General features: G+C 37.2%; 7 protein-coding genes and 1 non-coding gene across 8 annotated transcripts; 6 read left to right on the top strand and 2 right to left on the bottom strand.

Annotated features, from left to right (window-relative positions):
* Window positions 1-18,867: 18,867 nt before the first annotated feature.
* LOC104214435 (uncharacterized) lies at window positions 18,868-19,357 on the bottom strand. Its single transcript, XM_009764095.1, has 2 exons — window positions 19,151-19,357; window positions 18,868-19,017 (listed from the first exon to the last, which is right to left on the bottom strand). The coding sequence occupies exons 1-2, from the start codon at window positions 19,355-19,357 to the stop codon at window positions 18,868-18,870; spliced, it is 357 nt and encodes a 118-aa protein (XP_009762397.1).
* A 2,960-nt stretch (window positions 19,358-22,317) lies between these two features.
* LOC104214328 (phospholipase A I) lies at window positions 22,318-33,382 on the top strand. The gene is made up of 18 exons (XM_009763983.2): window positions 22,318-23,298; window positions 23,791-23,938; window positions 24,107-24,185; window positions 24,298-24,451; window positions 24,556-24,765; window positions 24,844-25,089; window positions 25,195-25,357; window positions 25,435-25,695; window positions 25,834-25,955; window positions 28,929-29,090; window positions 29,232-29,424; window positions 29,528-29,664; window positions 30,318-30,456; window positions 30,710-30,913; window positions 31,003-31,477; window positions 31,556-31,772; window positions 31,875-31,964; window positions 32,501-33,382. Exons 1-18 carry the CDS (start codon window positions 22,678-22,680, stop codon window positions 32,945-32,947), a joined length of 4,068 nt encoding a protein of 1,355 aa, XP_009762285.1. The 5' UTR covers window positions 22,318-22,677; the 3' UTR covers window positions 32,948-33,382.
* A 1,582-nt stretch (window positions 33,383-34,964) lies between these two features.
* LOC104214341 (pentatricopeptide repeat-containing protein At1g77170, mitochondrial) lies at window positions 34,965-37,235 on the top strand. The gene has a single exon (XM_009763997.2). The coding sequence runs from the start codon at window positions 35,046-35,048 to the stop codon at window positions 36,411-36,413; it is 1,368 nt and encodes a 455-aa protein (XP_009762299.1). The 5' UTR covers window positions 34,965-35,045; the 3' UTR covers window positions 36,414-37,235.
* A 1,911-nt stretch (window positions 37,236-39,146) lies between these two features.
* LOC104214350 (uncharacterized) lies at window positions 39,147-39,551 on the top strand. The gene has a single exon (XM_009764007.2). It carries the CDS (start codon window positions 39,147-39,149, stop codon window positions 39,549-39,551), a length of 405 nt encoding a protein of 134 aa, XP_009762309.1.
* Window positions 39,552-46,543: 6,992 nt separating this feature from the next.
* Window positions 46,544-46,739, top strand: LOC138886653 (U2 spliceosomal RNA). The gene has a single exon (XR_011405702.1). It is a non-coding gene; the product is annotated as a U2 spliceosomal RNA (small nuclear RNA).
* A 2,287-nt stretch (window positions 46,740-49,026) lies between these two features.
* Window positions 49,027-57,665, top strand: LOC104214358 (tobamovirus multiplication protein 1). The gene is made up of 11 exons (XM_009764026.2): window positions 49,027-49,364; window positions 50,684-50,774; window positions 50,855-50,907; window positions 51,787-51,879; window positions 51,955-52,026; window positions 52,730-52,802; window positions 52,896-52,941; window positions 53,052-53,115; window positions 56,448-56,501; window positions 56,969-57,046; window positions 57,133-57,665. The coding sequence occupies exons 1-11, from the start codon at window positions 49,215-49,217 to the stop codon at window positions 57,223-57,225; spliced, it is 867 nt and encodes a 288-aa protein (XP_009762328.1). The 5' UTR covers window positions 49,027-49,214; the 3' UTR covers window positions 57,226-57,665.
* Window positions 57,666-58,256: 591 nt separating this feature from the next.
* LOC104214376 (derlin-2.2) lies at window positions 58,257-62,872 on the bottom strand. The gene is made up of 6 exons (XM_009764038.2): window positions 62,545-62,872; window positions 62,067-62,166; window positions 61,475-61,689; window positions 61,295-61,378; window positions 59,500-59,553; window positions 58,257-58,715 (listed from the first exon to the last, which is right to left on the bottom strand). The coding sequence occupies exons 1-6, from the start codon at window positions 62,641-62,643 to the stop codon at window positions 58,530-58,532; spliced, it is 738 nt and encodes a 245-aa protein (XP_009762340.1). The 5' UTR covers window positions 62,644-62,872; the 3' UTR covers window positions 58,257-58,529.
* A 4,754-nt stretch (window positions 62,873-67,626) lies between these two features.
* Window positions 67,627-68,085, top strand: LOC138883417 (uncharacterized mitochondrial protein AtMg00810-like). The gene has a single exon (XM_070164105.1). It carries the CDS (start codon window positions 67,627-67,629, stop codon window positions 68,083-68,085), a length of 459 nt encoding a protein of 152 aa, XP_070020206.1.
* Window positions 68,086-71,192: the final 3,107 nt, after the last annotated feature.

Below are 71,192 nucleotides of genomic sequence, written 5' to 3'. Positions count from 1 at the left end.
GCGCGCCTCATTTTATTTTAAAGGTCGTCCTATAATGACTATGTTTTCTATTTCGTTTGTCTCTAAAATAAATGAAGAAAAGGTCCTACTTTATTTACATACTTACGAGTTATTATAGTTAAGTTTCGAACATGATTCGTTAAATCTAAAATGAACGTAGTAAGAGCAGTCCGTTTGACAGTTATGGGCCCAGGCCCAATGTGCATGGCGTGAAACTGGGCCTGGGCCATCCTTATTCCAATTGTGCCTAGTTAACTTATTTTATATATGTTTGACATTTACAAGGGGCTGAAATGTGAACCCGTGCTATCTAATTAAACAATGTTCCTATAAGTTTCAAAACAAGCCTTTTGTTCCATGAGGTAACTATTAAGTATTTAGAAATAGTCTAAGAGGCCTAACAGGCTTTTGAGATATACTATTTAACAAATAATACTGAAATAACAGAACATGTTTTCTACAACATCAATCCATTTTAACTAAGCATACAAGGGAGGAAGTTTACAACTAAACTACTACAAAACATTGTTCAGTTATACATAGCCCACACCTACATGATTCTAGTAGAAGACATGAACTATTATATGTATACCACTTAATGTTCAATATACAACTAAAAGGCATTCAAAAATACTTCAACTCTTCATTTTTCATTCATGCTTCAAATTTCAGCTTACATTGAACCAGTGGATCAGTTGTGTACCTGATATTGGAAAGCAAAAGAAGAAGAGGAGTGATCAGTGCAGCAGTAGCATACACAGCAACAGCAACAATAACAACCAGCAATCAACAGCAACAAGGACCCAGTGACAGATTTTTAAAGCCACACAGAAACCCAGGACACTCAATGAAACAGTAACAGGTCACCAAGTAGCAGACCCAGCAAAACCAGTTTGAAAAAACCCAGCAATATCGAACAATCGACAGGCCAATGAAGCTATAACAATATTGTATTCAGCAGTAAAGAAAAGACTTCTCTTTTTCAGTTTCTATCTCTCAATATGCTGAAAATAACTGTAAGAAAGCAGCCTAGAACCACAGGTCTCTAACTCTGGACTTTTCGATTCAAATTCCAGCCTATCTCACACTCAATATCCTCTGACTTATGAAGATTCAAAACCAGCACGGTTTTTTTTGCTTTTTTAAATTCTGAAATCTTAGTATCCAGTCCCTCCTTACTTTCTTCTAAATAAGCCTATTTATAGGCAAAGTAGGCAAGCACAAGGCTTCCTTGATCCCTTCAGACCTTAACTCTGCCCATACCCCTTAACTTCCCATGCCTAAGTGTCTTTTCTTGATGCAAACTATTTGGTTCCCCACACTTGTTCCCTTTGTTTTAATCAATAGTTATGGGGCTTATAGTATTCATTTAATTCTCATGCCTGTTGTCTGGTTCCCCGCTGAGAATTATACTAATGTTATCTATTACCACTTGACATGTTCTTAAATTAATTCCAATTAAACTCTGTCAAATGCCAAAATTACCCTTAACCCCCTGAAGATTACTGTTATGCCCTAACTCTTATTAGTCAGTATATAAACCCCTCTAAATTCAACTAATCATTGATTACTAACTATCAGATTATACATCTGTGACCAATTCAATCCTATCCAAACATACAAACTGATTTCAGGCAGAAGGGATGAGGGAATGAGGTTCATGTGGCATTAAAATGAGCGAGCTAGTTTGGTTCAAAGAAGCAATTGGATATGTTCAACAACTTCAACTCAATCACATAAGAACAGAAAAAAGGCAGAAATGACAAACACTGGAATGAACAATTCGTGGTTCCCTAGTTTCTTTCAGTGAATTCAATTGACGACATTCATTTAGTTGACTATATGATCTACAACATATAGCTAACAATCAATAACCAAAATATCTCAAGCGGGTTACCAAATTAGCTTCAGTGATTTTACCAGGGAACCTTGATATGAACTAAACTATTCTATGACTCTAAACAGGATGGACACACAACTCACAATAACAATGAACAACAAACAAACAAAAGCTAATTTGAACCAAACAAAAGGTCTTATGAAGCCGGAGAAAATTGAAAGAAAAATAACAGAAAAATCAAACAAATCAACTGGACATGCAGACAAACACAAATAGAACTCAAACAAGGACAGAAGGGAAAGAAAAACTTATCTTGGAAGCTCAAAAACAAAACGACCCAGGCTCGAACCGGACTCGACCATTTGAGGTCGAACGGACTTTAATCGAAGTGTTCTAAACTGAGAACACCTCTATTAAGGTCTATTAGACCCCAACCCTTCGTTTAATTGGACAGACCCCAAGGTTCTGGATTTCTAGGGTTCATACAGTCGATTAGGGGCTTGAAGGTTTCTGGTTAGATTCGAACGGAACCAACGGTATTTATGGCATGAGGGATATCAGGGGGTTCCGTGGTATGAGTTTGGGGTAGGTTGGGGTAGGTTTAGGTTTTGGGTCGTTTCTTCGATTGAAGATTCGAAGAGCTCGGTTGAGATTCGAACTAAATGGATAAGGGATTTGGAAAGAGGAAGTCGTGGGGAAGCTATGGTGTAATTTTGGGGTCGTTTGGACCACCGGAACCGCCGTGAGGCGATTTCCGGTGGGCGGAGTACGGTGGTGAGGGGCGGAGGTAACATTTGGTCTCTGAAGCTCAGAGACGAAGAGGTGAGGGGGGGTCTGGCTTGGGGGGCTGGGTAGAGAGATGAGGAGTTATATACGGGGTGGGTGGTTTGATCCTGGCCGTTGGATCTAGTGAGATCAATGGCCAGGATCTTTTCGTCAATGGGAACGACGTCGTGTGGTTTAATTGTGAGACTGGGTCGGTCTCAAGCGGGAATGGGTCGGGCTATGAGGCGTGTTTGAGACCGTTGGATCAAGGGAGATGAACGGCTCAGATCAAAGCTCCTGAAATGACGTCGTTTCTTTCGTCTGAGAGGCTGGGTCATGGACTGGGTCAATGTATAGCTTTGGGCCTGATTTTCTTAGGTTTTACACGAGCCCAATCCAAATTTCCCTTAATTTTCAACCTTTTCTTTTCCTTCTTCTAATTTAACAATTAACAAAATTCCTAAAAATGTGAAACAAAAAATTAAACTATTAACTAACACATAACAACAATTAACACACAATTTAGAACATTAAAATAAAATCACACAATGACAACAAATAGCATAAAAATGCATATTTTTGTGATTTTCCTTTTAAAACCAAATTAAGGTTTAATTAATTCCTAAATGCACAATTAAATCGTAAATGCACATGCGACACATATTTTTGTATTTTTCTTAATTAAAGTAGAAATAAACATGCACAGACAAATATGAATAAATCACGGACAACACAAAACTATTTTATTTTGAATTTTTTTGGGAGTAGTCCTCGTAGGGCAAAAATCACGTGCTCACAAATAGCATCGGGTTTGCCTGGGAGTGCATAGAAACTGGCCTGACCGCCTCCTGATCGACCTCACCCCCTGGGGAGACCCCTGGCTGACTAACCTCTACCCCTAGCTGGTTGAGCGGGTGGTGGTGAAAAAACTGGTGCTGAAGCCGAAGACTGACTCCTCTGCTGGGACGAAATAGCAACACAACGAGGACACTGCCTCCGCATGTGGCCTATCTCGCCACACTCATAACAACTCCCAGGTGCTGGAGAAGGGGACTGAAGGGAACCCCTCGTACCGGAGTGACTAGTAGATGCGCTCAACATAGAAGAACCTTGAGCCAATGGGGCACGAGATGAACTCTGAGCTGGGAGGGCGCTGAGTGATGACTGGCCCTGCTGAGATCCATGATGACCATGACCTGAAGATGCCTCACGATAACCTGGGCGAGCTAACTGAGCAGACCTGAATGAACGGCCTCTGTTGTGCTGGAAATGGCCCCTCGAAGGAGCACCACTATAGCTGCCAGATCCTCGAGGCCTCTTGGCCTCCTTCTCCTCTCACTCCTGACGGCGAACAGTCTTAATCTCACGGGCGATATCAACAACCTCCTCGAAGGTAGCACTAGTCACCCTCTCTCTGGTCATAAGAATACGGAGGTGATAAGTAAGGCCATCAATAAATCTCCTGATCCTCTCTCGATCTGTCGGAACCATCCATATGGCATGATGAGCCAACTCAGAAAACCTCAACTCATACTGTGACACAGTCATATCCACCTATCGCAACCACTCAAACTGTCTATGCAGCTCCTCTCTGCGGGATTGCGGCACATACTTCTCCAGGAAGAGAACGAAGAACTGCTACCAAGTAAGGGGCGTTGCACCAACAAGCTTACGCCTCTCATACGTCTCCCACCAAGTGAAGGCAGCCCCCGAGAACTGAAAGATGGTAAATGCCACACCACTAGACTCAAGAATCCCTGTTGTACGAAGCATCCGCTGGCACTTATCCAAGAAACCCTGGGCATCCTCGCCCTCTGTTCTACTAAAAGTCGGAGGCTGGAGTCTTCCAAACCTCTCAAGTCGACGCTGCTCATCATCCGGCATAACTGGTACTACAAACTCATGAGCTGGTGCAACCGGCTGGGCTGGAGGTGCCCCCTGCATCTGAAGTCCCTACACTACCTGCTCAGGTGTACGAACAGCGGGGGTCTAATTGCCTCCTCCGGCCTGTGAAGTAGTTATTGCTGTAGTGGCTAAAACTTCCTGAGCCAGGACAGTGCAAACTGATAAGATCTGTGACAAGGCCTTCTGAAGACCCGAAATCACGATGGGCACAGCTGGTGCCTGAACTGGTGTTGTTGGAGCATCCATAGCTGGAGTTTGATCTTGAGCTAGGGCGGATGGTGGGTCTACAGGTGATGCCCTTGCTGCTCTGCCTCTGCCACGACCACGACCGCGTCTACGGCCTCTGGTAGTTGTCCACCCCGTTAGGTAGCTTGTGTCCTCACCATCTGTGAGAGAATAGAATAACGGAAGTTCAGTACTCGGATCAACAAGTTCGCACGATAGGAATTTCAAGAATATAAAATTTTCCTAAAGGTTCTGCAGCCTCTCGAGGATAAATATAGACGTCTCCGTACCGATCCGCGAGACTCTACTAAACCTGCTCATGACTCGTGAGACCTATGTAACCTAGGCTTTGATACCAACTTGTCACGACCCTAACCCCGAACCCGGTCGTGATGGCGCCTCTCGTAAAGACAAGGCCAGCCAATTCAACCCAACTCAACTTTTAAAGCAATTAATCAACATAAAATACTCTGAACATGATTTAAACAATACTAAATAGCGGAAATATCGATAACAATGTGGAAAGTCCAACTCGACACAGCCCTAACTGGGGTGTTACAAATCACGAACATCTCTAAACCATAATACTAGTCTGCTAAAGTCATAAATTACTATAAGTGTTTGAAAGGAAATAGAAATGATAGAGAAGTAGAGACACGGGGCTACGGACGTCAACAGCTACCTCGCAGTCTCCGAGAAACCGCTTGGAACTGGAGGAATCAGCACTCAAGAGCAGTACCAGCTACGCCTGAATCTGCACACAGGGTGCAGGGAGTATAGTGAGTACTCCAACTCAGTGAGTAACAATTGTAAATAACGACTGAAAGTAAGAAAACACGTAAAGCACAAGGCATTCTATACTGAAGCAGTAAAAATCACTTCAAAGCAGTAAAACAGTGAAGAGTCAAGTAAATCCTTTTTTAACAAGTAAAACAAGTAATTGACAGGTAAGTAAACAAATAGAAGTTCGCCCCTTAGGCACAGTATCAACAAATCTGCCCCTCGGCAACATCTTAGAATAGTACCAGCCCCTCGGGCTCAATCTCAGAACAATATCAGCCCCTCGGGCTCAATCTCACATCACAATAGGTACCCGCGCTCACTGGGAGTGTACAGACTCCGGGAGGGGCCCCTTACGGCCTAAGCGCAATATCAAGCCATCTCGTGGCATCAAATCTAGGCCCTCGACCTCATATCAGTCAAGCCACCTCGTGGAATATATATCTCAGGCCCTCGGCCTCATAAACAATATGAACAAGCCACTTCGTGATGTACATATCTCAAGCCCTCGGCTTCAAATCAGTATCAATGTTTCCTCACAACTAGGCCCTCGGCCTTAATCAGTCAAAAATACTCACAAGCCCCTCATGCATTATTAAAACAGTATTTCTCAGCCCAAAACATCATTTCAAATATTATTTAAGTCTCAAAACGGAGTAAAATGGCTGAGTAGTAAAACAGTGAAAAATAACATGACTAAGTTCAATTAGTAAGTCAGAACAATGAGGAAATAGTAATAAAAATCCCCGAAGGATTCAAATAGTTAGCACAAAGCTCAAATATGGCAATCAGCCCAAATCATGATGATAGGAAATAAGTTTCAGTCAAATACGCGGTAAAATCATCAATCGGGACGGACCAAGTCACGATCCCTAATAGTGCACGACCCCACGCTCGTCATCAAGCGTGTGTCTCACCTCAATATAGCACTATGATGTGCGATCCGGGGTTTCAAACCCTCAAAGCATCATTTACAATCATTACTTACCTCGAACCGGCTAAATCTCTAACTCGCGACGCCTTTGCCCCTCGAATCGGCCTTCACGCGCGTCAAATCTATCCAAAATCAGAATGAATACGTCACAATATGCTAAAGCCCACGCGAAAATAATCGAATTACCACAAAATTCCAGAAATACAAACCCGACCCCCGGTCCCACATCTCGGAATTTGACAAAATTCACGAAACTAGAATCCTTATACTCTTACGAGTCTAACCATACAAAAATTATCCAATTCCGATACCATTTGGTCCTTCAAATCATTATTTTACATTTTTGAAAGATTTAACAATTTTCTCCCCAAATTCCATCCCAAATAACGAATTAAATGATGAATTCAATGATAGATTCATGTACTCTAGCCAAATCTGAGTTAGAATCATTTACCCCGATGAATTTCTTGAAAAACCTTCGAAAAATCGCCAAATCCGAGCTCTCTAGGTCAAAATATCAAATAAAACCCAAAACCTCATACTTATAGAGTACCCCACAGATTTGCACCTCCGCGGACCGCACAAATCGACCGTGGTCCGCACAAAACCAGTGCGGTCTGCACAAAAACGACCGCGGTCGCGCAGGCTTCCCTCTACAGTGATAGGATTTAGTATTTTGGCCATACCTTTTGCTACGGATATCCAAATTGCGATATCTTTACCTTTCTGAAACTAGACACGAAGGGCTACAACTTTTATTTTTGAATCATCTCCAAATTCCTTGTAAATCAAAAGATATGAGCTTCCGAAGTAGGACCAGTGAAATGTTCCCCACCGCGGTCGCACAGCATCTACCGCGGCCGCACTTCATTTTGTACGGTCCGCACAGCACATACCGCGGCCGCACTTCTTTTTGTGCGGACAGCGCGGGTGGATTCCGAGGCCTGCAACCCTTCTGGACTTGCTACAGCTATGATTTTCGGCCTAAAACATTCCGGAACCTACCTGGAACTCCCGGAACTTCAAACCAATTATACCAACACATCCCATGACATCGTTCAAACTAGTTCAAAACTTCGGAACGCTCACAACAACATCAATCACCAATTTAACATAGGATTCAAGCCTAAGAACTCCAAGAACTCTTAAATTATGCTTTCGATCAAAAAGTCTATCAAATCTCGTCCGAATGACCTAAAATTTTGCACACACATCCCAAATAACACAACAAAGCTACTGTCACTTTCGGAATTCCATTCCAACCCCTATATCAAATTCTCGCCTATCAATCGGAACCGCCAAAATATCAACTTCACCAATTTAAGCCTAAATCTTCTCTACAACTCTAAAACTCATTCTGATCGCGCTCCTAAGTCACAAATCACCTTCCGAAGCTAACCGAACCATCGGAACTCACTTCCGAGCCTTCTAACACATAAGTCAATATCCGGTTGACTTTTCCAATTTAAGCCTTCTTAAAAGAGACTAAGTGTCTCAAACTTCACCAAACTCATTCTAGACTCGACCTGCCCAACCCGATACCACAAAAGCACGGATAACAAAGCATAAAGAAGCTGAAATGGGGGAAACGGAGCGGTAACTCATGAGACGACTGACCGGGTCGTCACAAATACCCATTTGAAGTTATCAATGATACTATATTAATTCTCCAACACTGCCAAATTACTATTAATCATTTTCCTTAACCGACATTTTCAAATCATTTAATTTGGTAATTACTTAGTTGAACACTTCCAATGAAGCTAGAAAATGATTTCATAGGTTCATTGCATCCTTTAATTTTATTTCTAAGAACACTATTTATCTTTCCCTCATTTTCTCAAGAACACTATTCATGCTATGAACTAGGGATTATGAAATCAATTATCCGACCATAACAACTTGAAACAAATATTAGAATTACTCTCACCGACTCATAAGAAATGAGCTTGAAGCATTAGAATTACCTTCTTGAAGATTTTCCTTAAAAATCTAATGTTTGAAAATTTTGGTATTCTTGAACAACTTGAAAGATTTCTAGGGATTTCAAAGATTGAATGATGTTAATACTAGTGTTAATAGGATGTTATTAACTTAAAATATCCACACAAAAAAACTCACCTTGTATTCTTAATTAGTCCCCAAAGTCGAATCCACCATGAAAGAACCAATCCCTAGCTCAAGAAAGCCCCCAAAAATGGCTGCCGCCCGACTGCCTTATATAGGCACAGGTGCTTCAGCGAGTTGTACCTTGCGTTGTGCAGGTTGTACCTCATATTACAAGTTTTTCCCTGCTGGACACCTTATACTAAAACGTCCATAACTCCTTGTAGAAATATAAAAATGATGTACGGTTTAAATAATTAGAAACTAGACTCGAAAATCTTTCATTTGATAGGTTGTATACTATATAACTCCTTATAGATTTTGAGATATAAGCTTCCAAAATTGGCTCCACGCATCAGAAATTTTTGGCGAAATTACTTTACCAGCCTTTATTCAATCAATCATAACTTTCTATAAAAATATCCAAATGATAAATGGTTTATCTTTCTGGAAACTACAATGCAAGTTCTACAACTTTCATGTTTTACAAATTTTTAGATTTTTTATAGATTGTAAGATATAAGCTCCCAAAATCAGCTCTGCGATTGCACCAATGCTGTCCAAAAACAGCATCTGCAGCAGCTCCTATTGTCCGAAATTCATTCCCTTAACCTTCCAAAATCTACCCGAGGCACTCGGGACCTTAACCAATTACACCAACATGTCCCAAAATATAATACGAACTTAATCGGGGCTTCAAACCACGTCAAACAATGTCAAAACTACGAATCGCGCATCGAATCGAATTATGAGTTTTCAAATCTTCCAACTTTTATATTTTGCGCCGAAGCATATCAAATCAATTCGGAATGACTTCAAATTTTGCACGCAAGTCACATTCGACATTACGGACCTACTCCAACTTTCGGAATCGAAATCCAACCCCGATATCAAAAAGTCCACTCTCGATCAAACTTTTCAAAAACCTTCAAATTTCTAACTTTCGCCAAATGACTCCAGAATGACCTACGTACCTCCAAATCCACTTCCGATAGCGCTCCCAAAACCAGAATCACCACACAGAACTATTCCCAGACTCGAAATCCCCAACGAACATCGATAGCATTGAAATGCACTTCGACCCAAATTTATGAAATTCTTCTAAAATGCTAACTTCCACAATAAGCGCTGAAACACTCTCAGTTCATCCAAAACCCAATCTGAACATACGCCCAAGTCCGAAATCATCATACGAACCTGCTGGAACCTTCAAATCCCGATTCCAAAGTCGTTTACTCACAAATCAATCTTAGTCAATTCATTCAACTTAAAGCTTCCGAAATATTTACTTTCCAAATCAACTCCGAACTTCCCAGAATTCGATTCCGACCATGTGTACAAGTCATAATACTTGAAGTAAAGCTGCTCATGGCCTCAAACTATCGAACGACACGCTAGAGCTCAAAACGACCGGTCGGGTCGTTACATGGTGAAAAAGAATGTAGAATTAGGACCAGCACAACGTCCAGAACTGATGATAGGCGGAGGCTATATTTGTTATCCAATCTGTATTGCTGTAAAACAATAAACTTTCTGAAAAACAGAAACAAAAAGTTAGTAGAACTAGAACGTCAAAATAAATTCTAAAAATAGTATACTTACTGGAAATACTATAGGAATAAATTGAGTCCACTGAATACACTATGTGTCCTTAAGGAAATTATTCCCCTCAAGTACCCGAGGTTCTGGAATATATCCTCCCAGAATAGAACGATTTAACTCACCGGAGTGTTGGTACCAAAAACGCCGATGAACAGCGAATCATTCGAAGGCTGTAAAACACACTGGAATTTTTATGTGCAGAAGAAGAAGAAGAAAGAGATCAGAAAATTTCGTAAGTAAATATTCTAGGATTTGAAGGAATATTTATAGCAAATTTGGCACTGTTTCTGAAAAGGTTTGCAACTTTTCAGAACAGTCATATCTGTTGGAACAAGTTTGATATTGTTTCTGAAAAGGTTTGCAACCTTTCAGAACAGCCACAGCTGTTGAAGCAGGTGGGGAAATATTGCGGGAAAAACAAAACCGATTTAAAATAATCCGGAAAAGAAAACGGACCGTACCGGATCGCGGGTCATGGGTTATTCCGAATTGAATTTTCGTTAATTAATTAATTAGTTAATTATTTGAAAAGAATTTTGTCCAAAAAGATTAAACAATCAATCTTTGACCAAATCCAAATCCAAATTCGAAGCCGAGTCGAGCGAGCAACGACGACGACGGTGCGAGGTTTGTCTTCTTCTTAACTCTTTAAGAGCTAAAAGATGAGCTTTTCTATATATACACAAAGTTTTTCTTTCCTTCTACCAATGAGGGACAAAGTGCATTAGTAAAGTGAACTAATTCAAAATTCACTTCCCACCATTTTCCATTCACACCTCTTTTGTTATTAATAACAAAATCCAACAATATTTGCATAAGTTACGCACTCCAGCACGAGAGAACTTTAAAAATAGCTAGATTTACAAGTAGTCATTCAAAAATAATCACAGTTTCAAAAGTAATCAAAATTTAGCCACTTTTCATATGAAGATAAATTTGAACGAAAACACTATTCAAAATCTAAAAAATACTCCAGTATAATATACTGGAATTCCAGTATAAGTATACTGGAAATGCAGTATATTATACTGGAGTTCCAGTATAATATATCGGTCTAGTATAATATACTGGAGATTGGCGGTGCTCCAATCTCCAGTATATTATACTGGAACTTTACGCGTGTTGGAGTTCCCACATAATATGCTGGAAATTTATACACAGGTGCACTGATCTCCAGTATATTATGCTAGAACTTTCTGTGTTGCAGCAAAATAGTGGCTATTTTTTAATGACTTTGCAAATATTGGTTATTTTTGAATGACCAGTCCGAAAACTGACTAGCTCGTGCTATTTTTACCTCCAACATTGAGATTGTATGAGCAATTTCTTTTAAAAAGAGACGAAATTTAAAGAGTGACAAAAAAAATCATAAGTGCAAATAAGCCATTCAACGCATATGCTACTCATGTGTAAGCCCAAAGTTTCCTATAATTATGGGCTAGAAAAAAAATGAAAAGATTGAGGCTCTCCAATTTATCAAATCAATGAAGAATTAATCTAAATAGCCACCCAAACATTTAAACTAAAAATAGTTGGTAGATGTATAATATATGTATGCTCCATGTATAATAAGTAAATAATTAATGTATAATCTATGAAAAGATCTATAAGGGAAAACGTTATACTACAAAGCACGCCCGTTAGTGGATTTATAACATGAAGCATTGCAAAAACAACTAGTAATAAGGAATAAAGTTCTCAAAGAACAACTCAATGGACAAGATATCACAAATTCACAATCAAAATCGTAACATCACGGGCTTAAATTTAATTTGACCTTTCATTTAGGTATTGCGTAAATAAAATAAAAACCGGGAAATAAAAGACTGGAATAATCACCATGTGTTTAAAGTAGATGGTGGTTAATGCTGCAAAGATCAAGCTTTTACTATAGTCTTACCTTGATATGGTATTTTCTTGATATTGTATCTGTTCTTAACAGTAGTACTATTTATGCAAACAGTTAGATTTTTTATCGTTTGATATTTTATTTGCTACTTACCACGATCTCGCCTTCATTTAGTGTTTGATTTTCTTGCCTGTATCTCGAAGACGAGTTTCAGACCTAATCCATTTCATCTTGCCTGTATCTTGAATTTTATGGTATTATTAGACCATAGTTTACCATGGCCCTAACTATCAATGATAGTTGTTGACCATATTTGATTATCAAACGTTTGACCAATTGGCAAAATATTAAATTCAGACATGTGCAAATAAGAGGTAGCTTGTTAGTAATCATGCCGAAATCTTGAAATTTATTTTTTTTTAAAATAAAATGCATGTCCAAACTATTTTTTAGTTGATTGGTTGATGAAATAAACGATCATAAAAAATGATTTGGTACTCATGTCACACCTGTTAAGAAATACATGTAGGACTATATGCATTTCTCTAATATTCCAATTAAATCAAAGAACGTGACCCAAAAAAAATGAAGGCATAACTCTTTGCTCGCTTACAGCGCCTCTTAGTCTTTTGTTTTAGCTTGCCAGCAGCCTGGTGAGGGCGGTTTCCCGATCGGAGATCCATGGATCACGAATACTTAGGCTTAGAGGGTGGTCCCCTTTCTCGCGTAAAAGTAATCAGAATTCTTTCTGGAGCGCACTAATGGAAAACCTGAGATAATTCTTAGCTGCTGTGGAAGTTAGCTTTTTAGGAGTATACCGGGGCCATTCTTCTAAGAAATAAGAAAAGTAGGGCAATAGTTGATACGCTCTAAAAAAGTAAAGGAGAAGCTTCCATTCTAGAAGCTACCGCTTCCCGCCTCCCTCGGGGTAAGAAGTTCCCTTCCCTTTTCTAAAATGCCTGAGTGTTCTGCTCATATTAAGTAAGGAACTACTAAAACCTCTATTCCCGTTTTTGGGCTATAAGACTATTACATCATATATTACTTGGGTCATACAGTCCATCCGAAAATAGCCCACATTTGAAACCCTAACCTGGTTTAGCCCAGGTTGTATATGTTTTGAAATTTTGTTTTCACCCGGTAGCCCACAAATATTATTAACGCTTTTCTCTTTTAAGTTTTTTTTCTCTCTCTCTTCTTCTCACGCTTTTTTCAGAGAAGTACGAAGGCAACTGTCCTCCATTATTGGGCCTCAAGTAATTTTTCGAGTTTTTACTCTTATTTTCAGGTAATTTTCGTTTCATTTTATGCTTTTACCACAATTTTGGTTTTAAATTTTGTTTTATTTTAATTTTTTTTGCTTTTCTAATTTTGAATATTTTTTTTACAATGTTGTTGTATTTTTCGTTTGATTTTGTGTTCCTTCTATCTTCGTTGTGGGCCTAAACTTGGTGTTTCAATTTGCATGGTTTATTATTTCGACTTTTAGGGTAGAATTTATTTTTTGAGTTTTGTTACAAATTGAGAAAATTGGCATCTGCTTTGTGTTCATGGCCTTTATTTTTGGTTTAATTTTTGTGTTTTCCTTCACTTGTCTTCAATTATTTAAAGCTTTGTTTGTTTTATTGTAGAAAATGCGTTCGAAAATGTCTGCTTCTAAAAGTCGATGAAGGTTGCTGGAAAAGGTGTTAAGCTCGATTTTGCGAAAACACTGAGAGGACTTGCCCTCAAGCCCTGATTTTGAAGCGAATGGGCATGTCCAGGCCCCCGATGATAATGATTTTGAGTCTCCTGCTCCTACAAAAAAGTCGCAACAAGAGAGCAGTCGAATGACTCGTTCGCAAACGAAGAATATTCCTACTCCAGTTAAAACATTGAGGGACTTGCCCTCAACCCTTGATTCTAAAGCGAATGCGCATGTCCAGGCCTCCGATGATGATGATTTTGAGTCTCCTACTCCTACAAAAAACTCGCAACAATAGAGCAGTCGAATGACTCGTTCGCAAACGAAGAATACTCCTACTCCAGTTAACATTGTTAGAATAAAGAGTAAGAAATGTGGGAGACATGAAAAATCCAAAGAAAAGTTGAAATTTGATTTGGTTGATGAAAATGATGCAGACCCCAGTGTTAAACTGAAAAAGAGAAAGATCGAGGGTGTTGAGCATAAAAAGAGCAAGATCGAGAACGTTAAGTATAAAAAGAGCAAGATCGAGGACGATGATTAGAGTGGTCTTGATTGCATATCCAAAGAACAAAGGATTGCTACTCGCCGCGAATTGAAGGAGAGAAAAGCTAAACTGAAGGTATTTCCTGTCTTGCTATTAATTTATACATCCTTATACAATTGCATACAAAGTTATACATCTGTTTATACAACTTTATACAAGTATTCCTACACTGATTTATACATGTTTATACAATATTTTTGTATAGTTTTTGTTCCTGATTTATTTTTTGTTGTTTTTCCATATGTAAGATCGGAGACTTCTATATACAATTAACTGATTATTTCTATAACATGATTAGTTCCCATACCGAGCCTGATATCGTCAGCATTTTGAAGCAATGTTTGGCTAAGACGCAGCTTCAAATGTTCGGTGTTAGCTGTTTTGGCTACTTCTTGGACCTGTCTTAATTTAAAATTCAAAATCAACTTATTCATTGTATACTATTGAGGGAAGTCATCCCGGGACGGGAAAGGGAGTTGTGGTTTAAAACTAATGGTTGCTTATTGCGTTTTGGCATTGGAGAGTTTGTTGTTATCACTGGTTTGAAGTGTGTAGAAGAAGATGACACTATCTATGACAAACCAGATATCAATAGGTTGATAAAAGAGTATTTTCCAGGAGATGGAAAAAGGCTATAACGAGGGGGCAGCTTCTTGATCGCTTCAAGAAAAAAAGCTGGAAGTCGGACGAAGATGCGTTCAAGATGGCCTTGATGGTGTTTGTCCATCATTTCATATTCTCAGATGCCAATAATCATGGTATCAACAAAGCTGATTTTGATATCATTGAAAGTGGTCAATATCAGATGTATGCTTGGAGAAAAAAGTCATTTGGAGATATTATAAAGACAATGAGGAACAGACAGTGTGACTATTTGACAATATATAAGCTCGGAGGTTTGGCACTTGCGTTACAAATATGGTTTTTTGAGTGTTTCTTTATGGTTGACAAGCATCTAGCTGTTCGCGTTGGCACAAATGTGCCACGCATTCTTAATTGGAAAGTCACTGAAACTCCAACATATACGGATTTGACTGGCGGGGTGATCATGTCTAGTATCGACAAGGTAAATATTTTATACCATAATACTTCTTCATATATGATTTTAATTTTTCTGTAAGTAAGTATAATTATGAATATGTCACAATTTTATTTTTCTACTATTGTAATGGAGTTTTTCTTATTATAGTTGAACTATAGGAATATTTCCCTACTCGTGAAGAGATGTCAACTCTGAACATTGCCACGCTTTTTGAAGTTAATGCCGATGATGTTGCATCAGGGGAGGTGCCTGCCTTTTACACTTATAATTCTGTCTCTACATCTTCACCTTGTCCTCAAAATATGGAGCAACAGTCTAAACGACCTTATCCTCAGAATATAGAGCAACAGTCTAAACGACCTTATCCTCAGAATACGAAGCAAAAGCCTAACCCGAGTTATGATTCTTCGGCGCGCATTGATTTGTTGAATGCTGAAGTTGAAAAGTTGAGGAGTGCTATTGGAAAGGTACAACAACTTTAGCTTTTCTGTAGTTTATCGGTACTTTTTGTATATACATGATTTTTTGGTTATAAACATAGTTGTTGATTTACTTTTGTTGTTTTTGCTATTTTTTTGTTGTAGTTGACTGATACAGTTAAAACACTCAACAATTATTTAGTTTCTTCCTTTGAAAAAGTGTTCAGTTTTCTGAATATGAAGGAGACCAAGAAAACAAGGGAGGAGGTTCCTGATTCTAAGATAATGTTTTACTAATAAAACCAAATCACTCAACAGTTATGCCTTCTCTGAATCATCACTCAACAGTTATGCCTTCTCTTTCTATTATTTTTTATTAGATTCTTCAGTGTGTGTCTAATGACAATGCATCTGGTCTCGGCGAATATGATGGCTATTAATATGATGTTGTTCCTGACTTTGTCGAGCAAGTGAATCAAAATAACATGCTAGCTGACCAAACAGATTTAGGTGTCAAAGCAAAAGAGGAAGTTATTGATGGTGTTGATCATGGTATTTGTTCTGAATTTTATCTTTTTTTATCTAATTTTTCTTTTCTTCATTTTGAAAGTTTTTTATAATTGATTTTTCTATCTAAGGGGCAGCATGTGATATCAAGGGTGATACATTTTGGGATAACATTGGCGATAAAGATTTAGCTGCGCTACAGATGTCCCAAATTGTGCTTCACATACCAACCGTCATAGTCGTAGAAGAGGATTACATTCTCCTGAACAGTCGGTTCGATAGAAAATACTAGGAAAATATGCCAAATCTCCGTATTTGCCAGTTTTTTATTCGGGGGCATCAGGATCGGCGCACAAGATCATTTTTTATATCAAGAATCCTTTCACGATCGAAATTGATGATTTTTATCCCTTGTTGTCATTGGCCAAAGAGTTTTGCGCGTTTGTTGATAATGGGATGGATACGAGGCGAAGGTATCTTAACTTTCTTTAAACTTTCATGTTCTGATTTTATACTTGTCAATGAAGGTAGTTCTGATTACTTTTTATTTTTTGTGATTTGAAGTGCCAAAAATATTTATACCGATGAAGTAAATAAGCTTGCGGAAGCTTTTACTTTTGGCTCGTGTCATGTGACCACGAAGGATTGGTTCCACTCACTTGCGTATTGTGGTTGACCTTTGATTGACACGGTATTTAATAAATTCTGTCCTAATGCCTTTTTTTATTTGTTGCGTATCTTTATTGTTTGATACCCCCATAGTGTATACATAATTTTGTATAACCACGGTATAAGATTGTATAACCTTGTATAACTCTATATAACAGTGTATAAATTTATATATATTTAAAAAATTTGTACCATATATTGATTTTTTTGTAGTACTTTGAATCATTTAGAAGTGATGGTTGTTTTTATTTTATTTTTCTTGTCTCAGCACTTGGATGTCCTCTTTTACTATTTGAGGAAGAGGAGAAAATATGGGCCGAATATTGTCATGCGGTTTACTACAACCGACTTTGCCTTTGGTAACAAAATTAACTCCATGTATAAAGATTTCAAAGTGAATCAAGATCCTTCAGTGATTTCTGAAGGGTATGAAATAGAATAGTACATTATAGGGTATTATTGTGATGAAAATGTAGTGTGATACACTGTTGACCACGTCTTATTCCTTATCTATGTCAAGCGCGGAAGAGCAAAATTGGGTCACTGGGCTTTGGGATTGTTTACGTTCATAGATAGGTGCATCCATATATATGACTCTAACCGTGGAGCTATTAATGATAGACTTGCTTTGGATGTTGCATTACCTTATGCAATTTTGATACCTTACTTCTTGAAGAGTTCTAATTTTTATGTCGAGAAGAAGAGCATTGATTGGAACAATGGTGCATATACCGATAAATCTCATTCTGATGCTTTGCAGATTAATCTGGTTAATAATGTGTCATAACAGATCAAATGGTAGGTTAATCTCAGTTGTTTTACTATTAGTGTACCTATTTACAATAACGTACAGAGAATCTGATTTTTTTAATTACAGTGATTGTGGTGCTTTTGTTGCTGGCTTTGCTGAGTATTTCATCATGAGTAAGGAAATTCGAAAAGATAATTTTGACATCGAGACACTTCGCACCAGGTGAAGATCTCTGTTGTGGGATTATGGAAGGAAAAAATAACAGTACGTTGTAATTAGTGGTGATGAAATTACAGGGAGACTTTTCAGGAAGAGGAAGAGGGGACGACCGAGAAAGTAGTTATGTTTTTTTCATTTTAATGTAGTTTTGCTATGTATTAGGAGTTGTTGCCTAGTTTTGTCTAACTACTATTTTGCTACTTGTGAGATAACCTTAAAGGATATTATGGATGATTTTATTTTTATGTAATTTGTGGTAGTCATTACACATTGTGGATGTGAATGAATTACATTTTAATGAATATTTCAGTTGATTTTGTCCTTTAACAAAGTATGTATTTTCGTTATTGTTGCAGTTTTGTTAATGTTGCAGGGTTTATACATATGTATACAATAATACACATAGTTATACAATTTTATACAAACTTATACTCTCATATACATCTGTATACATATAATAGCATTGGTTGTTTGCAGTTCTGTTTTGCATTTGTACAATCTATCAATATATTTAGCACCATTAAAAACAACAACATACTATTATTGGATAATCAAAATATGTATAATGAAACATATTTAACATAATTGTAACATATAGTATAAATTGTAATTCTTTATTGACATTTATAACTTAATTGCTTGTGAAACTTAACTACTCAACATTTGTAACTTTATTGTTTGTGAAACTTAACTACTCAACATGACAATATATGTAATAGGAAGTGTTATGTTTCCAACTATTTATTTTGGTCGAGTCCTACATATTTTTCTATTGTCACCACTTTGTCCACACACAAAATATGAAAATGCCCTCTTAGACTCTTTCTCATAAGCAGGTTTGAGTCTTTCCTTTCTTGGCCTTCCTGCATTTCTTCTCCCTTTAGGTTGTAGGACCACGTCTTCCAGCACCTCTGTTGGGATTACCCATAAACTCTCATATGACATCGGATTAACTGAAAATTCATAAGCTATAAGGATGTTATCCTTCTTGTAGTAAAAAGAGCAATACTGGCCAGGTTTCAGCTAATGGTTCTTCAAAACCGCCCAAGCATGCGGACATGGAAGTTCATCCATTTGAAATTTGCCGCAACTGCATGTTCCCTTTTCAAGGCACACTATGTTTCGCCTTACCCCTTCAAGCACAATATATAACTGCTCTGTAGCAGGCCTCACCTGCAAAAGATTTTTTTTAAAAAAAAAAAAGTTAAAGCACATTATACATTATTATACAGAGTTATACATCCTTATATAAGCAGTAAAATGCAAGTCAGCAGTGCCATACATCATTATATTTGATTCGTTTTACCGTCATTTGCTCCGATGTAATAAGATTTTCCTGAAGGAGTTTGTCGTACTTTACGCCAAGATCTGTAGATGTCTCCATTGTACTTTTTTTGTTTTTGTTGTTCCACTGTTGTAGTAAATTTATCATGTACTCCAGCAATCGCATTACTGGTAACTCTCTAGCATCTTTGTTTGCTGCATTAATTGACTCTGCAATATTGGAAGTCATTACTATCGACCTTTTCACTTTGGAGTATGCCTAAGACCACCTTTCGTAGCCAATTTCGAACAAGTAAGGCTGCACCCTCGAATCAATTTTGCACATCTCTGTCATATGATAGTCAAACTTCTCTACCGTATAAGCTCTAGCCAAAGCGAAGAAGATATCCTTCAATTGTTTGTGATGTTTTTTGAATGTGCGCTTGACCTTCTGTCACTAGTGAAACATGCAAATATAATGTGGTACTTCTGGGTACACATCTTTTGTGGCATTGAAGATGTTTTCATTTCTATCTGAAACTATACACATCCCTTCCCTAACACCAAAAGTACCCTTTATCTGGACGAAGAACCACTCCCAAGATTTGTTATTCTCAGAATCTACAATTGCATATGCAAGTGGAAGGATTTTTCCCGTTTATACAAAATAGATATTAGGATTCAGACAATTATACACAGTTATACACGATTATACAACCTTATACATACTGCAAATTTTATAAAAATAACAACTCTGAAATCCTATACACGTTTATACATGAAACTACAATATTATACAAACTGCAGAAACAAGGTAGATGCAGTCAACTCACCAGCTCCATCCTGTGTGTAAGCAGTCAATATAATACCCTTATATGTTGTTTTAAGGAAACTTCCGTCAATAACCATTATCGGTCTACAATGCTCCCAACCCTTGATAGATACATATAGCGAAACATATGCATAAAGAAAGCATCCATCTTCTGATTTGTGCAACTTTGCAACCATTCCTGGATTTGTATGCTCCAACATATACAAATACCTCGACAACTCCTTGTATGAATCGCTCAGATTCCCTCTTATCATTGTCATTGCTATCTCTTTAGCTTTCCATACTTTCATGTAGCTCACTTCAACCCCGTATTGCTTTTGTATGTCCTCTATTATATCATTTGTAGTGTAAATTTTTTGGATTAACATACTTGTTATTGGCTATATTAGCAATTACACCCGAAGTAGCTTGACGTTATGTCAAGTATTTTTTACCATAGTCGCATGTGTGATTATTATTGTAACTTCTTACCTTGAATATGTTTGCCTTGTAAACGACAGAAGATTTGAAACTTCAAACACAATTGTCATCCACGCACATAAGGTGATACCTAGGATTAAAGATCATTCAACTTCTAAATACACTTGTATACAAAAACATAACTAGATATATACTAATTTTAATACCTACATACAAATATATACTACTTTATACATATTTATACATATATATATATATATATATAACAGAATATACAACTATTGTCATACCTTATTGCGCTTGATCTCTTCACCTTGAATTGGAACCTCTCGCGTACAACCAAGTTCTTTATCACACTGACAACTGTCTCTTTATCTTTATAAACTTGATCCTCCTCAACAAATTCGTTCAACATATTATCTATTATACCCGTGTTTTCACTAAATTTTGTGTTTTCAATAAATTCCCTATCATGCATAATCTCAGTGCTATCACTTGTGGATACATCTATACAGTTGGAACTTGTAAACAACCAAACAACTGGAATTGTAGCAACCAAACGATTATCATAAATCTCTTTCACAGTCACATACAACGGGTATTCAGTAAAAGTCAAGTTTTTCTTCTTTAATTCGATATACACCTTAACACCTGTATCGTTATAAATCAGGATCGGTGGTAAACCATCCTTTGGGAGAAAGTTAATCTCTAATGTGTTTAACTCACAATGGATTCTAATCTGTTCCGAAATAGTTGCAACTAAATTGTTGTAGCTGAATGTCGACTCGATTATTACACAATCGCTGACGAAATTGATAAACTTGTTTTCTTCCCATTCACCACTATGAAGAACGTAAACTAGAAAAAGCTCCATCGAACAAAAAGTTGAAATCAAAATTACAGCAAAAATGAAAACCGCGCTGATTGTAGCAAAAAAATTTCACTTTTCGTGTTTGATTTGCTGTTAATTCGAGATGAAGAAGAATTTCTAGGGTTTTTGGAGTTGCATTGACTGCAAGATCGCGTTTTTTGTAGATTTGGGGACGAAGAATGGAAAGAATGAGAGAAAATCCCGCTGAAAGATACAAAATCCCGCTTCCAAATCCTAAAAAACGGAAATAACGCCCCTTTTTTCGGATATGAGCCTGTTATTTTTGGGCTACTCAATTCTAAATTCAGATGTGAGCTATAAAGTTGAAAAGTAGGCAGCTCAGTTGTTTTAATATGTAATTTTCCCAACAAAAAAAATGCAAATTACTCAATCACACAATCACTGTCTACTTTATTTTTTTCGTCAAATGCTGTTACTTTTTTGCGCTTCATGTGTAATTAACTTTTTCTTTTCTTTTCCTGCAACCCTTTTCTTTAATTCCTTTCAGTTTGACCCTCTTAAATATTTTCTTGATGAATTAAGTTTTAAATCTTTTAGGAAGATACATTCATTCGTTATTCTACTTAGATTTTACAGAAATTTCAAATGGTATTTTTAAAATAATATTATTCTACATTTTTAATTCCTTTCTTGAAGATTATTTCAAGTGATACTTAATTAGAAATGAAAGAGATTTTCGAATATTCTAGATCTAACATTTTATGGAAGCAAAATAAAGTAAAATGTACAGTAATTAAATGAGCCCTTAAAATTCACTAATCACTTGGCCAAGTAATGGAACAAGTATCGAACACAGACTGTTTTTAGCTCTTGTTAGTTTTGTAAGCATTACTACAAAATCCCATTGACGACTCTTAAAATTATGCTTGAAAAATGAACCATCTTCTTACTACGTTAAAAAATTCAGTTAGTTTATGATGAATTGTAACCATATTTACCAATTAGTTTATGATGAATTCTAACCATATTTAGTTAGACAAATAGAAAGGAGCAATTCCAAATTGAGACGACGTCGTAAGTCTTCTAAATACTCTAATTCTTGACTTTTTCGCAGTCTTCCCCTGTTTCCACAAATTTACGTAACTCTGCCATTCCAAAACGGCCCCGCGAAGAAACCAAAAACAGAAACAACACACCGAAGACGAGACTGAAAAATGGAGTAAAAGTGCCTCTGCAACAATTCACCCGAACAACAAATCAACATTCATCAAAGGTTATAAACCATTTTCTCTTTCACCAAATCCCATTCTTTTTCCCAAAAAAAAAAAAAAAAAACTTTTAAACCCTCCTGATATCAAATTCCAGCATAGGGACAATTTGGATTTTCAGTTTCTCACATTCTTTGATCAGATCGCCATTGTAATGTAAACAACAAACATAATTACGTAAAGGGTCTCTTAATAACCAAAACTCTTTGAATAATTCGATGTCTTGGGGATTGGGTTGGAAGCGGTCATCAGATGTATTTCACCTCACATTAAGCTATGGTGAAGACGAGGCATTAGATGAGTCCACACCCACGTCATCAAGATCGTCATCATCGGCATCGACATTCTTGGGATCATCCCCGTCGGCGGGGGCCGCGGAGGGTCAAGAAGAGAATACTATTAATAACCTAGAAGAGGAGTTATTAGGGTTTAGGGTGGAATTAGATTGGAATGTGGGGGATGATGAGGATCAAGTGGCTTTAAAACTGCAGTCACAGGTTATGGTGGCATTGCCTTTACCGCAAGACACTGTGGAAATTGAATTCAAGGAGAAAAATGAAAATGAAAATGGAAATGGTGATGTGGAGGAGGATATAACAGGTGAGGTGGCTGTGGAAATGAGGGTGGTGAAAAGGAGAGAGCCATTGAAAGGTGTGATGATGTGGCGGGTGGGTAGTTCGAGCCAGCAGAGTGATGGGATGGGGGTGTTGTCGAGGTTGATGAGGTCGAATTTCGCCAATGGGGTCGGGTTAGGAGGGAGTGGGGAAGGCGTGCCCGTGGGTTGTGCTGATCATTGGAAGAGTGTTACTGTTGTTAGTCTATGTGGTCTTGGACTAATGGTGAGTGGTTCTTCGTTTTAACATTAGTTCCGTCTTTTTTAGTGTTTATGAATTTGCGTTTATGTTCTGATGAGTGTTTTTGAGGTATTTATTTGTATTATGTTCTTGCCAAGCCATAATAAATGGTCCTAAAAAGACAAACTATTGAATATCGGGAAGAGAAGGGTCCAAGTGGAGCAGAAGTAATTGCTAGGATCATGTAGCCAATTCCAACTAGTTTGGAGTTAGTTGAATTGTTGTTGTGGATATGAACTATGTTGTGTTATTCAATAGATAGGGAACTTTTAACTTCAAAAAAGCATTACTTATAAGTACTGGAATCCTTTTCTTTTATTTTTCTGATTCTGAGGGAATGGTAGGATAGCAGAAACTGATACTACTGATAGTGTTCATGATTGAAGCCAATGCAACTATTGTTTTTAATTTCTAGAATGGTTCTACTGATAAGCAGTTTGCCATCAATTGGGTCACCCATCTTTTTATATGTTCCAGGTGCTGCCAGTAGAGATAACCCAGCTGCCTCTTCTCGAAAGGTTATATCTTGATAACAATAAGCTATCAAATTTGCCACCTGAGCTTGGTGAACTGAAATGTTTGAAAGTTCTTGCCGTGGACTACAACATGTTAGTGTCTGTCCCTGGTAAGCTTGAAAGTTTCACATAAAAACTAACAGAGTATGATGTAGATGGTTGTGAACAGTATATATGTTTGAATTACATCTTACTCTGTTCATAAGGAGTTAGAATACAAGAAGATGATTCATTCCTTACTTATTTCATTCTTTGACGTGGTTGGATATGATGAACAGTTGAACTAAGAGAGTGTATTGGGCTAGTTGAATTATCGCTAGAACATAACAAGCTGGTCCGACCTCTTCTCGATTTCAGGTCTCTCTATTAAGACTTATGATTGGCGAATTCTCCGTTTCTACTTGATTTCTTAGTCAAATATTGTGTCATTCTTTGAGTGAGGTCTAATATTTGAATAACTTAATTACAGGGCCATGACAAAGTTACGTGTTTTGAGGCTTTTTGGTAATCCTCTTGAATTTCTTCCTGATATTTTGCCACTCCAGAAGGTTCGCCACTTATCTCTTGCAAACATAAGGGTGGTGGCAGATGATCAGTTGCGATCGGTGAATGTGCAGATGGAGGTAATCATCACACTCTTTTTGAACTTTGAGTTGTTTCTCTTATCTGGTTGCCTTATGAAGTTGAAGAACTCTCCCTTTTTTGTTTCTTTTTGGCTGAACTGCAGACGGAGAATAATTCTTACTTTATTGCATCTCGGCATAAATTGAGTGCCTTCTTCTCTCTTATATTCCGTTTCTCTTCTTGTCATCATCCCCTGCTAGCTTCCGCCCTGGCAAAAATAATGCAAGATGAGGGGAATCGTGTAGTTGTTGGGAAAGATGAGAATGCTGTAAGGCAACTCATAAGTATGATCAGTAGCGACAATCAGCATGTGGTATGGTACCTTATACTCTGTAGGACGCTTTATCTAATAACCTAAGCAGTTAATGCATAAAATTTTGTTTTTGCTCAGGTAGAACAAGCTTGCTCCGCACTTTCTTCTCTTGCCACAGATGTGTCTGTGGCAATGCAGTTAATGAAATCAGATATTATGCAACCCATAGAAAGAGTACTAAAATCTGCTGGTCCTGAGGAAGTCATCTCTGTGTTGCAAGTTTTGGGCAAATTGGCGTTTGCATCAGATATTGTATCTCAAAAGCTGCTGACAAAGGACATATTGAGATCATTGAAACTTTTGTGTGCTCACAGAAATCCAGAGGCAAGCCTTTGCTTTTCTGTTTTCCTGTGTGGCGATTTAGTTATAAAAAATTGTTTTCCTATTTCTGTTGAGTGGTCTTTGAAATTGATTATTTTGTCCCCTTAGGTGCAAAGACTAGCTTTACTTGCAGTTGGTAACTTAGCATTCTGCTTGGAAAATCGCCGCATTCTAGTTACTTCAGAAAGTTTACGGGAACTGCTATTGCGGTTGACAGTTGCATCAGAGCCACAAGTCAGTAAGGCTGCGGCTCGCGCTTTGGCAATTCTAGGTTGGTTTCTGTATATTTGTTATGGTTCAGCTATTCTTCAACCTGGCCTTCTGAATTCAAACTCTATCTGATTGTAGGGGAGAATGAGATTCTACGGCGTGCTATAAGAGGGAGACAGGTCCCAAAGCAAGGGTTGCGCATACTTTCAATGGATGGTGGTGGCATGAAAGGGCTGGCAACTGTGAGAATCCTTAAGGAGATTGAGAAAGGTACTGGGAAGCAGATACATGAACTATTTGACCTCATTTGTGGCACGTCAACTGGTGGTATGCTTGCTGTTGCTCTTGGGATCAAACTGATGTCTTTGGAAAAATGTGAAGAAATATACAAAAAACTTGGTGAGTTTCTGCTCTAAAAGAAGCTCAACTTCGCTGTGTCATTTTCAGTGTTCTCAAACTTGCTGTAGATTGCTTGACATAGTAGCAGCACTGATGCATGTTCTATCGTATTCCCTGCCTCTCAAAATTCTTTTACAGGCAAACTTGTGTTTGCCGAACCTGTTCCCAAGGACAATGAAGCAGCAACATGGAGAGAAAAGTTGGATCAACTCTACAAGAGCTCATCTCAGAGTTTCAGGGTTGTTGTACATGGATCTAAAGTATGTCATGCCATAAGTTATTTTTTTTAGTTAATTTACAACTACTCTTGCCATGCAACTTATGTCTTGCGTATTTTGGTAATAGGGTTTTCAAAAATATTAGAGAACTTTTACATAAAGTAGTTATTTATTAACTTTAAGAATTCATATAGTTTAAGAAAGTCAAAAAGTTTTTCTATGCGGTAATATTTCCTGCATCTTGTACCCTTGTGAATCTTTTAGAACTGATCTAGTCGTTTCGTCCACTGGCATAAATATGATAAGTAAGTTGAGCTAACTTTTTATCCATTTCCAATCATGCTATACTGGTGAAAAGAAAAAGAGGGAGTTAAGGAGTTTTGCTTCTACTGATTTTACGAACTATTCAAAATGAACATGCCTAACACACAAAATTGCACCTCAACTTGCAATGACGGCCTTGCCAAATAAACACTTCTAGTTGGTTGAAACACATGTTTTTGTTCTTTGATAATCGTGGTTAGGGTCAGCTTGCGCTCACCTCGGCTAACTCCACGGGGTACCTGCTACCTTCCACCTGCACAGGTACCAGGTAACTCTGTCCACCAAGGCTTTGGTAGATGGGAAGAAATCACCTAGTGGTTTTGTTTATGCTAGGATTTGAACCCGGGACCTCTCGGTGCTTCACCCACTTCATTGACCTCTAGACCACAACCTTGGATGCTGATTGAAACACATGTTTTAAGCACCTTTACTTGGTTTATCAAAATGCGTGTTCGTCAAATGCACGCCCAACTTTATGACACGTAACTGGCACATCAAGTGTGCGAACTTGGCTAAGACTATCCCACTTAACAACACATACCCTTCTGTTAACCAGAAGAGTGGAAGAATTCATTTGGATTCCACTCTAAAAAATCCAAACGGAACCAATCTGCTCAATTACCTAATGGCTTTAGTTCGAGAGCGCTGGCAGCCCAATCTCCAGCTTCAATTGCCGGAATAATACGGTCTCTTGTCTCCCTCCCTCTTTCATCTCCACCACTAACTTTGTTTTTGAGAATGATCTCCACCACCAACTCCAATACCAAAACCACCACTTCTTCCACCACTAACATCGTCATTTCAGAACTTGAAAAGCTGAAGGTCCTTGGACATGGAAATGGTGGGCCTGTGTACAAAAACTGCCACAAGCGCAGTTCAGCAATCTGTGCGCTCATAGTTGTCCATGGTGAAAGTGACCGCAGCTCACAGGAAAGCCTTCGAAAATCACACACAACCTTCAATAACGAAAGGGATAAGGGTCAAGCGCTAGTGAAATTGCCGCTCCGTGGGAGGACAGAGAAGGGGATGGGTTAAGGGGAAAAGGGATCGAGTTTCCAATCTTGTGCCAATTATGAGCTTTGCTTCTCTGATCTAGTTGCCAATCTTAGTATGGTTGGAGCTTTGGGGGAGTGGCCAGGGTGGGGGAAAGGTTCGTCCTTCTTAGAGAATCTTGAAAAGCTGAGAAAAATATCACTGTTCGTGGAAGCAAAATAAAAAATTGGAGATCAACAATATGGAAGAGATAAGAGATGGGAGAAGACATGAGTAAGTAGGAGCATTTTCATATGTTCACGCTTCTTATATGCGTAATTCACATGCTCTCTAGCCACATAAGCTAAATCAATGTCACATAAGTATGGTCAAGGGTTAGAAGCGTTTCTTATGTGAAGTTTAAACAAGTAGAGGTGTTAAATTGGAATAAGTCTAAGTTAGAGGGTTCGCTATGTAAAGCAGTTGAAGTTGAGGTTCCATTTTGTGTATTAATCCAAAAATATATATTATTTTACAAAGATGAAACCTCAAATTCCATACCCTTGGAATAAGGAAAAGCCCTCCTTATGCACTATATTTGAGCAACTGAGCATTGCCAGCATTGGCATTAATTGGTTATAACCGAAAAAGCGACTGAACCAAATTTTCTTGGTTTGGGCTTTTGGTTGGTTTTTGATTTGGTGCTTGAAAAATTAGTTGATTGGTTCAGTTTTCTGTGTTCGAAATTTAATGTTTCGGGTACCTGAAAAACCAAAATGAGCAGCTATAGTAATATAGGGTTTTCTTGGATACTGATGCAGCTATGCTGTAACTTGTAATTTTTTGGGTACCTTCTTGGTACTCCTTTAATGAAACCTTTACCTTATCAAAAAAAAAAGTAATATAGGGTTTTCTTGGATATATAGTTAAATTTGCTATAATAAGGCTGCCCCAAGCCATATCTGTTTATCTCTTGGGAAAATATTCAGAGGCCCAAGGTTCATTTCTCATCAACTTTGTTCTGATGCACGGACATATCTCTAATCTAACATTCTTACATTCTGATACTTCCTCAAAATTTAAGGTGCTAAAGACAGCTCGAGTATTCAATAGTAAAAGCTACGCTGAAACTGCACCGGTATAGTCGTGGAATAGTGTCTGAACATCAGTGGAATAGTAGCTAGAACATTGGCCAAAGTAGTCTGTATCGTGATGGAACAGTGTCGGAACTATTACCTAAAAGAGGCACGGTGTTGCTGAAACGGTCACTGAAAGAATTGTTCTAGTAAGATCAGGGAAAATAGATGGTGTTGCTCGAATGGTCCCGGAAAATGTGTGGTGCCACTGGAGAAGTCCTTCAGAAAAGAGTTGGAATAGTGAAATTGGGGAAGAGAATGGACAAAATTGTCGAGCAGCAAAAATAAATTAACTCAGATGAAACTCATTGGCGTTGATACCATGTGAGAAATAAGAGGAGATTGGAGAATGCATGAGACAAGTGTCTTACGCCTAGGAGGTTTTGTAGATGGTTAATAAATAATAATAAACATATACTTTCATCTGATGTGGGAAAATATATCTAGTTTAACAGTTCAACTGATGCAACTTTGTAGTTTTTACACATCTACCTTAGATTTTTTTTTCTCGTGCTTGAAATGCTGCTGAATAAGAGGGACCTTGCAACTTTGAAATCGTAATTGACCCTCTATCTTCTTCCAGCACAGTGCAGATCAGTTTGAGAGATTGTTAAAGGAGATGTGTGCTGACGAGGATGGGGATCTTCTGATAGAGTCGGCAGTTAAAAGGATTCCTAAAGTTTTTGTGGTATCAACTCTGGTCAGTGCGACACCAGCTCAACCCTTTATTTTCCGCAACTATCAGGTTATTACTGAATCCTCATACGACTCAATACTTAGACCTGATCTCTACTATTCAGTTTGCCTGAGTAGTGTTTACTAGTTCTGCTTCTATTATTTCCTTTCTGTTAGTTTGTTATTGAACCGTTTTGTTGGGAAAGTGCAGTACCCTCCCGGGACACCAGAAATTCCCCTTGCGGTCACTGAGAATTTGGCTACTGCTGGCCAAGGAGCAGTAAGTGATCCAATTCAAGTTGAACATAAGCGAAATGCTTTCATGGGAAGCTGTAAGCATAGGATATGGCAAGCCATAAGAGCATCATCTGCTGCACCTTATTATCTTGATGATTACTCTGATGGTATATTCTTGCATGTGCTTAAAAATTTAACTCATGGCAAATCTTTTTCTCTGGATGCATGTCATTGTCATCTTTCCTGACTGTGCTGTTTGTTTAATTTCAGATGTATACCGCTGGCAAGATGGTGCAATTGTTGCCAACAATCCTACCATTTTTGCCATACGAGAAGCACAACTATTATGGCCAGATGCACGGATTGACTGCTTAGTCTCAATTGGTTGCGGATCTGTTCCCATGAAGGTATACTGTTGCTTAGCGAATGCTTGCCTATTATGATCCAAAGCACCAATTGTTTTGCTTTTTACTGGCTTAAAAAGGTTCTGACATGCTATTGAAACTTGTGTATTCATTGACTGCATATGCTTGCTTGTGCTTTCCATATATTTAGATTGGGGAATCTGGAAATGCACCTTTGAGGGAGTTCTTAGCTAAAATCATGATTATGTGATACTCATTAAATTTTAGCGTAATTGGGCAATTTGAGACAGTTCTTAACTAAAATCTTGATTGTGTGATACTCACAAAATTTTATTGTAATTGGTAACTTTAGTCAGCTGCAGATTCTTTTATTCTTCTTCTTAATATGTCATGATGTCAGCAAGTACTTTTACTAACTGATAATTTCTCTCTTATGGTGTTCCCTGTATCATAGCACATTTCTATAATATTCATATCTTCTGCTGCTAATTTTGGAGTTGAATTCACAGTTGGTTACTTTTAAGAGAAACAGTAAAATCATTGAAAAATGTGCATAAAATCTTATTGCCAAGGTTTGAAGTTTACTCTCCATTGCTACTGGAAGTTTTGATAAAATCAAGAAAAAATTTACTTCAAGCCATTTTACTTGGGTGTTCAATTTATAGGGGTTTCTGCTATTTTCCCTGCTATGTTAGGTCCGCAAAGGTGGCTGGCGTTACCTTGACACTGGCCAAGTGTTGATAGAGAGTGCATGCTCAGTTGACCGGGTGGAGGAAGCTTTAAGTACATTGCTTCAACTGCTTCCTGATGTGCACTATTTTCGGTTCAATCCAGGTGAAGTTACTTTACATGTTGCCTGAGGTGAATATTAAAAGCAAAAAGATTGCTTTCTTTTCTTTTCTGAAACCTTCTTTTCCTAATTCTGTTGTACCTGAATTTTGGCATTTCATTAACATCTCAAGTTTTTGGAATCACCCAGAACAAAAGAAAATGGTTATTAGTATGATCTAGTCTTGTGCCATGGTGATATTAATTTTTGGTTTTCTTTTCACATTCTTAACATGTCTTCTATATATCTGGGATGCAGTTGACGACCGATGTGGTATGGAGCTAGATGAGACGGACCCTGCTGTCTGGTTAAAGTTAGAGGCCGCAACAGATGAGTACATTCAAAACACCTCTGTTGCTTTCAAGAATATTTGTCAAAGATTGTTAGAGAGGCCACATGATGAGAAATTTTCAGATAATTTCAAGTCCCATCAGTTTCTCAAATCGAAGAATTCTAAAACTGGTATGTGCTGAATCATATTTGATTGCTTGCCATGATATTCTTTTGTCTAAGATGGATTGACCTTTGAAGGATTCTTTTTTTTTTTCCAGATGAGAGCAGTCCTTCTTTAGGTTGGAGGCGGAGCGTGCTACTTGTCGAGGCCTCAAATAGTGCAGATGCTGGAAGAGTCTTTCATCATGCTCGCTCACTTGAGTCATTTTGTGCTCATAATGGAATAAAACTCAGTCTTTTCAGTGGCATATCAGGCACTCAGAAAGCAGCTCCAGGATCAACTTTTCCGACACCTTTTGCTTCACCATTGTTCACTGGGAGCTTCCCTTCAAGCCCTCTCTTATACAGTCCTGATATTGGGGCTCATAGGGTTGGTAGAATTGATTTAGTTCCACCACTAAGCTTGGATGGATTACAATCTGCGAAAACAACTGCCTCGCCGCCTGAGTCTCCTCGAAAGCGTCGACAGCTTTCGTTGCCTGTGCATTCTTTGTATGAGAAACTAAAGAATTCACCTCAGGTTGGAGTTGTGCACTTGGCTCTGCAAAATGATACATCTGGATCTGTACTGAGGTTAGATATTCCATATTTTATGGTTACTTGCTGGAAATGTTGTTTGTCGTCCTAATGTCATCTACTTCTACGAGATAGTTGGCAGAATGATGTATTCGTGGTTGCCGAACCTGGAGAACTAGCCGATAAGTTTCTGCAGAGTGTCAAGTTTAGCTTGCTGTCAATGATGCGGGGCCGCCGGAGAAAGTATGCATCAGCTATCACGGATATCTCAACCGTTGCAGATCTTGTTAAATGTAGGCCATGCTTCCAAATAGGTGGTGTAGTCCACCGTTATATTGGGCGTCAGACGCAGGTATGCCTCAATGTTATGCCGGTCATCCTTTATTTGATAAATACTTTTGCTTTTGGAAACTAAGAATTTATGAATTTCCTATTTTGTCTGTGTCTTCTGAAGGTCATGGAAGATGACCAAGAAATTGGTGCCTATATGTTTCGTAGGACCGTTCCTTCAATGCATTTAACCTCAGAAGATATTCGGTGGATGGTATTCTCTCTGATCATTTATGTGATTCAGTGTTGCATATTTCTTTCATTGCAAGATTATGTATGTGAGAAGAAATTTATCTCTTCGCAATGATGTTATATGGTTGCATCATTTGATTGAAGTAGTCACGACTAACCAGCAATCAGCTGGGTTCTATATATGACAACTAAACTTACTTGCTTGGGTTCAAGTATCCGCGGAAAGGATAAGCCCTTCAGCACTCAGAGCTCGCAGGGGACTTTTGCTTCGGCCCTGACATGGAAGCAGTGAGGTCGTCTGCAGATAAAGCTCTGTAGTGCTGGTGCTCCCTAGTGGAGACATGCATCATACTTCATCTGCATCATTCCAAGATCTGCACTTGAGTTTTTATTTTTTAATGACTGGTCTGTTTCTGTCTCGGGTTCGAAGACAAAGAGGCCTGTTCATTATACTTTTTTGTGACCTATTACTCTATGCATACACATTCATCCAAGAAAATAAAAGATGAATAAGAAAGGAGGCAACACTAACTCTTTAATATTTGTTAAACCTTCCAGATTGGAGCATGGAGGGAGAGAATTATAATCTTCACTGGTTTCTATGGCCCTAGCCAACCTCTAATCAAGGCTTTTCTAGATTCAGGAGCTAAAGCTGTTATATGTCCTTCCACTGAGCCTGATGAAGCGCAGTTGTCTACACTTCACGGGTCAGGTGATTTTAATTCTTTTGATAATGGGAAGTTTGAAATTGGCGAAGAAGAAGGAGAGGATGATGATACTGAACCTTCTAGTCCAGCAAGTGATTGGGAAGATAGTGAACCAGAGAAAAGTGAAGGACGCTCTCAGTTCTTTTGGGATGATGATGAGGGGGAGTTGTCCCAGTTCATATGTCAGTTCTATGAGTCTCTTTTTCAGGGTGGTTCAAAGATAAATGATGCATTACAACATGCTCGTGCCTCACATCGGAGCCTAAGATATTCATGCCATCTTCACAGTGTACCATAATTCATTGGTCCTCTCTGGCCTGGATAGTCCCAAGGGAGGCGCGAGTCAGCTAATGCTTATGCTGACTGCATGTTGTTGCTTGAGTAACGGGCATTTGCATGGTCTCCTCATTATTCCATACTTTGTAGAGAAGAATTATACTTGTACAAGCAAATGAAAGGAAAAGGATAGAAAGAAGCAAGCGTGGCGAGAGAAAAAATCAGTAGAAATGAGTAATAATAATTTAAAGAAGCGAGAGAAAGATCCAATTTTGAGGCTCTGAACTAATTGTTATGTTCTTAGTCATTGATGGATATTTTTGTTTTTCTTATATGGCCCAGTTTTGTAGATTCTTCCGTATAAAGTTACTTTCAGATTTACAAAGGTTTTGTATCCCAATTAGTAACATGTACAGTGCAATTAATTTAATGGATAAAACAGCGATTTTTATTACCACCCTAGTGGAGGTAGCTATTTATTTTCTTTTTCTTGTGAAAAGCAGATTCATTTCTTTGTTGTTTCTGCTTGGACGTTGACAAGTTGAAATATTCCACCAAAATCTAGTGTTCTCAAGTGCTGCGGCCAACTGCAATTAGTATACGAGGAATCCATGCACCTAAGCTCTTATGGCATGCTATAAAAGTAGAGAGCATAAGAAGGATGTTCAGCATTTTATAACAGTGGTGTAGATAGATATCGAGTAACTCTTTTCAGCGCTGCTAGTAGCCCCGGGTAGAGAACTATGCATATGGTTGACCTAGCCCTCTCTCAACGCTGCTAGTAGCCCCCGGTAGAGAACTATGCGTAAGGTTGACCTAGCCCCCTCTCTCTCCACGTAAAGATTTTATTCCTTTCCTAGACTATTCAATATGGTCATGTATGTAATAAGGTAATTAGAGCCGTCAATAAGTCCAGCCCAACCCGTGATTTAGCAGGGTTGGGCTAGAATTTTTGGGGCCCGTTTAAAAATGAGGCTTTTAAGCCCGGCCCGAGTAAGTTCGTGACCCGTGAGGCTGGGTCAGCCCGGCCCATGGGCCTAATAAAATATTTATTTAAAATATATAAAAAATAAAAAGTATACTGTTTTTAGAGATGGAAAAAGTCAGAATTGGATCTTTACTAAGAGGAACCAAAACTTGATCTTGAGAAGTTTCAAGAGATGATGTTGTCATGTATTGGAAGGACCATTCTAGAAAATATCTCGATCTTTGAATGATGGTGCGTGATGTACTTAGCATTCTTATTACCATTGTACCATCGGAATCAACATTTAGCATTGATGGCGTGTTCTTACAAAGTACAGAAGTTGCATTTATTATGAAAATGTCCAAACACTTGTTACTACTTGAAATTGGTTGCATAGGTTTTCCCGAACTCAAACTGGTAATATTTTTTTATGTGAATTTAAATATTATTAATTTTTAAAATTTAATTATTTTTAATATTTAACTAATTAATATTGCATATGAATTGTAGATGAAAGTGAAGATGTTAAGACAACCTTGTCACAAGCGGATTCAAATGTGTTTGATGAAGATGATGTGTTGGATATCTCATAAGCATCATGAACGTTCTCTTGAATAGTTTGTTTTAAGTTTTGACTTTTAGTGAATGAAATATAGTCCTGTCTTTTACTTTTTTTAGTATTTATTGTGATATATTGGAACAATATAAAAAGTTATTAAGTTTTGCGAATTTTTTCCAATAAGATATTTTTTTACTTTTAAATAATTATCTTTTTTATATTTTTTTACTTTTAAATAATTATCTTTTTTTAGGTCAGAACTTAAAGAAAAAATATAAAATTATATTTTTAAAAATAATGGGTCGGCCCGTGGGGGCCCGCGGCCCACATAGAGCTAAGGTGGGCTGACCATTATAAGGCCCATCAAAATAGTGGGCTAGCCCAACCCGTCAATTGCTAAAGTGGGCCGGACTGTTAGCTTAGTTAGCCTAGCCCGGCCCATATTGACAGCTCTAAAGGTAATGGTCTCTAGCTTAGTTAAGCAGCATTGCAATCTCAGGTGTCTGCGTTTAAATTTACCGGGGCGGCGTAGGCTCGATAATCTTTTTGGACGATAGGGTAAGAAGTGAGTTTAATACCAACTAAATATTATTAATGAGTCTATTTCATTGTTTCTTGCTCCGATTTGGTAGAAACAGAGTAGTAAACTCATTTCAGCTTAGTCATAGTTTAGCCACCCTCGTTGATATTCCTGATTATGCCAAGACACTAGCGACCCGAATATCAAACTGCAATAATCTAGAGCAGCTCGACCAAATTTACGCCCACATAATCCGAAATCACTTCTTGGAGTTGTATCCTGCAGAATTTCACTGGAACAACATTATCAGATCATATACTAGGCTTCAATCCCCCAGTAAGGCACTACATGTGTACATCACTATGTCTAGAGCTGGTGTTCCTCCTGATACTTTCACCCTACCTATTGTTTTAAAAGCTATTGTTCTGAATTATGTTGTTATGGTACGGCAGCTTCATGGGGTTGCAGTAAAGCACGCTTTAGACACTAATATGTATTGTGAGAGTGGCTTCATTAGTCTGTACTCAAAGGGTGGTGACTTTGAGAATGCTCGTAAGGTGTTTGAACAAAATACTGAAAGAAAGTTGGGGTCTTGGAATGCTATTATAGCAGGGTTGTCACAAGGTGGGCGTGCTAAAGAAGCGATAGAAATGTTCTTGGAGTTGAGAGAGAGTGGGTTACAGCCTGATGATGTAACCATGGTTAGTGTGACATCAGCTTGTGGTGCTCTTGGAGACTTGGATTTGGCTTTTCAATTGCATAAATGCGTCTTTCAAGCAAAAGCGTTGGAAAAGTCTGATCTTTTGATGATGAATTCTCTCATTGATATGTACGGTAAATGTGGGAAGATGGATCTTGCTTATAGGGTGTTCTCAAGTATGAAAGAAAGAAATGTATCCTCGTGGACTTCTATGATTGTTGGTTATGCGATGCATGGGTATGTTAGAGATGCGCTTGAATGCTTCCGTTGCATGAGGGAGGCAGGTGTTAGGCCTAACCATGTGACATTTATTGGGGTGTTGAGCGCTTGTGTACATGGTGGGATGGTGCAAGAAGGAAAGTATTATTTCAGCATGATGAAGAATGAATATGGTATTGCACCCATGTTGCAGCATTACGGGTGCATGGTGGATTTGCTTGGTAGGGCTGGGTTGCTCGAGGAGGCAAGAGGGACGATTGAAGGTATGCCAATGAAAGCAAATGTTGTGATTTGGGGGTGCCTAATGGGGGCTTGTGAGAAGCATGGGCATGTGAAAATGGGAGAATGGGTGGCTAAGCACCTGCAACAGTTAGAACCGTGGAACGATGGAGTGTATGTGGTATTGTCCAACATTTATGCCAGTAATGGCATGTGGGAAGAGGTAAGGAGAATGAGAGCAATTATGAAGGAGACAAAACTTGCCAAGGTTCCTGCTTATAGCTTGTCCACAAGTTCAGATTGAGAGTTGATGTTGGACCAGCCAAGGATAAAGGATCAGAAATGTTGCTCTCTCTTACAGCACTGAGTGCACAAGATGGTTGCCATCTGCACCTCATAAAAGTGGTCTTATAGGAGCAATATATCACATATTTTGACTTACTCGTTGAGCCTTAATTTTTATCCACTTAATGCTCTGTTGCCAAAAAGAATATATTTATATTGAGGTACATCCCCATCCACTGCTACAATTATACAGAGCCTCACGCTACCCGCTTTCCACAAAAAGCATGTCTATAAACGCTATCATTAGCACTAAAAACCTCCAATTTATTCATCACAAATAAGCATTCCACAATCTCGGAAATTCTTCTTTTTTTTCTGAGAAAAAAATGTTAATACAGAGCTCGCAGCATCACCAGTAGGTTCTCTGATAAAATGAGTGCAAGTGTACCAGTTGATGTAGGCACAACGGGAGTTGTAGGATCACTTCTGAAGGAGATTGAGTATTTCAGAAGACTTGAGTTGGATTGTGGAAAAGGAATTTCTAATAAATCCTTGAAGAGTACACTGGAAATAGATTCTAGTGGTGGTGGCCTTCCGTGGCCTAGCTTCGGGTTCTTGACGATGAAATGGAGAAAGAAGAAGAGAAGAGGCAGTGGTGGTGGATTACCTGCAATGTGTTTTATGGTTGAAGTTTCTGAGCTGTAGGCTGAGTGAAATCCCGGGGTTTAGTTATAGGAATCTTAAGGTTGATCTAAGAGATTTGAGGAAGATGTAACACTCTCAAGAAGCTTTTGAATTTTTTAGTCGTCTAATTGGATTTTGTAGCGCCTGAATTCTCCCTTATTCTTTAGCCAAATATCTTGTGTTTCTGATTGCCTTCAATTGTTAGGCCTTAAAAAAGATTGTGTTAATATTTTTAATATTTTGGTTCCCTGTGGAAGTAAGCAAGAAATGCAACATAAAAATGTTTTGTGCAGATCAAATGACTGGACATTTCTAGGTTCTTGTAATTGAAAGAAATTTGCAGTTTTATCTGTATCAAAAAAGGAACTTCAACGTAGTTGAGAAGTCATATTTGATGATTGTATATGAGGGGAACATTTTCATGTTTAGCCTGCAAGCAGAGCGAATTTTCTTGTAGTTCGTGCAGATTTTCATCTTCCATTTCGTGGAAATCTTTCTTATTACTTATTTATCCCTTATGATGTTTATGCACATCTGCTAAAAGATGGGAAACAACAGAAACTCTGAGGCTACCATGTCTGTTCATAACATTATTCCAGAACCACAGAAGCCCACAGTCTGCATAACATTAAAGCTGTTTCTTTTGCTGCTTTGACTATATAAATAGTATTAGTTAAAACCGCAAGGAGCTTCATCTTAGACACAGCTCTAGTTGCATTCAGTTCTGTTTAGCCCTTGAGATAGAAACAAGATCTTTGTTTCCTTACCAAGTTACTACCTTTACTAGTAGTATCTCTTATGGGCACTATCCTCCAATTCTGATGTGCTGTCTCTTTACTTTCTTTTTCAAAAAGCAGGTTCATTTCTTTGTTCTTCTACTTGGTTAGTGCTGGATGGTGACGCAATTTGTAACATGCTATCAGAATCTGGTGTGCTCAAGTGCTCCGTGCACTTTATAAAGGATGAGATGTTGGTGCTTGTTACACAAAAACTAGTTGGGATCAACTCATGCGCTCTTGTGACATACGAAATATCAATATAAAGGGTGAGGTCTAACCGTCAATAAAGTGGATGAAAATTATGGAGGTTTAGGGTTCAAATCACACTAGCTGGTCTCTTTTCGTCTGACCAAACCTCGGTAGATGATTTCTCTCAGTTACCTGTTATCTGATGGGAGGTAGCAGGTACTAGTGATAAAATAGTTTGCAAACTGGTTCGGACACTATTTCCGAAAAAATTAAAAAAATTGAGACATACTTATTTGGTAATAAGAAGCAGTGCAGCATTGTACATTTATAAGAATACTTATTTGGTAATGGTCTCTTTAGCTTAGAAAAGGATTGCAATCTTAGGTAAACGTCGCTTTAGGACCTTGTAAGAAGAAGAGATTTGGTGCCTGCTGTTATTTGTTTAAGGTTTCAATTAAATAGCCAAGGATAGCGAAAAGGTTATTTTAAATTTATTGGGGCGGCGTAGCCACTATAATCTTTTCGGACTATAGTTATACCCGGTAAGAAGTTAACACCAAATATTAATTCGAATTATCCTATGATTATTTACAAAGCAAGGGATTAAAAAAGCCTGGACATTGATTGCTGAGGACCACACAAGCATGATCTGTTGACAGAGATGATTAAGTTCAATCTTTTAGCATTAGATTAATAAGCAAAAAAATTGAAAAAAAAAAAAGAGAGGAAGGGGTCAAGGGTGTAAGTATTATATACCCCAAGTTTTCTTTCTTGACTTAGGTCCTGAATGGGGTTGATCATGATGACTAACTTGGATCAGCCAAATAAGTCAGAGACGGAAAGGTAAAACAATAGTAATTATATTTAGGTGTATGCGTTGATTACAAGTTTGGTTGATGATTACATCTCCATCCATCCACTGCTACAATTATGCAGAGCCTCACGCTGTCCACTTTCAACAAAAAAGCATTGTCTATAAACACTATCATTAGCACTATAGAATAGTTGCTCCTTAATGCAAGCAAATATCATCCCTACCACCATAATATGACTTAAAAACTACTGCCAATTTATTCTTCACAAACAAGACTCTCAAAAAAATGTTATACAGAGCTACTAGCAGCATCACTAGTCGGTTCTCTGATAAAATGAGTGCAAGTGTGCCGGTTGAGGTAGGCACAAGGGGAACTGTAGGATCACTTTTGAAGAAGGAGATTGAGTATTTTAGAAGACTCGAGCCGGATTGTAGAGGAAATTCTAATAACAAATCCCAGAAGAGTACAGTGGAAATAAATTCGGGTGGTAGCAGTTCTTGGCCTAGTTTCGGGTTCTTGACGATGAAATGGAGAAAGAAGAAGAGAAGAGGCAATGGTGGTGGATTACCTGCAATGTGTTCTATGGTTGAAGTTTCTGAGAACTGTAGGATGAATGAAATCCCAGGGTTCAGTTATAGAAATCTTAAGGTTGATTCTAAGAGATTTGAGGAAGAAGTAACACTCTCATAGAAGCTTTGAACTTTTGTTACTTTTCTCATTGGATTTTGTAGAGCCTCAATTCTGCCTTGTTCTTTAGCCAAAAATCTCGTGTTCTAATTGATTGCTAGGCCTAAAGAAAGATTGTGTTAATATCTGTTAACATTTTTGTTTCTTGTCGAAAATGAGCAAGAAATGCAACATAAAACATGTTTTATGCAGACCAAAAGAGACTGGAAGAAATTTGCAAATATCCTGGATCAAGATTCAAGAAGAGGAACTTGAAGAAATATAGTTGAGAAGTCATATTTGATGATTGTATATGAGGTGAACATTCTCATTTTTTAGCTGCAGCAGAACGAATTTTCTTGTTGTCATATAGATCTGCATCTTCCATTTCATGGTAATTATTCTGTTGGGAATAAACCCCGTAAAATAATATTCACGGTATTAGTGACAAACGCAGAACACTAAGTTAGAGTTAAATCAGCAAGAATAGAAATGCAGCAATAATGACACCAAGATTTTACGTGGAAACTCTTCTGAATAAGGGAAAAGCCACGGCCAAGAAGAGCAACTGATATCACTATAGCGAGGAATTTTACACTGTGTAGTAACGAGTAAAAATACTCCTAAGACCACTACACTCTCAAAAGAAATAAACACTCTTTTGCTTTTTCTCCCTCACTACAATATCTCTCATACTCTATTTTTCTTCACAAACTATTTTCTTATAGTTTATGGAATACATTGCTCTCTTTCTTTTCTCTCTTTGTTGGTGTGATGAAATGAGAGTTGAAGCTCTCCTTTTATAGCTAAAAAACTCATTCTCTAAAGCCTACAATATTTGATAATTTGCACACACTTTTCACAATTTCAACAAGGTTGGCTACCAAACCAAACCAAGTCAATAAAATTGGCTACCAAACCATACAAATTTAACAAGGTTGGCTACCAAACCAATACCAATTCAACAAGGTTGGCTACCAAACCATTTGAATGAGATGGACACCATCAATCTCCCCCTCCAGTCTCATTCATTTAGAGGAGGTAGCACTGTCTTCTAGTTTGAGTGCATGCCGACAAATTCTTTGCATAGCTCGAACTTGTCTCTTGGTACCACCTTGGTCAACATATTTGCAGAATTTTCACTCGTGTGAATCTTTTTGACTTGAACTGATTCGTTCTCCACTTGCTCACGAATCCAATGATATCTGACGTTGATGTGTCTTTTTCTCGCATGGTACATGGAGTTTTTGCTCAAGTCTATTGCACTCTGACTGTCGCAATAGACAACATACTCCATCTGTCGCAATCCAAGTTCTTAAAGAAATCTCTTGAGCCATATCATCTCTTTGCCAATTTCAGTAGCCGCAATATACTCCGCTTCAATTGTAGATAGTGCGACACACTTCTGCAACTTCGACTGCCATGATATAGCTCCCCCTGAAAAAGTAAATAAATATCCAGTAGTGGATTTTTTTTTTCAAGGTCACTTGCCATATCAGAATCTGTATAGCCCTTCAAAATTGGATTTGATCCTCCAAAACATAAGTATTCATGTGAGCTTCCTCTTAGATACCTGAGTATCCACTTTACAGCTTCCCAATGCTCTTTTCCTGGATTTTCAAGAAATCTGCTAATAACACCGACTGCATGAGCAATATCTAGTCGAGTGCATACCATTGCATACATCAAACTTCCGACAACAGAGGAATTAGGAATCTTGACCATTCTCTCTTTTTCCTCTGTTGTTGTAGGACATATCTTCTTGCTCAACTTCAGATGACCAGGAAGGGGTTTGCGAACCAACTTAGCACTTTTCATATTGAAGCGCTCCAGTATACGTTCTATGTACTTCTCTTGTGATAAGTAAATCTTTCTTTCATTTCTCGAACGAGTAATTCTCATGCCCAAAATCTGCTTAACATGACCCAAGTCTTTCATTGCAAAAGATTCAACCGTTTCTTCAACTCGTTAATCTTGGAAGCATTCCTGCCCACAATCAACATATCATCCACATATAGCAAGAGGATGATAAAATCATCATCAGAAAATCTTTGTACAAACACACAGTGGTCTGAAGAAGTCTTTTTGTAGCCTTGCTCCCCCATAACAGACTCAAACTTCTTGTACCATTGTCTGGGAGCTTGCTTCAATCCATATAGACTCTTCTTAAGTTTGCATACAAGATTTTCTTTACCTTTTGCCTTGAAGCCTTCAGGATGTTCCATATAAATCTCCTCTTCTAAGTCACCGTGAAGAAAAAACAGTCTTCACATCCATCTGCTCAATCTCCAAATCAAGACTGGCAGTCAAACCAAGAACTGTCCGAATGGAGGACATTTTCACGACAGGAGAAAATATTTTGTCAAAGTCAATACCTTTCCTTTGACAAAATCCCTTGACAACCAATCTAGCTTTGTATCTAGGCTTCAAACTATGTTATTCAGCTTTAACTTTGAACACCCACTTGTTCTTCAAGCTCTCATGCTCTTAGGCAATTTCACCAACTCATAAGTATGGTTCTCATGCAGAGATTTCATCTTATCTTGCATGGCTTCAATCCATTGATCCTTGTGCTCATCTTCTATGCCCCCGCATAACATTCAGGTTCTTCCCCATCAGTGAGTAATACATACTCATTGGGTGAATAACGGGAGGAAGAAGTACGAGGTCTGGAAGACCTCCTGAGTGGAATATCTAACCCGTCCACAACTTTGTGAGTAGGAGCATTTACCTCATCAACATTAGCATTGTTATCACCATCACCATCAATATGCTGATCTGGAATATGGTTCTGGGCATCACCATCATCATTGAGCCCATTAGCGTCATCCGCATTTGTATGAGGAATTTGATCAAGATTAACTAAACCTTCAGAACTTGGAGATTTTAGCTTCTCCGCTTTGTTAATATCTTCAATGGTTTGATCCTCCACGAAGATAACATCACGGCTTCTCACGACCTTCTTCTCAATTGGATCATATAGCCTGTAACCAAACTTATCAAGGTCATAACCAATGAAGATGCATTGCCTTGTCTTGGCATTTAATTTTGACCTCTCATCTTTAGGCACATGTACAAAAGCTTTGCAAACAAACACTTTCAAGTGGTCATAGGAAATATCCTTGCCATACCAAACTCTGTTTAGAACATCACTTTACAAAGCAACCGCAAGGGATAGATTAATAACATGTGCGGCGGTCAACAAAGCCTCACCCCAAAAGGAATTCGGCAACTTTGCTTCAGAAAGCAAATATTTGACTCTTTCCATCAATGTCTTAGTCATCATTTCTGCTAAACCATTACGTTGAGGAGACTTAGGAGGAGTCTTCTGGTATCTGATACCCTGTTGTTTGCAGTATTCGTCAAACGGTCCACAATATTCACCACCATTATCAGTACGAATACACTTCAACTTCTTTCCAATTTCTCTTTCAACTGAAGCATGAAACTGCTTAAAGACACTCAATACTTAGTCTTTAGTCTTCAAGATGTAGACCCAAAGTTTCCTTGAACAATCATCAATAAAGGTAGCAAAATAAAGTGCACCGCCCAAAATCCTTGTCTTCATTGGACCATATAAATCTGAATGCACTAACTCAAGCAACTCTATCTTTCTTGAAGGAGGATGAGACTGGAAAGAAACTCTTTTTTGTTTTCCAGCCAAGCAGTGCTCATATTTTTCTAATTTTGCACTTTCAAAATTTGACAACAATTTCTTCTTGGCTAAAACATTTAGTCCTTTCTCGCTAATGTGGCTAAGCCTCTTATGCCATAACGTTAAAGAGCTATTGCTCTCAACGGCACTCACCATATCAACACAGGTAGAGGTCGTAGTTCAGTATAGACCATGACGCTTTTTCCCACGAGCCACAATCATGGAACCCTTAGTGAGCTTCCACTTTCCAGCACCGTTGGTACTGACATATCCCCCATCATCCAAAACACCAACAGAGATCAAATGCAAACGAACATCAAGTGCATGCTTTACATTGTTTAAAACTAGTTTAGTTCCAATACTAGTTTCCAAACAAATCGTTCCAACACCAGCCACCCTAGATACAGTCTCATTATCCATACTCAAAGTTCCATAGTCACCCTGAGTATAAGATGAGAAAAATTCCTTCCTTGATGTCACATGAGATGCGGCACCACTGTCCACAACCCAGCTTGACTCATCACAAGCAATATTTATCAGATTCGCATCAAAGACAGTAACAAGTAACTGTGGCCACACGATTGCCATCTTCTTTCTGTTCTTCCTTGTCTCTATTCTCCCTTTTCAAAATCCGGCAGAACTTCTTTGTGGGCCCTCTCTTCCCGCAATGGTAGCACTCAATATCTTTAAGTCTGCTTCTGGATTTGCTTCTATTATGTTCTCTATTTTGAGAACCCTGATTCTTGCTTCTCCCCTAAAGTCAATCACCAAGACATCTGATGAGGAGGAACACTGAGATTTTATTCTCATCTCTTCATTTAAAAGGGTGCTCTTGGCAAGATCCATAGAGATCACACCATCCAGAGCAGAATTTGATAATGAAGTTCTAAGAATTTCCCAAGAATTTGGTAGGGAACCAAGTAGAAACAAGTCTTGAATTTCTTCATCAAATTTAATGCCCATAGCAGATAACTGGTTCATGATCCCCTGAAAATTATTCAGATGATTTGTCATCACGGAACCATCGTGGTAATTTAAACCCAACATCTGCTTTATCAGAAACATCTTGTTGTTTCCAGTTTTCCGAGCATACAAACTTTCAAGGTGCTCCCATAGGGTCCGAGCATGTGTCTCCCCAGAAATATGGTTCAAAATATTATCATCAATCCACTGTCTAATAAAGCCGCAGACTTGCCTGTGTAACAAACTCCACTCTTCATCTGATTTATTATCAGGCTTTATAGTGGTGAAGGCATGTTGATGAAAATTCTTGACATAGAGCAAATCTTTCATTTTGCCCTTCCAGATGGCATAATTTGTGCCATTCAAAGTATTCATTTTACTAGTGTTGGCTTTCATAGTTCATCACAAATATAAATACTATTTATTAGAAGACCAAAATAATTCTTTTCTGATGTGGAAGTTCAGATTGTGCTGCAACCACAGAGTATACTCAGACAGAACGTTGGCTCTGATACCACTTGTTGGGAATAAACCCCGTAAAATAATATTCACGGTATTAGTGATAAACGCAGAACACTAAGTTATGGTTAAATCAGCAAGAATAGAAATACAGCAATAATGACACCAAGATTTTACGTGGAAACCCTTCTGAATAAGGGAAAAACCACGGCCAAGAAGAGCAACTGATATCACTATAGCGAAGAATTTTACACTGTGTAGTAACGAGTAAAAATACTCCTAATACCACTACACTCTCAAAAGAAATAAACACTCTTTTGTTTTTTCTCCCTCACTACAATATCTCTCACACTCTATTTTTCTTCACAAACTATTTTCTTATAGTTTATGGAATACATTGTTCTCTTTCTTTTCTCTCTTTGTTGGTGTGATGAAATGAGGGTTGAAGCTCTCCTTTTATAGCTAAAAAACTCATTCTCTAAAGCCTACAATATTTGATAATTTGCACTCACTTTTCACAATTTCAACAAGGTTGGCTACCAAACCAAACCAAGTCAATAAAATTGGCTACCAAACCATACAAATTTAACAAGGTTGGCTACCAAACCAATACCAATTCAACAAGGTTGGCTACCAAACCATTTGAATGAGATAGACACCATCATATTCATGTTATTGATTTATCCTTTATGATGTTTATGCATATATACTAAAAGAAGCAATTGGAAACAACATAAACTCGGAGGCCACAGGTCTGTTCATTTTTATTACTCAAAAATTACAGGAGTCCACAGTCTGTTTTAGCCCTTAAGATCATAGGTGGATTTAGAGCGAATTCAACTTAATCTATAGCTTTCAATTCAACTTCGACTCGAAGCAAGTATATTTAAAATCACGTCCATTCTGAATCAACTGATTTTAAATTCTGGATTCACTTCTATTTGAGATGAGACAAAATCTTTGTTTCCCTTGCTAATTACAATCTCTAGCGGGCGCGACTCTTTAGTTCTGATCTGATGTGCTATCATCTTCATCTTTTGATATGATCATATTGTAGAGCTCAACATGGCTATGTTGCATAAAACTTTTCTCTGTCGAAAAAAGAAATTTTATATCATCTTCATATACATTATTCAGATTATGACAAAATTCTTGAAAGATATAATTTGGATCTTCAAAACATTAGGCTTGATTCTTGAGCATCAAAAGCTAAAACACCCACTTAAGTAAGACTATTTAGAATATACCGGACATACTTAGCTTTAGCTGATTTCAACAGTTAAAATTCTACAGGAGCTTGACAAGAAACAAATCATTATGTTTTCTCAGTAAAATTCTTTTAGCTATCAGTAAAATATGATAATTGACTTTAAATTGTAATTATGAATTAACATTTTTAGACAATTGATAATTCTATCTTTCATAAAGATTCTGAAAGTTTTTTGTTCCTTTTATTTTCGCTGTAGGTGGTAATATATTAGCCTATAGAAAGGATATTAATCCATCCAAAGTATTATTACCAATTTCAACTATCAAAAACAAATAAACGCCATATTAATACAAACTTAGAGGAAATACAGTTTGAAATGCATGTATAAAAGAGTAATACAGTCAAACATCTCTATAATTGCGTCGTTTGTTCATAATATTTTCGAATGTTATAGCGAATTGTTGTTATAGAAAACATATATTATAACAGAGCATAAAATTTGGTTCCGAAAAAATTTGACTTTTATAGTAAAGTGTTGTTATATAAGGATGTTGTTATAGAGATGTCTAGTAGTATTATTCTTTTATAATAAATTACTGCTAATTTCTGGCGAAGTACATTTTCTAGCAATTAGCAGAGCGTTTGTTCAGCAGTCCCATACCGCTAAATAAACCAAGAAACAGGGAAGCTACAGCATTATAAAAGGCCAAACGGGCAGCTATTCAAAGCATACCTTTCTCGGCCTTTTGGCTAAGATCAAGTGTAGTATCTGTTCTTATCAGTTTAATATCTGATATGTGGGTCATCGGCCCACACGATATTAACTCAATTTTTTAAGGGGAAGAGTCCATTAAAGTAGCTTGCTACTTGGGCTCTTGCGCGTCGCCCATGCGTTGCACTATTGCACGGGCCTGGCGCACCCCACCAAAGTAGTCCAAATTTGATTGATTCCGTGGCCCAGAGTGGCCCAATTGTATATTGACTATATTAACTTGGGGAGAATTTACTTTCAAAGTACGTTAGTTAATTCTTAAGTGCCAATTTCTATTGTTGATAAATTTCTTTCAAAGTATGTTAGCATGTGCAAAGACATGGTCAGTGCTAAGTAAGACCATAAGTCACAAGACACTTTAATCTGTAACGAATACTTAATTAGTGCTTGATCCATGTTTATTATTTCATTGTGATTTTTCTTGTAATAATATACGTGTTAATTTTATTAGCTTGGATAAAGCTCAGTTATTGGTTAATCTTTCTTCCTGTATGATAAAAAGTGAAGCACGAGTATTCTACCCCATAGTAATATGTATGAGAATGACTTGATTAGCTATAAGCAAATGTAATTATGGTCTACAAAACAATTTAGTCAGTTTGATTCTCCTTCCCAATCCGTAGCATGATAGCACAGAACCATACCGAAGAAAGTGATTGCTAATGAAGTGATCGAAACTTTTTATTACTTGCTTTGGATTAAGATACATATCTCCTATAATTCCAAAATTAGTTGTATTCTGACTTAATTCATAGTACACAATAAAATAACAATTCACAAGCTTGGCGATGAAAATTGGGTATTAGGCATACGGCTGGTCTTTGTGGACTTGGAATTTGTGTTTGGCTTTCTGTCTTACAACCATAAAATATCGTAACCATCATTTTTATTTATTCATGTGTTGCACGAATAAAATCTATCATATATTTAGAAATAGGGAGTTAGTTTTGAATCCCTATTTATAAATCATAAATTGATTTTAGATTAAAGTTAGTTACTTAGTTTAGCAAATGTTTAAAATTTTACTAATCTACGTCCCCCTTCTTTCCAAATTCTTATTCAAGAAGATCAATCCATTCATTCTTTTATGACTAACCAATCACGAAAACACCTTTTAAGTAATTTTGAAAAGGATATTGTTACCTCTAACAGAATGAGGAATATCCTTGGACCTACTGATATCTTCCTTCAATCCTCCACCAACACTCGGCGTTCTAGTGTAAATATAAATAATACTCCTATATAGGATTTTTCATTTCACGTTTCTATAAGTCTCGCTCTATGTTTGGATAAAAGAGGGATACGGATGATATACGTATAATAAAGTATTCTGAAAATCGTGTGATCTTTAACATGACATGTAATTTTTATAAAAGAGTCATTAACAACAATATAAGGATGACAAAATTAAAGATTTTTTATTATAAAAAATGTATAATATTTTTCAACAAACCCAAAAAATGGTGTTTTATATGAAATAAATGAAATGAAAAACAATAATTCGACAGCATTTGAAAATAAAAACACAAGACATAACTTTTAGACGTATATATTTGAAAATAAAAAATAAGATACATTCGCGTTATTATTTTCTTTTATACAAATTGTGAAAGATAGCTCTAACTAATTTGAATTGATAATTATTTAATTTTGTGGTTTGATGCTCACATTTAAAATTGACTAGCTGGACCAATTAAAATTCCCAGCAAGTAAAAGATTAGGAGTAAATATCTTATTACGACTAGGGGTGTTCATGGTTCGGTTTGGATCGGTTTTTTTCCCTAAAAAGAAACCAAACCAAAGTCAGTTTTTTAAATATTAGAACCAAACCAAACTAATTAAGTTAATTTTTTCTCGATTCGGTTTATGTCGGTTTTTCAGTTTTTTCGGTTATTTGTCGGTTTTTTCTTAAATATAAGACATACACTACCAAACACATATTTCGGCGACCACATTTTTAACGTAACACTATCAAATCAATTGTCCTTTGAGAAATCTATTATTTACCAAGATAAATTGATGATAATTTAATCAAATAGTGATGAATAATTTAAGAACTCAATTAAAAATATATTATTTTTAATATGAATAGATTCTTACACTTAACAAACGAAAACTACCAATCAAACTAGAATATAAATGTAAAGAACTGTACTAAAAGTGCAAACGATTAACATTTACTATAAATTTTTTGAAACTTTGTATAAAAGTATATATATATATATATATATATATATATTAAAATAGCTACTCTTATATTCGGTTTGGTTCGGAAACCAAATTTGATCGGTTTTTAAATTTCAAAACCAAAATCAAACCAAACCAAAAAATATCGATTTTTTTGGTCGATTTGATTTGATTTTCGGTTTGGTTCGGTTTTATGGATTTTTTGAACACCCCTAATTACGACACAAGTAACGAAGGTTAAAGGTTCTCCATTTATGATTGATTGTACAGGTCTGTGCCACTATTTTCATGTGTGTATAGCACCTCAGCACGTTCCTTGGTTTTTCTTTTTCTTCTTCTGTATTTTTCTTGTTTGTTTATAGCATCATCAGTTTTGACTTCTTTGAGGCCAAACAATTCTAAAGGACAGAAGTAGGGGGTTGGTTACCTGGGAAAGGTGAAATGACGAGGTTGCCACTTGGGTCGTCGCCGATTGACATCGCCGGTCCGACGACCAACTGGTGGGACCAGATCAATGAGTCCGTTCAGTGGCAAGATGGGATTTTTTACTCTCTTTGTGCTTCCTATGCTCTTGTCTCAGCCGTTGCCCTTGTAATTTTGTCTCCTTCTGCTCTTTTGTTTATATGAATAGACACTTTGATTTTGTTTTTTGTATGTTAATTTGATGTTGGGGTGTGTCAGGATTGTATTTTGTATGTTAATTTGATGTGGGTTTGTGTCAAGATTGGTTTTTTATGTTCCTTTTTTTGTTTCTGATGTTATACAGTTAAAACTTGCTGCAAGTTGGGATTAGGTAACTGCTGTTAGAAATGGAAAATCTTGGGAAACTGTAGGAATGAAATAATGGAGTTTAGCTTTTACTCCCCCCCCCCTACTCTTTTATTTGTATAAATAGACTCTTGGATTTTGTATTTTGTATGTAAATTGATGTGGGGTTATGTCAAGATTGGTTTTTTTCTCTTCTTTTCTTGTTTGTGAATTTGACAATCAAATTAGATAATGAAATAGTGAAGTGTAGCTTTTACCTTTTCTTTTAGATGTTACACAAAAATATGATTCAAGGATGTGTGTTTACGAAGTGTATTTGAGGGGTTCTTCCATTAAGAGAATTACGGGATATTTGGTGCTTTTAGTATGTGGCTAAAGATTTTTAGCAATGGACTGACTGGTTAATCATTGTTCAGTTAGACTGTTAGCTTAAGACTATTGAATAGCTATATTTAGGGTCAAATTCAGTACTTTTGTTTGTGTACTGTCCTTTATTTTCTCTGGATTCTGCATAGCTTTAAGATGTTTATGGCAATTTTGGTCTCTGTTAGCTAGAGGGGTGTATTCATTGCCCAAGTTAGGGTGCACATGAACTCATGATCTTTCCGCCAAACTAGGTATTTTATGTAAACATTTCTTAGAATTGATCTAATATTATCTACTAGCTTCATGCTCCAATAAGGTTGAATGGTGCACTTGGTTGAATCCTGAGTTATTTACCCAAAGGAACATGGATTGATTCCCACTTAATACTTTCTTTTTTCTCTTTTCTTTAGTGATGCACCCATGTTCTAAAAATCCTAGATACGCGTCTGGTTAGCTATGTGAGATTTCCAAATTATTTCTTCACCAATTATCATGTAGATTCTATTGTTCATTTATCTGATATGACTGTATCATCAAAGATTTGATCTTTCATCTAAGGTCTGATGTGAGTATTACGGAGTACTCGTTTCGTTTGGGCTTAAGTAATTTTCTATAAGCAGATGACTTTCATGGAAAGATGGTTTTTCATACTTTTGATTGATAAATATGTTTCAGATTAAGTATATACCTAATGCTGCATGTGTAAAATACATATTTTTCCCGTGAAGCTTAGTTTTTTGGGCTTCGGGTTGAGTGTGTGAGTTGATTGTGTGCAGATTCAATTAATAAGGATCGAATTGAGGGTACCCGAGTATGGTTGGACAACACAAAAGGTTTTCCATCTGATGAACTTTGTTGTAAATGGAGGTACGGATTCAGGTCGAGCAAACCGTCCTGCCCCTGTTTATCTGGAAATTAGTTTTGAATGCAAATCTTTTTTGTTTCAGTTCGTGCAATTGTCTTTGGATTTCACAAACAAGTGTTTCTCTTCCATCCTAAGGTATGTTATTTTTTCCTGAAAGTAACTTTTTAATTGTCGATCTCTTTCCTGGTTATGTTCAGTTTGTTTTCAATAGAACCCGACAATGCATGCCAACTTGAATGTTACCTTGTTCTTATCCTCAATTTACCCTTTTCTCGAACTATTTATTTTTTTTATTTTTTTTTATAGTGTTTCAACTAATCTAGGATCTATCGGAAATCAGAATTAAGTTAAAGCTGTACCTCTAAAAGTTTTAACCTGATGGGACCATTTTCAAGTGGAAGTGCATGACTTTTTTGTTGCTACTTCGAGCTGCAGGCTATCTTATATCTCTGATTCTCTTAACTTTGAGCATAGTTTGACATTTTAGATTCCTCACCTCTTAATTTATTCATTCGGAAGTTCATCCTGCTCTTTGGCTGCTTATATAGTCTAGTAGCACTAGAGCAGTACAGCAATAATGTCGGACCTTGTTGTTTAATATGTGAGCTAATTTGATTGAAAGCTCACTAGATTCTTTCTTTCTTTCATTTTTCAGTCTGAAGCTTATCACATAATTACCCCATCCTTTACTTGCTGTAAACTTTTGGGTTGACTGCGATAGCAATTGTTCAACTGCTTAGGTTTTTACTTTATCTACAGCACTATACTTTTGCCTTGTCAAACATTTAGCTTTGACTGTCATTTTATTGTGATGAATATTCTGTTAGTAATAAATTAATCGACTGACAGCACTTTCTATGATCTCTTTCCTTCATTTGGAAGTGGTGGTCTAATGCAGTACTGTCACTTTTAGGCTGATGGCCTGAGAAAAAGAAATAAATAGCATACAACATCTGCCTCTTAAGCTGCTGCTTAATTGTTTACTGATGTTAGATTTGCTCCGCATTACACCAGGTGCTGACTCTGGCAATATTGGACCTACCAGGGCTCCTTTTCTTTTCAACATTTACTCTCCTGGTTCTATTTTGGGCTGAAATATATCACCAGGCAAGTGAAGTTGTAGCATCCTGCATGCAAACTGTTGATTTATTAATTCTAACTCCTGCATTTATGTAATGGCAGGCTAGGAGTTTACCAACAGATAAACTCAGAATTTCTTATATTTCAATAAATGGTGCAATGTACTTCATTCAGGTTTGCAACTTGGCCCCTCTTCATATGCTTTTGGACATCATGGTTGTTCATAAGGAAATATAGTTGATCAAGTGTAATTGTTCATGGAGTACTAGTTTTGTTTGTGTGTTAGTAATATGTGAATTCTTTTCAAGCGAGTCAATTTGTGTCCTGGTTGATAACTCCTTGCATTTAGGTGGTCTCATAAATATGCGACCATATGTATGCTACTTAATATGTTGAATTCTGAGATATTCTTCTGTCCCTCAAAATGTTATGCCTTGTTTACCTAGGTTTAACACGTTTGGAGAATAGTTTCATTTCAGAAACAATTCTCCTCTCAGTCCTCCATTCCCTTCTAACTGGTCCTACTTTCATTATCAAATATTTATGGTTTTGGCCCCGATTATACCTTTAATTTTCTTTAAAGCAGTTGGATATATATCTTTCCTCGATCTTGCAATAAATATTTGCAAAACCATTTGCAAATTTAGCCTTGAAATAGGGATAAATTCTCCTAATTCCAGCCCCTGAGGACTCTAGCTTTCTCCCCTTTCCTAAAGAATGGATCACTTCTAAATGAATAAAGCTGTCTGTTATTCTTGATTTCTCTGTAAAATATTCCCAACGGACCACTTGTCTCAAAAGCTAACTAGCTGCTTGAGTCTTCTGGATCTTATCCCAGGCAATAAACTAAATACAACTGAAAAATGGTTTTGGTCAGGCATGTATCTGGGTGTACCTCTGGGTCAATGACAATAGCACTGTGGAATTCGTTGGGAAGATATTTATAGCAGGTGAATTTCTTCATATTCATCTTTTCATTTTCTCCTTTTGCCTATTTTACTGAAGGTTAGATCTCTTGAACGTTGCATGTTTATTTCGTGCAGTTGTATCATTTATTGCAGCATTGGGCTTTCTGCTCTATGGTGGAAGGTGAATTTAAGTGCTATTTCTTTGTGCATTTATCTTCTAATTCACTGTTCTTAACTACCTTAGATACTGTTCATTGGGAATTCGTATTTACAAGTTTTTACAATCATCAGGTTATTTCTCATGCTCCGGCGCTTTCCTATTGAATCTAAAGGGAGAAGAAAGAAGCTTCATGAGGTTTGTGTATTTACATATTTATCTTCTTATTATGTAAATGCAAACTTGTTTAGTGTTTTTGGTTTGACATAGAATATATTTTCATGTAAGGCATACCGAGGGGGGAAATTCTTCGACTTGATGTCTGGTTCCATTGATCAATTTCCTTGTCCTAGGATGTCCTGGGAATTTTCTGCGATATCATACTGTTAGCTTGCAGTGACTGACTGCTTATTTAGCCCACATAACATTCGAATGGACAGTTCAGTACCTTTAAAGGTTGGCGGTAATCCGCACGACCAGTAAAGATTCTAAATATACAAGAATTTTATTATAGCTTTAATGACTGTATGGAAGGATATATCCTTTTACCCAAGCAAGGGGCCTGTCTAGGTCCAATACAACTCCTTATCAATCTCGACTCCTTCCAATATGAACAACAATTCAACCGATTACATACTCTTATTGAGCCCATGTGTCTAGCGGTTCTAACTGTGAAAGAGAGAGCCCTTTTGACAATTTCAGCGGGCTATAGTGTCACAGCTGGCTAGACGGAGCCACTAAGGCAAAGCCAATAAGAGTAGTACCAGAGTCGACTGTACCAGACGATTCCTAAAGTTTCTATAAAAACCATTTATGATTATGGTTGGTTTGATAAACTGGTATTTACTTATTTATTTTTCTTTCTTTAGTATTTTATATACTTAGTTTCTCTCCCCAGCCGTGACTATGTCCGGCTAAACGGATTCATATCTATGTTGAAGATCTAACTTCTCTTGCATGTTAACTATGAAAAATCCAGACTCTTTCAAAATATAAAGGAATTTTAATATAGTTTCTTGGCTTGGTTCCAAGATGGTGATGAGTAAGACTATTCCTGAGATTTGTGTCTATATTCAAATCAAATTCTTAAATGGTAAAAACAAGGATAGGATGGAACCTTGTTGTGACATTTTTATTCAGTACTGAGTGGGTAACACTTTTTGTAATGGACCATTAAACATTATGGGATTCAAGACTGATGCACACCATCTTTTTCCGATTTAGATTGTGTCATGTCATGTGTGTTACCACTTACCATAAACTCAACTGGGAAATTGTTAATTCATGTATCTGAAAGTTATCAAATCTACCAATGCATGTCAGTTGAAGGTAATTACGGTAATCATCATGGGACAGTTCAAAATTGATTGGGTTTACATAGATGGAAGATGTCAAGTGACAAAGAACTATGTGCCTTTATTGCCCAATTACATGAGCAGGATGGGCCAAATTATAATATACAACATTAAGGAACCACATTTGGTGACTCCCTTTTCTGGAGTCCTCTTTTTGATAATTAAAGTAAGATTTTATTAACAATCTGCAGCACCAACAAGGTGCTAAGAGTATAGAGAAGTAGCTGTGGAATTTACTCCTTTAAGAATCTAAGGAGTCGATGAACTCCACTACATGGTCAAAATCAGTTACTGCATTGGGCTACAACAAAAGTTCATGTTCTTTAAGCATTTAAGTATTACAAGAGATAAGGATAATGCTTTATGCTTAAAAGCATCTGTGGTTCCTTTCTATCTAGACCATCCAAAATATAAATAGAGGCTCCATAACTTCTCTGTTTCTTCATCTTCTGCCCTGCCAACTGTTTACAGCCACTGTCAGATTCCCGGGGATCATCCGAAAAATCCCAAACAGGTTTAGAAGCATACATCAAATTTTACAAGATGAATTTACAGTCTTCTTTGCAGTAGTAAGGTCCGCTGCATAAGTGAAATATTCCCCTCTGCAGGCTGTTATATTGTACACATGCTTCATGTAGGGCTATTATCCAAAACCAGCCACTTTGGAACTAGCTCTCATCCTCCAAGTCATCTTCCATGTCCTTTGAGCCAATAGACCAGAGGTCTTCCTTAACAACAAACATAGCTTGCTTTAACTAAGGATTTTCCTGTCAATCATTGACATACAAAGGAAGGAGTCAGGCTAATGATCCCCTACTATCACTCTGGCTAATTTAACTATTACCACACTAGCACTCCATACAGAGTGTTGATAATTTATTCAAGGTTGAAGATTCCAGCATCCTGCTTTGAAGCGTTCTGCAATAGTACACCCGAACACTCTTTGTTAAAGACAATATATAAATCTGGGAATAGTTCTTTCAGAGTGCTGGTTTGCAGAGGTTTGTTTTGCCATAGTCGTGCTCTTCTGTCGTTACCCACTTTGACCCTACCACCTCTTCAAACTCTCTCCAAGAATTTCCTATTTGTCTCTCTACTGTAAACTCCATAAGAAGATGTGACTGCTGCTTTAGCGCATCATTGTCCATCAATTCCATATTATGCGTTGATCCTCCCTTTCCACGTCTCCAATTTGTTGATATTAAATCTCCATAACCATTAGACATAACACACTTATTAATAGTCTAAAGCTTCCACACCTAGTCCCCTATTGTTTACTCATAGTTGACTATCTAACAGATGCATCCTCTTTGTCTCACAATTAAATCCCCATAAAAAGTTACTTCTCAACTTATTCATTTGTTTTTCAACTTTAGCAGGAATTGGAACTTGTGATTTTAGATATGTAAGGATCCAAGTCATACCCTATTTTTAAGTTCATCCTTTACCCATGTGAGAGATATTGCTTCTTTCAAGGGGCTGATTTCCTTTCACATCTTTCAATAACTTCTCACTGTACCTCAGTAGAGGCAATGTTGGCCTGTTGGGTGATTGCTTCTTATCCCCGTACCTGTACCAGTGGGAGGATATAGTTGCCCGATAGAATAGTCGCACACAAAAAAAAATTACTCCCCTGTCACACCCTTGAATCCTTGTATTCAGCTCCTAGTCACTGCCCCAAATAAACTTGTGGGGAAGTACTTCACACTCTCAGAATACTTGTTAGATTATCATATTCATAATCAACATTTACTGAAAACAAACTACTCTTGGCCGATTTCCTTTTCTTCTCTGCTGATGAATAATCAACAGGTGAAAGTATATCTAAGTTTGGTGCGACTAAATGGAAACACAATTTTAATTTATGATTTTTACAAAGAGAGAAATTTATTGTCATTATTGGTGAACCAACGGAGTGTCAATTTCCTTTTCTTAATTGATAATTAGTGGCCAATCTCCAGAAAATATTTTCATGATCTATCTGTTTGTTCTAACAACCTCTTCTACATCACTGTTAAAGATTGTGATGTGGATACGTTTGTGTTATCTGAAGTTTCAGTTAGCTCAATGTTGCTTAACACATGCATAACATGATAGATAATGCATGACTTGTAGTTTTTAACAATTCTTACTCTAAATTGGTTTACATAATATGATGTATGCATATGATTGCAGGTTGGATCTGTGACTGCCATATGTTTCACCTGTTTCCTCATTAGCTGCTTTGTGGTAAGGCTTTATGCATATGTTTCTTCTTCTCTCAATGCTGGTCAACATTTTATTGTCCATAGTGTAATAATCCTAGCTCCATTATAAAGTTTTTGCAAACTGGTAAATAAAATGAGGTACTCTTAGCTTCCCATGGGGAGGTCCAAACAGGGAAACGAGGTTTTATACAATTGGTGCTTTTGCTTGTAAGAGGTGAGAACATTGAGGCTATTTTTATGAGATAAAAGGCTGTGACATATGTCTTCAGGCTTCAGCCGAAAATGACCCAAACTACTCCCCGGGAAAAAATTAAAGAAACGAAAAAGGAAGACCTTAATAGGAACATAATCAAGAAAAGGGAAAGTATATCAGGTTTAAAGTAAATGTTGCTTTGAACTTGAGAGCCAGACCTGCCTCAAATCTCTAAACAGCAGTTGCTTTTGTGCACATGAGCGTCTTTGTTATGTCTAATTTGTGACTCACTGCAGGTTGTGTTATCTGCTTTTGATTCTGACGTATCTCTTGATGTCTTGGACCATCCTGTTCTCAATCTGATATACTACCTGGTATGTCTTATTCCGTTATTCCATGCTCTCTCTCTCTCTCTCTCTCTCTCTCTCTCTCTCTCTGATCACATTCTTCTCGGTGGCAGCTGGTAGAAATTCTTCCTTCAGCACTTGTGCTATACATCCTGCGAAAATTGCCTCCAAAAAGAGTATCTGCACAATACCACCCAATCAGTTAGCTGCAGCAGACTTTTATCGTCAGTCCTACACTTTCACATGGTTGCCGCTGCAGAAGCTAAGTGGAATTCTGCAGGAAAAGTGGAGCTGCGAAAAGGATCCAGGTGCATTAATTTTGTAGAAAGGCCAATGATGTCAACTCTTTCCCCAGTTGTTGAACAAAGCTTAAGCTGTTTTACCTATATTGTATTATTTCTGTGGTCGTGGCGTGAAGCATCAGACGAATCGTTAACATTTTGGTTATTAATTGTTCCACAAGTTTGTGAAAAGTATCGAAGTCCTGATGTAATGATGCAACAGGGTTACCTCAGTGTCATCTATTGTACTGTTTCATTCTAACTGTGATGTTCTGCATTTGAGCATTTCCTTACTGTAAGATCGTACGGATCTAACTTTCACCATTTGAATAATGGCAATGCCCTCTGTAGTGACTATTTACGTACTAGGCTAGAGCTCTTTTTTTTTTCCCCCTTCTATCTTTTCTTTAACTGAGAAATCCTGGAGAGCCAGTGTGCGTTGAAATTCAATGACTAACTCCTCTGCTCGTTTTCGCTTAAGTATCATGCTTTTATATGCAGCAGAGTCATACTTGTAACTTACGTTTAACAAAGTTCGAAATCCTGGAGAGCCAGTGTGCGTTGAAATTCAATGACTAAAAGGTGTGCTCCTCTGCTCGTTTTCGCTTAAGTATCATGCTTTTATATGCAGCAGAGTCATTCTTGTAACTTACGTTTAACAAAGTTCGAATCATACGGTTCAGTCCAACCACTAGATCAAAGGCCTAGGTAGTCAGTTGTTTCTAATTTACAGCGTCAACAATAACACAGTTTTGGTTTTTTTCTAATACAGCAAATTGATAAATTTTTGGTTTTCCGCCTGTCGATGGATAAACTACTCCCAAACTGGAAAAAAAAATTTAGGTACAACCAGTTTTCTTGGTTAAAACTTAATAATGCTCCCCTCTAATACCAAAAATCTGCAATTGGCCGGCAGGAAAAGTGACACCAAGCAATGGATTTGTAAGACCAAGAGAGAGGAAAACGAACGCTCCATTCATGTATACACTAATGAAATAATTTCTGTTAGAAAAGTCATTTTTCCCTACCAGCCCGCAATTCTCCCACAAAAAGCATCTTCAAACCCAAATTGCAAAGTGTAAACAACACACCAACAATTTGACAAGGAATGAAGACAGGTAATCAGCACAATCATCATCGACCTATAACCTTGATTCCCTCCAACCAAATATCTAGGGTCAATTTACAGAAACTGAAGCCAGTGCCACTGGTTTACTTATATAATGAGCTCATCGAATTTGTGGAACTTCATCGACAGGAGGAGCAGCAAAGCGCACATTAGCTGGCCGAGCCACCACTACCGGCTCGTCAGCAAACATTGCTTTGATAAAAGCTGGAGTTTTCAGGGGTCTACGACCAGTCATTCGTGGATAGACGTCTTCCAGGAAATAATAAGCATGGCCTGCAATCATTCCCTGAAACAAGAATGTTCACTTTCAGTATAGCACAAAATTGCATGTCATAGACAGTAAATGGAAGGAAATAGGAATATTCAAAGTCCTCTAAAGGAGTTTTAAAAAACCAAGGTACAGGTAACAGAGTGCTGGCATAAAAACAACGGGTACAGATGCAGGTAGAAAGTTCAAACAGAAAAGCATCCTTTAGCATAATGCTGTATTGTGACAACAAAGGAAACTAGTCAAAAGTAAATGTACAAAATCCATGAGTTCAACTATCCATTTCAAATCTCGTTATATAAGAAATGCATGAGGAAAAGTTGGTAAGCTAAACATTAATCTGCCTTAAAATGCTAGACTCTGCCCTTCCTAGTGCAACCGAGTTGCTTTGCAGCCTAGAATATTCTCAAAATTTAAGAATTAAGAAAAAAAATGAGAATTGCTTTCCTTTGCCAAGAATATACTACGGTATCAGCACCTTTGGCTAAATCCTAAGCAGAAAACATGAAAATTGCTGGTTGGTGAAGACGCTCACACATTCTTAAAAGTTAGGGAAAGCAGAAAAGAAGTGGAAGCTCTCTCACTAAATGAGAAAGTCAAAAATCCTAGCTGGCAGGATTTCTATCTAAGATTCAGGCAAGATATCCAACAGGAAGGCTCAACCAGGAGTAAAAACCATGTAACTTTAAACCTCTTAGAGTTTCATATTGTTGAATGAAACAAGTAAAATCTTTTTTTTTTAATAGGTAAGGATGAAACAAGTAAAAACCTAATAGAAGCACACAGGTCGCAAGAAGTGTACCAGTAAATCCACCCAAGCACTGGCACCAACAAGCACAGAGAAACCCAGAAGAACCTGCAACAAGGGGAAAGAAGTGTGATTAAGTTATCCGCGACAAGTACACCTATCAAACTTCATGGAAGTGAAACTACAACAGGATAAAAAGATTGTGACCGTCATTTAAATATTAGTATCATGGATTCCTTATTCTATCCAATTCAACAATTAAGTGTTTCTATTAGCATGTCACTATCCTTTTAGCAGTCCTCTCAAGAAAGAACATCATTGTCTCTCAAATTTCTGAGTGCTTTGAGACGCTACTGGCTGAGCTATATCTAAGGAGCAAGTTTCTGGATTTCTCTGTGTTTTTTTCTTGTGCAAGACTACGCTGACGAAGATTTCCATACTATGTCCTAGAGAGGGTTTCAAGCCAGTTAGATCCTATACACTAAAAACATGAAAAGACTATGAAAATTGCCCTGGAAATAGCCCCTTCATGTAATAATGACAACCAATGAGCTGAGCATGTCAACATTGATTTTCAAAATCAACATACTGCAAGGTTTACCGTCTTGACTGCAAAACACCACCTAAGATTGCATATGCTACACCCACAACTAAATGAATAAGGGGCCTACATCCAAATCCAAGCACATTTGAATAGGGATGAAGAGAAAAATAAACCTTGACCTTATCACAAAAAATAAAAAAAGAATGGAGGGGGGAAATATTTTGGTAATGGATCTGCTGTAACCCTTCGGGTTTGACAGCTCACATTTAGCAACTACAAAATATTTTACCCCAATTGCAACCTATGAAGTCTTCTTTAAAAACATAGTTTATAATGCACTGATTTGCCAAGTTGATACCAATACCTTTAAAGGTAGATTCCTGGTAGTTTAACACTTTAACTCTTTCTTCCAAGTAACCAAAAGTAGATATTAGGTACTTAGACGAGTAAAAAAGCCACAACATATAAGGATTGCTCATATTAACAGGTAGACATGACTGCAACCATCTAATTGGTGGTCTTTTAAACTATCAACTTACAACATTCGTGTAACATATTCCTTCGCCCTGCATATTTTCATGAGAGTTAACCATTAATCTTTACAATTTTAGCATTTGTCCTAATTAGTTGTCACACCTGCTATCAAACTTAAATTGTTTTCCCAAGTTTTATGCCAGTCCACTGTTATATTAGCCATCCTCAATTCCAAATCTGTTGTCATGGAACCAACGGTAAGGCTGGAAAGATATATGGCAGATTTTGAACAGAGTACTATCTCCAAATAAATGATTATCTCCTAGTAATTCACATCAGAAGCATCCTTGACCATGCCAGCATAAGTAGACCATGCAACACACATCCTGTGCGCCAAAATGCACAAGTCCTTTGTATCAAAAAAAATCTTAAGTGGTTTCCCTTTATTATATGTTCATTTTCATCTGTAATGCATTGAGCCAAATCCTTCCTAGCATATACAAACAAGGAAAACCAAATCCACTAGGCATGAGCTTTGAAGTGTAGCTCTTTCATGTAAAATGTCAGATGAAAAAAAGAACCAAGTGAGTTCTGCAATGTGTCTGGTTGCAGCATGTACTTTTACAGCAGCTTAGCTCTAGTGAGGAAATATCTGGAGTAAGTGCAGCCTACTTAAGGGTTGCACCAAAGCAAAGGCAAATTGCTAATGTCATACCTAGCAGAAGAAAAACAAAGATTCTACAGGACAAATCACAGGTGAAGCAGCTCCCGCAGTTAAAAGCTAAAGACTTGTGAAAGCAAAATATGATGGATGAAGTAATAGACACTAACCCATGGCAGGTAAGCTGCTGTGAAAGTAAAGAGACCCAAAAAGCTCATGTGGATAAACGGATTTTGCTTGCTCCATACGTAAACCTACAAACAGAGAGAAACAAAAAGATGAAAAAGGAAAAGGTAAGACAGACCACAAATACTGAGTAGGAAATGGAGTTCTGCTGCAGAGGATCTAACCATCATAAATGTCAGTGAATTGCTCAGGAATATGATCCTCGCAAACGACTCTGAGACATAAGGTATCATCCCCCCGACAAGAACAATTCCAGTTAAAACAGTTGCACCAAACAGGAGCATGTAGAAGAAATCTGCTGTCCTTCCCCTGAAGGAGTTCTCTTCTAGAAGCTTGCAGTACCGAGCTAGGAAAAACATGTGAAAGAGAAAGTCCAAGTCTGAAAACACCACAACGAAAAAGGACATCAGAATATAGAAAAAGAGCGAGAAAATATCTTCTCATGTTGATGTGTTCCTCATAGTAAGTCATCCTGCCTTCATCTCATAATCTCCGATGCACTCACAAATAAAATACATAATTGAAAGAGAAACTTGTATAAAGGATTGACAGGAAATTCACAGACTGCACTAGATAGGAGGCAAGGATAAGCCTAGTTTCCATTATGGATTAAATCTAGCTAAACCCACTATTTAGCCACGATAGCTCTTGAACAAATGAGCGGCATTAAAGGCTTAATAGATGCATGGCTGTTCAAATAAAGGAGGATATAATCTTTTTGGGGAAAAAAAAAGCTGCTGGGAGAGGAGAAATTACCCATCTTCCGAAAGTAGAGAAAATTTGTAATGAGGCGCCAGACCTGGTATTGCTTCACCACCAACTTGGGGTTCAGGTACAAGTTATAAGGAGATATAATCTGCAATTTACACCCAAAATACTATTATCAATTAATCATGAATCAACTAAGCTCTCAGTCCTAAACTAGTTAGAGTCAGCCTCAAGAAAAGTACAAAAGTCAATCAACTATGCCACAATACCAAATTAATTGGTGGCAGCTATATAAATCCTCTGTATCCATTCTACCCTAATTTCGACATCCCAAATTACAACAACCCCCCCCCCCCCCCCCAAAAAAAAAAAAAAATCCATTATCGGTAAAAATCTTGAAATGAAAAGAAAATTAAGAAAAATCCAAATTCATTCCTACCAAAATACAGAATCCTCAAACAAGAAAACAATAAAGATCCAATCTTGATAAATCCAATGTTTTTTTCCTTAAGATGGATCATAATACCTCAAGAGAACAACCGATGGTGGTGACTATAGCAGCAGTGAGATAGGAACGCGTGATTATTGGCATCTGTTTGTACCATTCTTCCACTGCTTGTGCCATTCTTTTTTCCCCTAAATCCCTTTTCAATCTTCAGTAAAATTAAATTTTCCCCAAAACAAAACTTTCCGGAAGAAAACTCTGAATTATCTGGAAATTGATCAACTAATAGATTTCATATATACACGGACATGCATATATATGTATGTAGTCGTATTTTTATTTAGCCAAAGGAAATGAAAAGATGAATGGCAAACAGGGGAATGGCGAAGGAAATGCTATTGAAGCTTTCATAGGATTCTGGTTTAATCTAATCTTGTTTCGTTGAGGTATGCTGCTCCACGAGCATTTGAGCGCGTATTACACACGGGCCAATTAAATGTTCCAGTGACGAGTAAAAGCCAATGAGATTGTTAGGGAGAATGGTATTGATGTCAGAGGCGCGTTTCTGATGGCCCTTGCTGTTGGATTTTGTGGTTTCAAGTTTCCTTTCAAAGAGGAAACTATATGATATTTTCATTAAATCTATTATTATTATTATTATTATTAGGGAATAATAGGGCAATTCGATTGAAATCTCAATCAAAGATAAGTTACATCAAGGCCAGAATCTAAAAGAGAAGATTCATTTGCGGAAATTTTAAAGTGACATGAGTAAACTTTAGGAATAAACATTAGTAAGTTATCTGACAAAATTAATAATTAACCTATGATCATATGTTTAGAATTCACTTACACTATAAAAGTTTTACTCTCTCAATGTATAGTGTATACAACTTAAATTTACTATGACCATCCACTTTTCTTAAATTATTTTGTTTTTAGTTGAGATTACTTAGTTTATATTTTTTTCATTAGACGGGAGAAGAGAAAGGCAAAGATGAAGCGAAGAAAAATAGGGAACCATGAGAATTTCTCATATTTATATTGTGAAAATCGCATCTATCCCTCTTTTTAGTTATGTAGTAAGATACATATACTTATTTGTACATAAATGGCATGTATCTCTATACTGTCAATTTGTCGTTATTTATACGAATGTTTAACATTGATTATCTCATTTGTGATATCGTGTTTTAAAAAGTAAGAGAATGTGAATGTTTTGTCACTTAAAACCATATAATCTGTACAAGATTACAAATATAAATGTAATGAGTATCTACGAAAGTTAGTTCATCGTTTTCAACTTATTTAGCGGTACAAATTTAATTAAGTGCGGAATTAATAACGAGAATTGTACACATTGCCTAAAATATCACAAGTACACCTAGTACCTTTTGTGATATTTGATACTACTTAAGAGTTAGGGACTAAAGTGTAAATAGAGAAAGTTAGAATATAAAATTGTAATGAAGAAAAGTTCAGAAGTTAGTTTTGTTAAAAAAAGGGATCAGTTATTGATCCAACAGTGATAACGACAATAATGAAGATCTTCATTTTCTCTCCTCGTTCTCTCTAACTTTCTCTCTCTATAATTCACTATCAATTATCAATCTTCATAGCTAGAATCCTGTAAATTGACATGGTATCAGAGCCGCGATCACTGTAATTGTATAGATCTAAAGCTTGCTCCTGAAATCGAAGCTCAACAATGGCGGACAGTGAGATTAATCAATTACCTCATAATCATCCTCTTTTCCTTTGAGATTCTGACATGCCTAGAACAACACTAATATCGCTAAAGCTCACAGGGCCAAAGAATTACACGCTGTGGAGGAGGGCGATGAAGGTCGCACTCTTGGTGAAGAACAAGCTAGGGTTTATGGATGGAAGTTGCCTTAAGAGCTCATACAGAGGCGAGTTAATTACACAATGGGACAGGTGTAACCAGGTGGTACCTTCATGGCTAAGTAGCACAGTGTCAAGCGAATTAGTACCGAGTATTATGTACGTTGCGAGTGCAAGGAAGGATTGGGATGAGTTCAAGGAGAGGTTTGACAAAGACAGTCTGACTAGGATCTATCAACTCTAGGCAGAAATTGCGACACTTAGACAAGGTACAGATTCAATTACCTTTTATTTTTCAAAAGATGAAAGATTTTAGGATGAATTGGACATATTGGCACACTTGCCTCCATGTGATTGTGAAGAATCAAGGCCATATATTGATCACTTGGTGAGACAGAGGTTATTGTAGTTCCTTTCCTTATGTGACTGAATGAGAGCTATAGCCAAATAAGAAGCAACATTCTTCATAGGAAGCCAATACTCACTGTAAATCAAGCATATTCAGCTGCAGTACAGGAGGAAAGCCAAAGAGCATTAGGAGTAGTTGAGACAAATAAAGATCTTTTGACTATGTTAGCAGGTAGATAACAGATGTTCAAAGGAAAGAAACCTAGGTTGATCTATGAACACTGTGGGTAGAAAGGTCATCTAAAGGAGAATTGCTATAAAATAATAGGATATCCAGCTGATTTTAAAAGCAAAAAGAAAGGGCGACCAGGTGGATACAAACCTTATGCTAACAATGTGAATGCAGAAAGAGAAGCAGATGTCAAAGTACAGATCCTTGGAAGCTTCATGACAAAGGAGCACTACAAATACTTAATCAATTTGCTAACCAAATCTTCTATTGGAGAAGGATCTGTTGCTGCAACAAGTTCATCAAACATGGCAGGTATAGTGTCATTGATATCTAGTGTATCCAATAACATGGTATATGATTGGATAATAGATACATATGCATCATATCACATAGCATTCTGTAAAGAATTGTTAGAAAGTCTTAAATAAATTGAAGGTGAGAACAATTATGGAGTAGAGATACCTACAGGAGATAAGTCAAAAATCACACACTCAAGAGATGCTCTTATCCCGGAAAAACAAAGGATAACAAATGTGTTACAGATACCAGATTTTAAATTCAACCTACTTTCAGTATCCAAGCTAACTAAAGAGTTGTGCTGCTTGGCTACCTTCTACCCTGATTTCTGTGTGTTTCAGGGGCTCTACAATGGCAAGGTTCTGGGAATTAGTAGAGAAGATAGTGGATTCTACATACTTAGAAGGGAAGGAGTGGTAGCAGCTAAGATTTCTAAAGAGGAGATAACATATACTGAATTGTGGCATCAAAGATTAGGACATGCACCACCAAGTACTTTACAGCAACTAGAGGAACTAAAAAATAAAGTTGACACAGGCTGGCACAAGCTATGTGAAGTCTGTCCACTAGCTAAATAAACCAGACTCAAGTTTCCAAATAGTAGTAGTAAGTCTGATAGTATCTTTCAACTTGTGCATGCTAATGTATGTGGTCCATATAAGATCCCAACTTATGACAGGAAGCATTATTTTATGACAATAATTAATGACTTCAGTCGATATACTTAGATTTGCTTGTTGCATTTAAAGAGTGAAGTAATAGTAATGTTGAAAGATTTTTTTGCCTTGGTCAAAAACCAATTTAACACAATGATTAAGACTATAAGATCATATAATGACATAGAGTTTTTCAATACTCAGTGCAATGATATGTATGCATCTCTAGGTATTGTGCATCAAAGTAGATGTCCATGTACTCTATAACAAAATGAAGTTGTGGAAAGAAAGCATAGATACATTCTAGAGGTAGCAAGGGCTTTAAGATTTCAAAGTGGTATACCAGTGAAGTTTCGAGGAGACTGTGTGAAGACAGTTGTGTACTTGATCAACAAGCTACCTTCAGATGTCTTGAAAAGGAAGTCTCCTTTTGAATTGCTACATAAGAAGCCACCAAAAGTGGATCATTTAAGATTGTTTGGTTGTTTGTGATATGCAAGCACATTGCCTAAAGGTGACAAGTTTGCCCCAAGAGTAAGAAGAACAGTCTTCTTAGGGTATTCAGAGACTCAAAAGGGCTACAAGTTGCTTGATTTAGACAATAACACCTTCCTAGTTAGCAGAGATGTCAACTTCAAAAAGAATGGGTTTCCCTTTAAGACTGATCACAATCACATGGAACATGAGGATCTATTCCTTCTTAAGACTATAGACACAACTGAAGTTGTTGAAAAAAATAGTAGGGATATGCCACCTGATCATGCTAGTGATCACAATGATAATCAAGCTGACCAAGTTGAATCCTCCCAAGAACATGAAGTCATTCCAGCATCTGAGACTTCAATACTTGCATCAGGAGAAATGACACAGGAAGATCCATATGATCAAATGCATCATACACTGCCAAAACCTATTGCAGATCCCTCAGTCATTCAGCCCAATGATTAATTGCCTCAAACTGCACCTACTGTAGATCCTCTTATGCTTCAACCTGTACCATCAGTTGCACTTAGAAGATCAACTAGAAGGGTCAAACCTGTTATTTGGCTGAAAGACTACTATACTCCTGGGAACTCCCCCAATCATAATTCCTACCCTATCTTTCAATATGTGTCTTATGACCATCTTTCAACTCATTACCAAGCCTATCTAACAACCATCTCAACAGAAGTAGAACCAGGGTCTTTCTCAGAAGCTTCACAGGATGTTAGATGGGTTGAAGCTATGCAAAATGAGATCAAGGCCCTAGAAGATAACAACACTTAGGAAGTAGTAGACTTGCCCTGTGGAAAAGGGCAACTGGGTCTAAATGGGTATACAAGATCAAATACAAGGCAAATAGAGAAATAGAAAGGTTCAAAGCAAGACTTGTGGCAAAGGGATACACACAACAAGAGGGCCCAGACTACCATGAAACTTTCTCACCCGTTGCAAAGATGGTGATGGTCAGAACTGTGATTAGCCTGGCAGCTTCAAAGAGTTGGCATCTTTTTCAAATGGATGTTAATAAGTTTTTTGCAGGGAGACCTTTATGAGGAGGTTTACATGCATCTGCCTAAGGTTTTCATAGGCAGGGGAGTCCAAATTTTGCAAATTGTCCAAGTCACTCTATGGCCTTAAACATGCATCTAGACAATGGAATATTAAGCTAACTGATGTTTTGACAGAAGCTGGTTTTCTGCAAAGTGCCTATGACCATTCAATCTTCACCAAAAAAGTGGTACATATATAGTAATTATATTGGTCTATATTGATGACCTATTGATTATAAGCAGTTGTGAAGCAATGATACAAGCAACAAAGGAAACATTGCATTTGAATTTTAAAGTAAAGGATCCGGGGGAGTTGAAATACTTCCAAGGTATAGAGATCATGAGACCACCAAAGGGAATCCTTCTCAATCAAAGGAAATATGCCTTTAGTCTGATATCTGAAGTTGGACTGAGAGGGTCAAAACCTGAAAGTTCCCCACTTGAACAAAATCAAAAGCTAACCACAATAGACTATGACAAACATGTAGGGGCAATAAGAGATGAAGAGTTACAGGATATAGGTAGATATCAAAAGCTTATAGGAAAGCTGATATATCTGACCATAACCAAACCAGACATATGCTTTGTTGTTCAAATGCTGAGTCAATTTATGCAACATCCAAAATGTTCACACCTAGAGGCAACATTGAGAGTTGTAAGATATATCAAGGGATGTCCAAGAAGAGGAGTACTGCTGAAAAGGAACCTGTAGAACAAGTCACAACCTATTGTGACTCAGACTGGGCAGCTTGCCCAAACACAAGAAGATCTGTTACAGGGTATGTGGTGAAGATGGGTGATTCTTTAATCTCATAGAAGTCAAAAAAGCAACAGACTGTGAGCAGAAGTTAAGCAGAAGCTGAGTATAGAAGCATGATAGTTGTGGTATCTGAAGTAGTTTGGCTTATAGGGTTGATGAAAGAGCTTGGGATTGAGGTTCAAACACCTGTTAGGCTGCTTTGTGATAGCAATGCAACTCTACAGATTGCTGCCAATCATATCAATCATGAAAGGACTAAACACGTATAAATAGGCTGTCATTTTGTGAGGGAAAGAATCAAAAGTGGACTGATTGCACCTGAACACATATCAACAAAAGAGCAAGTTGCAGATATGATGACTAAAGCCTTAGGCACTGCACTGCACTGCACCAGATTCTTGTGTCCAAGCTGGGAGTGTTGGATGTTTTTCACCCTCTAGCTTGAAGGGGAGTTTTGTGATATTTGATACTACTTAAGAGTTAGGGACTAAAGTGTAAATAGAGAAAGTTAGAATACAAAATTGCAATGAAGAAAAGTTAGGAAGTTAGTTTTGTTAAAAAAAGGATCAATTATTGATCCAACAGTGATAACGATAATAATGAAGACCTTCATTTTCTCTCCTCCTTCTGTCTAGCTTTCTCTCTATAATTCACTGTTAATTACCAATCTTCATAGCTAGAATCCTGTAAATTGACAGTACCAGTATGGAGTAATTATCCAGCACGACCCATAGTAAGTGCACGAGAGTAATTCTTGAAATGGCATAGAAGTGGTTGTGTAATTAGGATTTAATCTCTTATGTCTTCTCAAGGAAGGGAGCTTCCTGTTTTTATCATTTTTCACTTGTTGTATTCCAATTAACTTCTTTCTTCCCCCTCTTTGTTCTTCTTCTTATTCGTCCCTTTTCTTCCTTTCTACATATTCTTGAGCCGATAGTCTATAAAAATAGCCTCTCTATCTTTCCAGGTAGGGGTAAGGTCTGTCTGCACACTACCTTTCCAGATAGGGGTAAGGTTCGAATGCCAAGATGCCAATGATGTTTAGTCTATGTCATTTGGATTCCATTTATCTAAGTAGCAATCTAGTATCCATCTACATTTTGCAGCTCAGACTCATTGCTAAAATGTTCGTAGTCATGATCAAAAAGCGAAAAAAGAAAACGCGTACACCCGCACAAAAAAAAAAGAGAAGAAGAAACAATTTGAATTGTGGTATATATGCTATGAGTTTGGGTTATATAATCCTTATTGCTAATATATTTCTATATAGTTACCATGCAAATAAATCCTTTGTCAAACCCCACTAATGCACAACAATGTTATGATGCCATAAAAAATAAATTATTGCTTCATCCCAAATTATGTGGTGGTATTTAACTAGGCACGATGTTTAAAAATTAAAAGAAATACGTTTGCAGCGTGTGGTCTAAACAAGCCATAAGAATTTATGCAGCCAAAAATTTATCTCATTAAGAATAGAGTTATGAGAACTGTAAAGTTAAATTGTTTCTAAGTAAAATAATATGACAATCTTTTTGGACAAACTAAATAAGAATTATTTACACAATACTTCACCTATAAAAAGAGAAGATGACACGAAGATGGTTAACTGCAATGTGACTGACATAAAACTAGTTGTTTTTAGGAGAAAAATGAAATCTATCATGAAGAATCGGGGATGAAGACATAGATTGTTTAAGAAGATCCTTTATATCGTGACAACTCTTATTCCCCTATCTTTTATAGCATGTTTGGCCAAGCTTATTTTTGGTCAAAAGTATTTTTTTTTTGCCAAAAACACTTTTGGCCTCAATTTGAGGTGTTTGGCCAAGCTTCTGGAAGGAAAAAAAGTGCTTTTGAGGAGAAGCAGAAGCAGTTTTGGAGAAGCAGAAAAAGTAGCTTCTCTCCAAAAACACTTTTTTGAGAAGCACTTTTGAGAAAAATACACTTAGAAGCAGTTTTTTAAAGCTTGGCCAAACACTAATTGCTGCTCAGAAATGTTTTTCAAACTAATTAGTCAAACACAAACTGCTTCTCACCAAAAGTACTTTTGAGAAAAACACTTTTGAAAAAAAGCACTTCTCAAAATAAGTCGATTTTTGCAGCTTGGCCAAATGGGCTATTAGAGTCATGGGCCCTTACTATGTATCTTTATATATATATAAAGTTGGGAATTGACAATCTGATGTGTCACCTCTTATATGCTAGAATAGCCATTTTGTTATAAATAAGATTTTATTTATGGTGAATGTCTATATTTAGAGAGATCTTAGGGTTTGTTACTTGATGGCTAAGTCACTCTTCCCCTATAAATAAAGGGGTTCTATTCCATTGTAATTCATCCCAAAATTTAATAATAATTTCATCTCTCTCTTTCTGTGCAATATTGTTCTTCTCCTTTTATTGTTTCATAACATGTTATCAGCACGAGACTCTAACCAATTGGGTAGAAGCTTTGGAATTGAGCATAATGATTGTCAATTGTTTTATGAACTTCCTTCATGATTAAATTCTAAATTAAGGTAAGTATTTTACTTTTCTCTTTCAAATTCTTGACATTCTATAATTTGATTTTAAATACAAGCAAAGACGATAAATTTTGATAGCAACTCTAATGGAGTTTGAAAGAAATTATAACCACCCAACGTGGTAAAATTTCTATGCCTTGCCATGATCAAATTCATGTATGATTGTGGGCAAAAAATTAAAATCCGTCCCACTGAATTTACTCCATTCTCATTCCCTTTAGAGAATGTGATAGCAGTATGTGATAAGTCTGAAAGAAGACAAAATTATTACTATGAATGTATCAATGGATGTGGACGTGGAAATAGACGAAATTATAATCGTCATCATTGTGGTAATGAGAACAATAATGATTCTCAAAATAATCCTTCACTTTGTGAAAATAATATTTTTCATCGATTTGACATGAGATTTTGTAAAGCACATATAGATGATTATGGTCCACTCATGATGTGAATGTGACAACATGTGATTTATGAATACATATTCATTATTGGAAGAATATGAACGTGCTAGTGGTAGTGAATATACCA

This window comes from Nicotiana sylvestris, chromosome 2 (genome assembly GCF_000393655.2).
Source record: "Nicotiana sylvestris chromosome 2, ASM39365v2, whole genome shotgun sequence".
In the NCBI taxonomy this organism is placed as follows: domain Eukaryota; kingdom Viridiplantae; phylum Streptophyta; class Magnoliopsida; order Solanales; family Solanaceae; genus Nicotiana; species Nicotiana sylvestris.
The sequence above is the reverse complement of the archived record's forward strand: the minus strand, read 5'-3'. Positions and strand labels throughout refer to the sequence as shown.

Bases quoted from the DNA above. Each gene is read 5' to 3' on its own strand.
- LOC104214435 (XM_009764095.1), bottom strand. From the start codon at position 19,357: ATGACTTCCAATATTGCAGAGTCAATTAATGCAGCAAACAAAGATGCT. The intron at 19,018-19,150 runs GTAAAACGAATC...AATCTTTTGCAG, and splicing joins TTACATCGGAGCAAATGACG to GTGAGGCCTGCTACAGAGCA.
- LOC104214328 (XM_009763983.2), top strand. From the start codon at position 22,678: ATGTCTTGGGGATTGGGTTGGAAGCGGTCATCAGATGTATTTCACCTC. The intron at 23,299-23,790 runs GTGAGTGGTTCT...TATATGTTCCAG, and splicing joins TATGTGGTCTTGGACTAATG to GTGCTGCCAGTAGAGATAAC. The intron at 29,091-29,231 runs GTTATTACTGAA...GGGAAAGTGCAG, and splicing joins TTATTTTCCGCAACTATCAG to TACCCTCCCGGGACACCAGA.
- LOC104214341 (XM_009763997.2), top strand. From the start codon at position 35,046: ATGAGTCTATTTCATTGTTTCTTGCTCCGATTTGGTAGAAACAGAGTA.
- LOC104214350 (XM_009764007.2), top strand. From the start codon at position 39,147: ATGTTATACAGAGCTACTAGCAGCATCACTAGTCGGTTCTCTGATAAA.
- LOC104214358 (XM_009764026.2), top strand. From the start codon at position 49,215: ATGACGAGGTTGCCACTTGGGTCGTCGCCGATTGACATCGCCGGTCCG. The intron at 50,908-51,786 runs GTATGTTATTTT...GCATTACACCAG, and splicing joins TGTTTCTCTTCCATCCTAAG to GTGCTGACTCTGGCAATATT. The intron at 57,047-57,132 runs GTATGTCTTATT...TCTCGGTGGCAG, and splicing joins TCAATCTGATATACTACCTG to CTGGTAGAAATTCTTCCTTC.
- LOC104214376 (XM_009764038.2), bottom strand. From the start codon at position 62,643: ATGGCACAAGCAGTGGAAGAATGGTACAAACAGATGCCAATAATCACG. The intron at 61,690-62,066 runs GTAATTTCTCCT...TGGTGTTTTCAG, and splicing joins TCTCTACTTTCGGAAGATGG to ACTTGGACTTTCTCTTTCAC. The intron at 61,379-61,474 runs GTTAGATCCTCT...CTCTGTTTGTAG, and splicing joins ATTCACTGACATTTATGATG to GTTTACGTATGGAGCAAGCA.
- LOC138883417 (XM_070164105.1), top strand. From the start codon at position 67,627: ATGATACAAGCAACAAAGGAAACATTGCATTTGAATTTTAAAGTAAAG.